The 67,918-nt window shown below is 40.7% G+C and overlaps 2 protein-coding genes and 1 long non-coding RNA gene across 5 annotated transcripts; 2 read left to right on the top strand and 1 right to left on the bottom strand.

Moving 5' to 3' along the window:
• The first annotated feature begins 7,327 nt into the window (after positions 1-7,327).
• mthfsd (methenyltetrahydrofolate synthetase domain containing) lies at positions 7,328-33,168 on the top strand. Of its 3 annotated transcripts, XM_054732149.2 has the most exons (9): positions 7,328-7,474; positions 7,572-7,675; positions 8,207-8,272; positions 8,373-8,486; positions 15,218-15,331; positions 15,421-15,511; positions 17,499-17,611; positions 17,736-17,861; positions 32,102-33,168. In XM_054732149.2, the coding sequence occupies exons 1-9, from the start codon at positions 7,447-7,449 to the stop codon at positions 32,837-32,839; spliced, it is 1,494 nt and encodes a 497-aa protein (XP_054588124.2). In that variant the 5' UTR covers positions 7,328-7,446; the 3' UTR covers positions 32,840-33,168. The 3 variants fall into 3 exon arrangements, with proteins under 3 accessions (XP_054588124.2, XP_015808403.3, XP_054588125.2); XM_015952917.3 differs by lacking the exon at positions 8,207-8,272; XM_054732150.2 differs by lacking the exon at positions 8,373-8,486 and having other exon boundaries at positions 8,207-8,320.
• Positions 33,169-35,344: 2,176 nt separating this feature from the next.
• foxf1 (forkhead box F1) lies at positions 35,345-37,927 on the bottom strand. Its single transcript, XM_015952918.3, has 2 exons — positions 36,819-37,927; positions 35,345-36,048 (listed from the first exon to the last, which is right to left on the bottom strand). Exons 1-2 carry the CDS (start codon positions 37,792-37,794, stop codon positions 35,885-35,887), a joined length of 1,140 nt encoding a protein of 379 aa, XP_015808404.1. The 5' UTR covers positions 37,795-37,927; the 3' UTR covers positions 35,345-35,884.
• An 845-nt stretch (positions 37,928-38,772) lies between these two features.
• Positions 38,773-46,011, top strand: LOC107381314 (uncharacterized). The gene is made up of 3 exons (XR_001572448.3): positions 38,773-38,904; positions 45,735-45,806; positions 45,879-46,011. It is a non-coding gene; the product is annotated as an uncharacterized lncRNA (long non-coding RNA).
• The last annotated feature ends 21,907 nt before the right edge of the window (positions 46,012-67,918 follow it).

The following is a 67,918-nucleotide window of genomic DNA, read 5'->3' as shown; positions in this document are numbered from 1 at the left end:
GCCCGCTCTAGCGCTCGTCACTACCGCAGCCGGGCAGCGCAGCGCACACTTCATTTTTTTGAGGTCAATAGATCAATTTGATCTGCTAGTTAAAAGGTTACTTGTGAGGTGAAAAAGAAGGAAGCAGGCAGGAGTTTTTCTGGAGGACTGGGGGATGCAGGAAGATCAGAGACAGACAGGACAGGAAGATGGGAAAATAAAAACCAAGAAAACAAAACAAAGTTCTCAAAAAAATAAAATGTAAGTAGATTTATCCCACTACACGTTTGTACCTGTATAAAGCAATAATTTATCATGTAGTATTTATATAGTCGATACAATTCAGATCATCTTCAAAACTCCGTCCCATGCCCAGGGACGTATCTAAGCATTTTGGGGGCCAAGGCAAAATAGACCCCTGCCAGGTATTTTAAGTTGAAGTGCTATCTGTTTTTATATTAGACTTTTTATATTTGCAATAAAGTCCAAAAGTGAAGAATTTATGTTATTTATTACTTGATTGTTCAAGCTACCTCACAGAAGTGATCTGTTGTTAAAAATTAACATAAAAAGGTAATGAAATAAAAAATAAGGAACATTCTGGAACTGTTTCTTCCTTTTCTTATTTTTTTCTTTACGTATCAAAAGTATTGGATCAGGACTCGGTATTGGCAGATTCTCAAAATCAAATGACTCGGACTCGGACTCAAGGGCAAAAAAAAAAAAAACCTGATCAGGACATCCCTAAGAACAACTTTATAGCTTAGAGCAAACCAAATTCTTTTCACCAGAACTCAGCTTACTTTGATAAGGAAGCTCTGACTGACATCACATTCACACATCCTTCATTACGTTTAGTTACATCCACTCACAGTAAATGCTTAGTTAATTAATCATATTTTAATTGTTTGCTAAATAAATTATTACTTTTATAAACCTGACTCTTTCTTGAAGTAACACGAAGTGTGATTGATCACTGAAAATGCAAAGAACCTAGATCTTCTGAATTAAAACCTAGAATCTTCTGAATATTTACAATAAAGACCTAGCAGGTTAATATTTTATATTGATACAGAATATTACATCTTCCTGGTCATAACACATAAAATCATCAATTTACCTACGCTACACTTATCACTTCATTTCATCTTATAGAATGTAGGAAACTACTCATGTAGTATTCTACTCACCAAACTACACTTGGGACTTTGCAGTGCCTTAAACCCAAAATTGCTATAACAGGACCATGTTGCTTGCCAAAAAGTGGTTATCTCATACAGTTTGTCTCTGAACGAATTGATCTTCCTTAAGGTAAATTAATTTATTTCTTAAGGATTTTATCATATAAATACATATAATGTATAAAAAAACTAATCACTAATCATAACATAACATTAATTTCAAACTTCAATCATTGAGCACAGATTAATGAAACATTTCATTATATTATAATTATTATAAGTAGCAATAAACAAACGTTTATTTAATGATTATCTAGCTTATAAGTTTTAGAAGTTCATATTTAATTTAATCATTGTTTGATTTAGCAATTGATCCGAGCTGCGAGTGTTAGGCATGAAGAATCCTGTAGGACAATAAGGATGGACCTTGAGGAGAGAACATTATTGTGGACAATTCGTTATCTGTGTTCAGAGCTGCAGAGAGACTCTGAGCTCCAGCTGCTGGGATGAAGGCAGGCTGATTTAGAGGGAACACATGCAGGCTCGTGTCTCCACTTTGACCAGATGTTGAATGGTCAAACTGTACCTAAAAACTGACCATTGCTGGACATTACACCTTGCAATAAAACATTATTTGTGTGTAAGTGTTAAACACGTGTGAAGTTAAAGTGGCAAACCCAGCTACAGTGCTACAAACTCAGCTTTTAATGAGGGGGATGATCGCCCTCCAGTGGCGACAAGCTGGAACTACACTCTGGTTCTGGAGTATATTTCAGCTTTCTTATCTCAGTTCAGTTCACTTTATTTCAAACATATACATTCACCAACATTTCATAAAATCATTCCATACAGTTGTTTGAAAAGGAGTAGGGAGAAGTGTATACTTATTTAGCCCTACCCCCTCAGGTTTACATCCTCATCATCAAAATTTAAACAACAAAACATTTACAATGCCTTAAAAAACACACAAAACAAAAAAAAAAAAACAACAATAATAATAAATAAAATTCTCATGTTCAACTAGAACTACATTTAGATTTTCAAATTTGTAGAAGAGATTAAACATCAGTTTGGATGCTGTCCTGGGTTAATTGCAATTCCTTCATTCTTATACTTATTTAACATTTCTTTTTTGAGTTTTATTTTAAACTGGTTTGCATCACTGCTGTCCTTTATTTCTTCTGTTAACTCATTCCAGAATTTAACGCCCGCTATTGAAATAGACATCCTTTTCAATGTTGTTCTCACTCTTTGTACTTTTAAATTCCACTTCCCTCTAAAATTACATCTCCCTTCTCTTTCTAAGAACCATTTACTTATTTCAATTGGGAGCATCCCTTTCCTTGCCTTATATATGTCATGGTCTGCATCAGCCCCCTTCCTTTATGTGCCTCCTGGTGTCCTCCATCCTTCTCTAGATTCCCTCTTGTGTCCCTTTGTTCCCCAGCTCCCCTTGTGCTCTCTTAGCGCCCTCATGTGTCCTTGTCTGCATCCCTGTTATGTGTCTTATGTTGTAGCCCTTTGGCGCCCTCTTGTGTCCTTTTTCTGTGTCAGTTTCTGTGTGTCAGTTTGTGTGTCAGTCTATTGTCTGATGTTATCTTTTACTGTTTCCTCCCAGGTCAGCTCCAGCCTCGTTGTCCCCAGCTCAGTGTGTGTGTATGTACTATGTCCTCCTCCAGCTAGTTTGTGTGAGTCCTTCCCTCTGTCTTTAGGAAATTGTTGTTTAGTTTTGTGTTAAGGTATTTGCCATCCTCTGTTTCTGTTTTCCCCATTGAGTTGATTAGTGTCACCTGCCTTCCCTCCAGCAGCTCACCCCACACACCTGCTTCCTGTTTCCCTGATTGCTCCTCCCAGTGTATTTAAGCCCTGTCTGTCTCTGTGTTCTCGTCGGTCCATTAATGTTTGCTTGTTGTTCTTGTCAGCCTCGTCTTGTTCCTGTTCCTAGCTTCTAGTGATTCCAGTGTTTTCCAGTGTTTCTAGTTCTCTGAAGTTTTTGATTACTCAGTTTAGATTTTTGGATTTTTTGGTTTGGGCTCCCTGCTTCTTGGACTACTCCTAATAAAGGATTTTATTTTCATCATCCACCTCCTGCCTCGTTCATCTGGTTTTCTGCATTTTTGGGTCCTAAAACATCCTACCACATCAAATCCTGACAATACAGGTGCTGGCCAGTAAATTAGAATATCATCAAAAGGTTGAAAATATTTCAGTAATTCCATTCAAAACGTGAAACTTGTACATTATATTCATGCAATGCACACAGACCAATGTATTTCCAATGTTCATTACATTTAAATTTGATATTCATAAGTGACAACTAATGAAAACTCCAAATTTGGTATCTGAAAAATTAGAATATTCTGAAAAGGCTGAATATAGAAGACACCTGCTGCCACTCTAATCAGCTGATTTACTCAAAACACCTGCAAAGGCCTTTAAAAGGTCCCTCAGTCTTGTTTTGAAGGCTCCACAATCATGGGGAAGACTTCTGACTTAACAGCTGTCCAAAAGACAATCATTGACACCTTGCACAAGGAGGGCAAGACACAAAAGGTGATTGCTAAAGAAGCTGGCTGTTCGCAGAGCTCTGTGTCCAAGCACATTAACAGACAGGCGAAGGGACGGAAAAAATGTGGTAGGAAAAAGTGTACAAGCTCTAGGGATAACCGCACCCTGCAGAGAATTGTGACGACAAACCCATTCAAAAATGTGGGGGAGATCCACAAAGAGTGGACTGCAGCTGGAGTCAGCGCTTCAAGAACCACCACGAGGAGACTCATGAAAGACATGGGATTCAGGTGTCGCATTCCATGTGTCAAGCCACTCTTGAACAAGAAACAGCGCAAGAAGCGTCTCGCCTGGGCCAAGGACAAAAAGGACTGGACTGATGCTGAGTGGTCCAAAGTTATGTTTTCTGATGAAAGCAAGTTCTGCATTTCCTTTGGAAATCAAGGACCCAGAGTCTGGAGGAAGAGCGGAGAAGCACAGAATCCACATTGCATGAGGTCCAGTGTAAAGTTTCCACCGTCAGTGATGGTGTGGGGTGCCATGTCATCTGCCGGTGTTGGCCCACTCTGTTTCCTGAGGTCCAGGGTCAATGCAGCCGTCTACCAGGAAGTTTTAGAGCACTTCATGCTTCCTGCTGCTGACCAACTTTATGGGGATGCAGACTTCACCTTTCAACAGGACTTGGCACCTGCACACAGTGCCAAAACCACCAGCACCTGGTTCAAGGACCATGGTATCCCTGTCCTTGATTGGTCAGCAAACTCGCCTGACCTTAACCCCATAGAAAATCTATGGGGTATTGTGAAGCGGAGGATGCAATACGCTAGACCCAACAATGCAGAGGAGCTGAAGACGACTATCAGAGCAACCTGGGCTCTCATAACACCTGAGCAGTGCCACAGACTGATCGAGTCCATGCCACGCCGCATTACTGCAGTTATTGAGGCAAAAGGAGCCCCGACTAAGTATTGAGTGCTATACATGCACATTCTTTTCATGTTCATTCTTTTCAGTTGGCCAACATTAGAGAAACAAACATTTTTTCATTGGCCTTTAGAATATTCTAATTTTCTGAGATACCAGATTCGATGTTTTCATTGGTTGTCACCTATAAATATCAAAATTAAACGTAATAAACATCGGAAATACATTGGTCTGTGTGCATTGCATGAATATAATGTACAAGTTTCACGTTTTGAATGGAATTACTGAAATATTTTCAACCTTTTGATGATATTCTAATTTACTGGCCAGCACCTGTATATTATTTGCACTGTTTTAAACTTGAACAGGTCCTGGAATTTTAAAGCTTGCATCTTAATAAAGAGTGTGTTTGTGTGAGCCCTATACCCCTCCTGATTTATTAGTCTAATAGCCCTTTTCTGCATTATGATTATAGTCTGAATATTACTTTTATAAGTTTCCCCAAACCTCTACACAATAACTCATGTATGGTAATAGTAAAACACAATATAACATATATAATGTTTTCCTATCCAGAAAATGTTTTACTTTCCCCAAGACAGCAATGCCCCGTGCTAACTTTCCCCTCACGTAAGTGATGTGTGATTTCCAACAGGCCTTATGATCAATGATCACACCAAGAAATTTTATGGTATTAACCCTTTCTAGATACACATTATCAACACAAATTTCAATGTTAATATTTTTCTTATGGTTTCCGAATAACATAAATTTTGTTTTATTTAAATTTGAGGACAATTTGTTTCTATCAAACCACGCCTTTAATATCTTTAACTCCTGTGTGATCACCTCCACAACCTGTTGAAATTCCCCACTTGAACAAAGTATATTTTTATCATCGGCAAAAATTACAAACTTTAGGATCTTCGATACTTTACAAATATCATTTATATACATTATAAACAATTTTGGTCCCAATACCGATCCTTGAGGCACTCCACATTCAATATCCATCAATTTAGATTTAAACTTATTTATTTGTACATATTGCTGTCGATTCATCACATAGCTTTTTATCCAATCCAATACCACACCCCTAAACCCATATTTCTCCGGTTTGAAATGAGAATTCAATGAAACTGAAGAAGAAAAAAAAAAAAACCTTACCATCAATATTAAAGTGACAGTGTGTGTATTTTTCATGGTGATAGGGGGCAGTAGATACCTAAATCGTTGCAAGCAAGCAGTATTTTTGTGTTCGAGTTAGACCGTACCAACGGATGCCCATTAGGGTCAAAAAGCTTTGGGGAGTGCTGCAAACTTTAGCAAAAATAACGAGCACATCAGACTCCCTTTCATCACTGGTAACAAGTGAATAGGCAAATGTGTAAAACACCAACATTTAAAAATGACGAAAGTTTTGTAACCATTTGATACAAATTAGTAAATGTGTTTTGTCTTCATTGGCTCCCGTAGAAGGAAACGTAGCATTTAATATGGCGTCGCTCAGAGACTTTAGACCCACTCCCATATATTTTAGACCTGATTTTTATGGTTATGTTGCGAAGCCACCAATATTTTTCAACAACTGGGCATCATTTCATTCATTTTCAACAACATGTTGATGGAATATTCCAAAAATTAATGGTAAAAACAATACATTGTCTCTTTAAGAAGATGAAGGAAGATGAGAAGTACAAGATGAAAACACGTTTACAAAGTTACAATAGTTAGTGGAATCTCTTTCATACTATATACGTCACAATTATATTCTTACTTCCTATATTTGCTTATCTCTTATTTTTATCTTTCTTTTTGCACCAAGTGCCGCAGCAATTTCCTAATGTGGGGCCGCCCTCTGATGGCGAAAATTTGGAACTACACTCTGATTCTAAATCCATTTTTGATTCATTTTATAACACAGGGAATGTTTCTCTTTACCTTGCTAACGTTTTTGTTTGCCGACTGCAAAACATCCTCAGAGCTGACGGTCAGCCCTGAGGATGTTTTGCAGTTGGCAAACGAAACTGTCAGCAAGGTAAAGAGAAATATTTCCTGTGTTTTAAAAAGAACCAAAAATTGAATTAGAAACTAAACACAGTAAGAACACACCAAAGACACACTCCTATTCTTTTAAGGGAAGATGTGGATTTAGTGTCATCCAGTGGTGAAATTTTAAAACTACACACAGAGTCTGCTAAAATAGAACATTTTAGCCTCCTTACATCAGTGAACCTAAAAACCACAATATTTGCTTTTGTTCACTTAGACATTTAATATTAAGGAGGAGGAGGAGGAGAAGAAGAAGAAGTGCAAATAGCTACAAACTGTTTTTATTGACTTTACTTGATTATTTTTGATGATATTTCATAGTCCTTGATGATCATTCAAGTCCTGGCTCGTGAATGAGCAAAAATGATTTTTAACTTCTAGCCACCTCTCTGCAAGTATGTTGGTGTCATTACAATTTTACAATCACACAATTTTGAGGGAAATCGTCTATTTCTTGCAATACATATTAAAAGATATAAAATACTTAAATAGTACAAAATTGCATCATTGTAAGTTAAAAATGACCAAATGACAATATTATCAAATAACAAGGTGCATTAAACTAGCAGAAACATGTTTATTATGTAAAAAAAATGTGGTTAGTTTATTTGTATTAAGATGCCAACAAAAACATAACCTGAATTTAGGTTTTAGCGTTTGCGTTTTGTTAGAATTGTCCCTCTGTGCGTGCCGTAGTGGTGATAAACATGACAAGCAGCTGTTTCTGCATGTTAGCGTTCATGTGCAGGGTTTTACTCAACAAACAAGTCTCGTAGATACAGTCTGTTACCGCTAAAATACAATGGAGTCTGTCATTAAAATAAATCCAGGTAGTTTAAACGTTCGTGAACTTAGTTTAGTCGTTAAAAGCGGCGTCAATGCGTTGCTAAACGCTTAAATGTTTCGTCTAAACTTTCTGTCTTCTAGGAGCGTCGAAAGGGGAGATTCGTCAGAAGGTCTGGGACTACATCGAAGAAAAGAATTTAGCCAACTTCCCAAGGCCCGTTCACAACAGAATCCCAAACTTTAAGGCAGGTTATATTGGTAATGTTTAACTTCTACATTCAGTTTTGTGCTTCTCGAGCCGTTGGCGTTGACATAGCCCCCAACAGCCTTTTATGGTCACTAGGTGATTCTTTTTAAGAGTCACTAAAAATAAAACTGAATTAATGTTCATCAAATCATGTCAAGAGACCCATGCGTCAAAGACGAACTCATAAGTGAGTTTTGGTCATTGTATTAACAGTCTGTGCCCTCCTGGAGGATTTAAAACGACTATTTTGTTCATAGCTTTTATATTTAAATTTTGCAACAAAGTGTTAAATGCAATAAATTATTCCGGACTTCAATAAATTATTCCAGACTTCAAAATGAAATTATTGATTTTTATTGATACATATAATTCCAGAATCCTATCCTGCTGTTGCTTTGATGATAAAATCATCACGGACATGACTTCTGCAGAGAATCAGATTTGCGCTGCAAGCTTTAGATCAAATGTCTTCATTATTATTAATTAACATATACGTTTATACATACAATGTGTTTCTTTTCATGACCAGAGTGCAAATCAAGCGTGCAACAGACTTTCAGAGCTGCAGGAGTTCAAGACCAGCCAGACAGTGAAAGTAAACCCAGATAGACCTCAGCAGCAGACGCGCTTTATGACTCTGGAAGTAAGTTAAAAAATAAAAAAACATGTATGAAAATCTCCTGTTTCTTCTTTAGGGTGCTTTTGGAGCCTGCACCAAGGTGACAGAGTTGCAGGTGTTCACCGAGACGTCCGAGGTGAAGGTGGATCCTGATAAACCTCTGGAGGGAGCTCGACTGGCAGTGCTTCAGGTAGCACTGTAGTGTGGTTAAAAAGCATCAGAAGCAGACTTCTTCAGGTTTTCTAACCCAAGAATCTTCCTGATTTTATGCTAATTAAATTATCAATTCTGTTTAAGCTCCATTTAGATATGTACAAGAAATTATCAACCAGCATATCAAACTAGATCTAGTGAGTTTCTTCCTAAAGGTTACTGAGATGCCATCACACCGTGGTGGAGAGGTTTGAGTGTCCCAATGATCCTAGGAGCTAAGTTGTCTGAGGCTTTATGCCTCTGGTAGGGTCACCCATGGCAAACAGGTCCTAGGTTAGGGATCAGACAAAGAGCAGCCCAAAGACCTCTTATGAAGAATAATGTAAATGGACACAGTATTTCCTCGCCCAGACGCGGGTCACCGGGGCCCCCCTCTGGAGCCAGACCTGGAGGTGGGGCACGTCAGCAAGCGCCTAGTGGCCGGGCTTTCACCCATGGAGCCCAGCCGGGCACAGCCCGAAGAGGAAATGCAGGTCCCCCTTCCCATGGGCTCACCACTTGCGAGAGGGGTCAAAGAGGTCGGGTGCAATGTGTGATGGGTGGCAGCTGAAGGAGGGGAACTTGGCGGTCTGATACTCAGCTACAGAAGCTGGCTCTTGGTACGTGGAATGTCACCTCCCTGGTGAGGAAGAAGCCTGAGTTGGTGTGTGAGGTTGAGAGGTTTCGGCAGGAGCAGGCGGAGGGAGACCAGGGGTCTTGGTACACCTCTGTTGTCGCTTGGCTTCCCAGGGCTGGAGGCTAGGAGGGCGAGTTGGCCATCTGGTTGGGGTCTGGGGTGGTGGGTTGCTTTGCCCAGCGTTGGGCGGGGGGAGCCTGCTCATCAGCACTCCAGCAGAAAGGAGCAAACTCTGGGAACCGGTGATGGTTGTGCCCTTTGTGCAGCAGTACCGGGACCAGAGTGAATAGGGTGTGTATGGGGAGCATGAGTGGGTGTCTAGCGTTCATTTTTGTAAGTCTTAGGTTATGTGTGCATGTGTGAGCATGAGGGAGGGAGTGTGTGACTGTGTTTGTGTATGACTGTTTATGTCAGGTGGAGTCTTGGGTCTCCTCCCCTCTCCTCATTGAGTAGCTAAAATATGACGCCTTCATGTGAATAAGATGGAATAATTAACTAAATGTATAAAATAGTATGTTAATAAATAACAGAAAAGTAAATAATAATAATAATAATAATAATTAAGATCCAACAGTGTTTGTGGTTGTATTATTTGATGCATAAATTATGATATTGTGCTGTGGATTTAATATATATTTGTGTGTGTGTGTGTGTGTGTGTGTGTGTGTGTGTGTGTGTGTGTGTGTGTGTGTGTGTGTGTGTGTGTGTGTGTGTGTGTGTGTGTGTGTGTGTACGTGTGTGTGTACGTGTGTACGTGTGTGCTGAGTCTGACGCAGTGTTGGAAAGTTGTGTGGTTGTGCCATACAGGTGTAAAGAGGAAAGGAAAACACAGATACAGGTTAAAAAAGAAGAAAGAACTAAAAAGAAGAGGTGATGGGGTGTAAGGTGGTGATGAACAGGTGATCTCATCCTAGAGTATGGATTTAGCAGCTGTCTCAGCACCTTGGGCTTCCTGACAGGGTTGCGGAAGGCACTTTATAAATAAAGCTTTGATTGATTGTTTAATCCTGACGTGATCAAACTCAGTGAATCCTGATATAGAATAATAAATGTCTGACCTGATGTTGGGCTAATACAGCCAGTCAGTCACTCCTCGCTCCTTGTAAAGTTTATTGTCCACGTAAAGCTTATCCACCGAGATGACAGCCCTCTTCTCATCCTGGATAAACTTTTTGCGCTGCAGAAAGAGGACTCTGCGCCGATCCAGGATTTCCTTAGGGAACTGGTCATTTACGCTGAAGTCTTTTCCTTTGAGCTCTCTTCTGTGACTTTTAACAAGATCCTTCTGCTTAAAATGTTCAAATTTAGCCACGATGGGACGATGGGGGTTTAAGATTTTTGGCGTCTGCCTGATTTATCCCGGTGGCTGCCTGGTGGGATCTGAGTCCCTGGGCTCTGTTGGGTCCCCGGCAGGGCTGGTCGCTCCTGGGTCACTGGGTTCTGGGCCCGGCCAGCTTGGGGGTGGGAGGCTGTGGGCAGGCCTGTGGGCTTGCCGCTGATATTTATTTATTTGTTTATTTATTGAGAACCTCATTAGCTCACACCATAGTGTGGAGCTATTCTTCCTGAGGTCTCTTTCAATTTCATTACAAATATTTTACAAAACACCCCCATCCCCATCCCCCCCCCCCACACACACACACCCAACAACAACAAACTCCAGGAGCTCATTATAATCATACCACCTCAATTGCTATAATAATATACCAATAAGTCACACACTTCAGAGTTCATGAAAAATCTAAATATGTGAAAACGGAGAGTTTACACAGAGCAATAAATAACTATATTCAAGAATCAAAAATCATATCGCATCACATCCATAACAAACAAAAATTATAGAAGCTGTCATATCAGTCACATTTACAATTCACTGTGCAAAATTTACTGTTGTGTAAACAAAAAAAGCTTTAACTTCTTTTGAAAACATCTTCTATTGTTCTCTAATAACAAAAATCTCGGTATGGCATTCCATGCAACCATGGCTCTCCTTGGACTTTGCCGGCTGCTTGTTGTGACCCCCCCCCCCCCCCCCCCCCCCAGGGCAACCTCTGCGCCTCTCGAGGGGGCTGGGGCTTTTCTGGTTACAGTTTCCCTGGGGTCCCTGCGCTCTGGGGCAGCTCCTGGATCTCTGGGACTTGGAGCTCCCTCCATCTCCTACACATCTTTGGGGAGCAGATCTGTGGCCCCTCACACTCTATTGGACGCTCCTATAGAGAAACCTTAGATATACAAGCGCGTGCACACACACAGGTGCTCACATGGTGCTCTCAAAAGTATGGACTTGGGCATTTTCAACACATCTTAAGGCTGTGGTTGGCACTTAATGCACTGTGATTTATTATCATGTGATTGTTAAGATGGACAGTGATTTTAAACTGGAACACCAAATTAGTTCTGTGGTGAAGTCTGGGTTTTTCCACTTGAGGCAGCTGGTGAAGGTGAGGCATTTCCTGTTGAGGCAACACTTTGAATCTGTGATCAATGCATTTATTACTTCTCTGCTGGATTACTGTAATTCGCTGTACTCTGGAGTGACCCAGTCTCCCCTCAAGCATCTCCAAATGGTGCAGAACGCTGCTGCCAGAGTGCTAACCCGATAATGAAAGCGGGATCACATAACACCTATCTTGGCCTCCCTTCACTGACTGCCAGTGACTTTCAGAGTGAAATTTAAGATTTAAATTTTTGTTTTTAAATCACTGAATGGTCTTGCCCCACCATATCTCTCTTGAGCTTCTTTCCTTTTATAAACTGGCCCGGAACCTCAGGTCAGTGGACCAACTGCTGTTAGAGGTCCCGAGGTCAAGGAAGAAGCTCAGGAGAGAACGAGCGTTCTCAATATGTGGACCTGCACTGTGGAAAGCCCTACCACTGAGTGTACGTCAGGCAACTTTGCTTTCATCATTTAAATCCGTCCTGAAATCACACTTTTATCGGCAAGCTTTTGACATGGTCTGAGACTCTGTCTTGTGTGGGTTATTTTATTTATTTTAATTTTTAATTCTGTTTTTATCTTTTCTGTCTTAAGGATTTTAAATGGTTTTATGTAAATATAGTCTGTGATGTCAGCTCTTTGTTCTGACTCCTCGTCATATAAAATGTGCTTTATATATAAATAAAATTGGTCTGAGTAAAACAATGTTGATTTTATATTTCCTCATCAGGTTGACGCAGCGATAGCTTGCTCTTGTTGTATTGTTGTGTGTCCCTTTTTTTATTTTTTATTTTGCTTGTTTTTCTCTTTCTGCAGGTCTAGAATCAGACTCTTGTTCATCATTGTTTATTTTTGTGGAACACCCACCCTTCCCTTCCTTTTGTCCCTTCTTTTCTCTTTCGGCTATATATAGTCGGACTCACCTGATGCATGGCTCTGGTTCCGGGGTGGGGGGGTGGGGGGGTGGGGGTGGGGGGTGGATGGATGCTGACTGTTGTCTGTGCTTATGCACCAAACTGCAGCTCAGACTACCCACCCTTTTTGGAGACCTTGGAGGGGGTGCTGGAAAGTGCTCCTTCCGGTCATTCCCTCGTTCTGCTGGGGGTCTTTTAACGCTCATGTGGGCAAGGACAGTGAGACCCGGAGAGATGTGGTAGGGAGGAACAGCCCCCCGATCTGAATCCGAGCAGTGTTTTGTTATTGGACTAATGTGCTAGTCATGGATTGTCCATAATGAACACCATGTTCAGACATAAAGGTGTCTATATGTGCTCTTGGCACCAGGATACCTTAGGCTGCAGCACGATGATCAATTTTATTGTCGTTTCATCTGATCTGCGGCCACATGTCTTGGACACTCGGGTGAAGAGACGGCGTAACTGTCAGCTGACCACTACCTGGTGGTGAGTTGGCTTCTATGGTGGCTGCCAGTTAGACCTGGCAGGCCCAAACATATTGTGAGGGTCTGCTGGGAACGTCTGGCGGAGTCTCCTGTCAGAAGTTTCAATTCTCACCTCCGACAGACAATGTTCCGAGGTAGGCGGGAGACATTGAGCCCAAGTGGACAATGTTCCATTGTCGAGGCGGTCGACCGTAGCTGCGGCCGCAGAGTTGTCTGTGTCTGTCGTGGTGGCAATCCCCAAACCTGCTGGTGGACACTTGACATTTAGGGATGCCGTCAAGCTGAAGAAAGAGTTCTATAGGGTATTTTTGGCCTGTGGGACTCCAGAGGCAGTTGATAGGTACAGGTAGGCCAAGCGGAATGCAGCCCAGGTGGTCACAGAGGCAAAAACCCAGGCATGGGAGGAGTTCGGTGAGACCATGGAATAAGACTTCCTTACAGCTTCAAGGAGATTCTGGTCTACCATCTGGTGCCTCAGAAGGTGAAAGTAGTGCGCTACCAACACGGTTTATGGTGGGGGCGGTGTGATGCTGACCTCGACTAGGGACGTTGTGGATCTGTGGATAGAATACTTCGAAGATCTCAATTCCACCGGCTCGTTTTCCAGTGAGGAAGCAGAGTCTGGGAACTTTCAGTTGGAATCTCCAATCACTGGAGGTCAATGAGGTTGTCAAAAAGCTCCTCTGTGGCAAGGCCCTGCGGGGGGTGGGTGGGTGGGTGGGGGTGGGGGGGATGAGATCCACCCGGAGTTCTTTAAGGCTCTGGATGTCGTAGGGCTGTGTTTACTGATGCGGCACTGCAATATCGCGTGGACATCGGGGGCAGTTTCACGGTTTGGCGGACCAGGGTGGTGGTTTCTCTATTTAAAAAGGGGGACTGCAGAGTGTGATCCAACTACACGGGGATCACACTTCTGAGGCTCCCTGGTAAAGTCTATTCCGGGGTTCTGGAGAGGAGGATCCAGCGGATTGTTGAACCTTGGATTCAGTAAGAGCAATGGTGTTTTCGTCCTGGCTGTGGAGCACTGGAGGACCAGCTCTATACCACTAGGGGAGTCCTGGAGGCTGCACAGGAGTTTGCCCAACCAGTCTACATGTGTTTTGTGGATTTGGAGAAGGCATTCGACTGCGACCCTCGGGGGGGGGGGGGGGGGGCCCTCTGGGGGGTACTTCGGGAGTATGGGGTCCCAGACCCTTTGAAAAGGGCTATTAGGTCCCTGCATGACCGGTGTCAGAGCTTGGTCTGCATTGCTGGCAGTAAGTTGTACTCGTTGCCAGTGAGATTTGGACTCCACCAAGGTTGCCCTTTGTCACAGATTTTGTTTATAACTTTAATGGACAGGATTTCTAGGTGCAGCAAAGGTGCTGAGGGGATCTGTTTTGGTGGCCTAAGGATTGAGTCTCTGCTTTTGCAGATGATGTGGTCCTGTTGGCTTCATCAGAACGTGATCTTTGGTTCTCAGTGGAGCGGTTTGCAGCTGAGTGTGAATCAGCTGGGATGAGAATCAGCTCCTCTAAATCCGAGACCATGGCCTTGAGTCAGAAAATGGTAGAATGTTTTTTCCAGGTCAGGGATGAGGTCCTGCCCCAAGTGGAAGAGTTTAAGTATCTCGAGGTCTTGTTCACGAGTGAGGGAACCTGGAGCGTGACATCAACAGGCAGATTGGTGCTGCGTCTGCAGTACTGCAGGCGTTGTAACGATCTGTCGTGGTAAAGAGAGAGCTAGGCCAGAAGGCAAAGTTCTCGATTTACCGGTCATCTTCGTTCCTTCTCTCACCTATGGTCATGAGCTTTGGGTAATGATCGAAAGAATGAGATTGCTGGTACAAGCGGTCGAAATGAGTTTTCTCCACAGGGTGGTTGGGCTCTCCCTTAGAGATAGGGCAAGGGGCTCGGTGTAGACCCGCTGCTTCTTCACATCGTGAGGAGCCAGTTGAGGTGACTAGGGCATCTGGTAAGGATTCCTCCTGGACGCCTCCCTGGTGAGGTTTTCTGGGCACGTCCAACCGGGAGAAGGCCTAAAGGACACGTTGGAGAAACTATGTCTCACAGCTGGTCAGGGAACACCTTAGGGTTCCCCCGGAGGAGTCTGGGCCTCCCTGCTTAGGCTACTGCCCCATGACCCGACCTCAGATAAGCGGCCAAAAATTGATGGATGGTTACTGAGATTCTTGGCACAACTCTATTTTACATCTGATGAGTCTACATTTGATTCATAGTTGCATCTTTAACATCATTCTAATAATTTGCACAGGCGCAGAAAACACTTTTGGTTCCGACTCCTCGCCTTCGCTCTGGTCTTTTCAATAAGATCACTCCTCCCCAGGGAGCCAGCAAGGAACAGCTGCGCACTTGTGCTTCCTCTCAGGTTTTTAATGTTTTCATCTGTATTTTATTCATCTGAATATTACTCATGATCCCTCTATCTCACAAATCTGCTCTCTTAATCCTCTCCAGGGTGTGCGAGACTTCAGCGTCCCTGTTGACCTGGATGCAAAGGTGAAGGTGGACTTGGTGGTAGTTGGCTCAGTGGCGGTGTCTGAGAAAGGTTTGTTGGTGCCAGACACTCACTTCCTCATCAGACTAGATTTTCTAAAATAGAAATAGGATTAGTTTTAGCACACTTGCAGCAGCATTTCAGATTAGGTGGTGAATGTTAATATGATGCAGCAGATAAGCAGTTGCTTTGTCCAGACTCTAAATCTCCATGTTTAATAGTTGAAACATTTCCTTTAATGGTTATTTTAAACATTAAAGACGGTACTGGAATTAATTTGCAGAACTTTAATTAGATATTTTGCTAACTTATCTGCATCTGTGTCAGCCTGCCGAGGCATCCTGCCACACACTGTAGGCAGATTGAAAAACTGATTTGAAAACAGGGAACAGAACCACACAACTCCGCCTGCTTTATAACCCCGTCCACACACAATTTCATCATTTACAGTTTGTGGTTATTCTCATTTTTTATTTGTTCAAAAGTGGAAAATGGAACACGAACATTAAAGGGGCATTATGGAAGTTTGACAGCCAAAACATGTATAGAAATAATAAATTTCTTCTTCATACATTCTCCTGCAATGTCCTGGTCCTGGAGAATGAGCCCTGGCATTTTTACTGTGATTGCCTGTTTTTCTGTAAAATCACAGAAAAAGAGAGCTGCTCGGGTCGAGCAGGCTGCTTCATGCACGTTCACGCTCAGGCATAGCCCGTAGCGTTTGCTATCAGTAGCTTTAGCAGCAGAGAGTGAGGTAGTGCCAACTCAGCGACTTTGTCGCTATTCCTAACGCCTCGTGATGAACCTAGCTACATTTCTCAGGACCCTTAGCTACTTTCTTCTAGATATTTCCTGCAAATTAGCAACAAACTTGCCATTTTCGCTCTCAACCGTTCGTTGAAGGTTGTTTCAGCTGTCATCAAGAATATATATGTTACGGATACAGAAGATGTCATTGGCGCTTTAGCTCACGTAGTAAGACGTTGGACTCTTGTGCAGAAGACCTGGGTTCGATTCTGGATGTGAACATAGTGTATTTTTTTTACATTAATGGTATTTTTTTTACGGTAAGATGCCCATTTTTTTTTAGACTCGCTGAACGGCATTGAATTCACAGATAAAAAAGATGTGGGTTCAACTTTCATTTTGGAACAATTTTTCAAGCAAGGGAAGGGAATGATCTGAGCACGCAGGAGGACTGACCCATCATCAACCTTTGTTGGCTGTGCTGAAGAGAAAGGTACAGAACCAAATTATTTAATTAATTAGCTGCACATTGTCCTGTCCTCTGCCCCCCCCCCCCCCCACACACACACACACGGGACTGTCTCAGCTGTTATTTTCATTAAGGAGTGTGCACGTACAGCATGCGCGCCTCGTGCACGAGCCTACTATTGAAGCTGCCGTTACGCTTTTGGCCTGAGGGGGCAATCGCGAGCATAAAAATTCAAAACTCCATAAAGTCCCTTTAAGTGACATTTAATGTGTGGAAGTTGTTGTTGCAACAATAGAACAAGGTTTCCAACCAGGATGCCAGGTTTGCTGCAGAGACGTGACATTTTTTATTTGGGTCCATCTGTTGTAGGCTTCACCTAAAGTCACTCTGGTTTTAGATCTTGTATGGTTGTCCCACTTCTGAGAGTAACAGCATCATCTGGGCTCAAAAGCAGCTGCTTGACTTGACGAGTTCACAATTTTCTACAGTACCAGCCTCGCTGTGCCAGCGGACTGTTTGGCTATCTGCAGTGGTGCCCTCTATTGGCTGGTAGATGTTAACATAATCTCAGTGTCGTTCCTGTCAAAATACATTTTTTTAAAACTGTAGCTTTTAAAGGAAACACTGTACCTTCATTCTGCTTACCTCTATATCCCCCATAGAGATATTATTTAAAAATTATAGCTTTTAAAAAAATTATTCCATATTTAACCTTTAATGAAACGCTGTGATACGAGAGCCATTTACTGGACAGTCCCAAATGGGATTAAATGGATTACTCAATGGGCCTGTGTGTTTACAGCTTTGTCCTGTTTTCTGCAGGGTGTCGGATCGGGAAAGGAGAGGGCTTTGCTGATTTGGAGTGGGCCATGATGTCCTCCATGGGAGCTGTGAATAAATCCACTGTGGTTGTTACAATCATTCATGACTGCCAGGTGAGACTGCTTTATTTTAATAGAACAAACATGGGATAGAATTTAATCTCACTTTAAAAACAAACTACCTGTTTTACATTTCTAGTTTAGAGGGTTTGTAAAGGTTAATTTGTGTCACAATCAGGTGGTAGATGTTCCAGACGAGCTTATGGGAAGTCATGACCTGACTGTCGACTACATCCTCACACCCAGCAGAGTCATTAAAACTAACTGCCAGTTGCCTAAACCACAGGGGATCATCTGGACCAAGGTAAATCTTACTGTGTGCTTTATAGAGATGCTTTATAAGGGCTGCAATACTGGCTAAAGCCTGAACCAGTACTTTGTCTTTCTGAACCTTGACTCTAGCCCCATCCTGATGCAAACGTGACATTTTAAAATGTTAAACCAAAAATGTGAACTTTAACGGACTGCTTGTATGGGAGATTTTTTATTCCGTCCAATATAATCAAATACACTGTTTCTGGGCCGATATCGAATTACGTCCGATATCAGAACGGGACATCCCTATGGATTAATAAAATGTTTACATTCACTCAGAGATCATTTTAGATACTCTTGAGACTTTTTGTTACATTTTAAAGGCTGTGAAGCTCCTCCATTGTTGTGTTTTGACTTATTTGTAGGGGTGGATTTTAATACGATGCTATGTATCATTGCTCATTCTGACAGTAGGGTAAAGGTAACTGGGATAGTTATTTCTGGGATTATCGTGCATGTTCTGGAAGTTTAACACCTGGAAAAACTCAAAGAAAAAATCTTTAGACGTCCAGACACCAAATTGTTTGGAAATAGTTAACAGTCAGGTCCATAAATATTGGGACATCGACACAATGCTAACATTTTTGGCTCTATACACCACCACAATGGATATCAAATGAAACGAACAAGATGTGCTTTAACTGCAGACTGTCAGCTTCTATTTGAGGTATTTACATTCAAATCAGGTGAACGGTGTAGGAATTACAACAGTTTGCATATGTGCCTCCCACTTGTTAAGGGACCAAAAGTAATGGGACAGAATAAGAACCATAAATCAAACTTATACATTCTATGGCAAGCCAAATGAGCATTTATTCTGATATCAGGATATCAGCCAGAATTGTCATGAACATGTAAGCCATTTCTGTCCACTAGTTAACTAGTTAGCCATGTTTGTGTCAACTAGTTAAATAGTGACAGCCTAAATGTCAACTAGTTAACTAGTAAGGCCTAAATTCTCTCTAGTTAACTAGTTAAAATGTTTCATATCTTACTAGTTAACTAGTATTGCTCAGTGTGTTCACTAGTTAACTAGTGGACAGATCAATGTCCACTAGTTAACTAGTTAAAACACATTTAGTTTTTACTAGTCAACTAGTAAGGTACAAAAACTCGTACTAGCTGACTACTGAATGTAAAAATCCCACTTGTTAACTTTGCCCAATTTGGCCAGCCGCTTGAGCATTAATTCTGATATCTTGTCAACAGGTCAACTAGTTAACTAGTGAGGGTCAAACTGTACACGCTAGTTAACTAGTGAACACATTTTGACCTTCACTAGTTAACTAGTTGACACAAAAATGGCTCATTAGTTAACTAGTAAAGGCCAAAATGCATACCAGTCAGCTAGTTGAAGGTATTTGTGTCTCACTAGTTAACTAGTCAGGGTCAAAATGAGCCCACCAGTTAACTAGTGGGAGACGGAAATGTTCACTAGTTAACTAGTGAACACATTTTGGCTTCACTAGTTAACTAGGTGACACAAAATGGCTCACTAGTTAACTAGTAAAGGCCAAAATGCATACCAGTCAGCTAGTTGAAGGTTTTTGTGTCTCACTAGTTAACTAGTGATGGCCAAAATGTGCACACCAGTTAACTAGTGACAGAAGAAATGCCCACTAGTTGACTAGTGAACACATTTTGGCTTCCTAGTTAACTAGGTGACACAAAAATGGCTCACTAGTTAACTAGTAAGGGCTAAAATGCATACCAGTCAGCTAGTTGAAGGTTTTTGTGTCTCACTAGTTAACTAGTGACAGTTCAAAGTGTCCACATGTTCACTAGTGAAGGCAAAACTCCTAACTAGTTAAGTAGTTGGAGTAGGGCAGTGCCACTAGTTAACTAGTGAACCATTAATGACTCACTAGCTAGCTAGTTGATTGTAGCAGGCTCACTAGTTACCTAGTTGATGCATCCATTGTCCAAACTAGTTAACTAGTGAGGACATAAATGTATACTAGTAAACTAGTTCAAGCCTATATTCACACTAGCTAGCTAGTTGCACAGAATTCTAATTAGGAGGCAGAGAATTTCTCAAATTGAGGCTTTCTATTGGCTCACTATGTTAAAATAAAATATGACAACCAATCACAGTGCGGAATATTGTAAAATCCCACCCCAAACATTTGCATGCGGCACACAAGTTAACATGCTGGCCAGAGGAACCTCAGCTAGTGAACTAGTAGTGGCTTCAGTGTGACACTTACATGTAAACTTGTGAAGGCGGAACTGCTCACTAGTTAACTAGAGAGGGTACAAATGTCCACTAGTTAACTAGTGAGGTGCAAAATAAGTGTCACTAGTTCACTAGTGGGCCCCAAAACGCCCACAAGTTAACTAGTAAGGTGTGGATATGCTCACTAGTTAACTAGTGAGGTGCAGATTTGCTCACTAGTTAACTAGTGCACCCTTAAGCGCCCACTAGTTAACTAGTAAGGTGCAAAAAAGCATCACTAGTTAACTAGTAAGGTGCAGATATGCTCACTAGTTAACTAGTGGGCCCCAAAACGCCAACTAGTTAACTAGTAGGGTGCGGATTTGCTCACTAGTTAACTAGTGAGGCGCAGATATGCTCACTAGTTAACTAGTGACGTGCGGATTTGCTTACTAGTTAACTAGTGAGGCGCAGATATGCTCACTAGTTAACTAGTGAGGTGCGGATTTGCTCACTAGTTAACTAGTGAGGTGCGGATTTGCTCACTAGTTAACTAGTGAGGTGCAGATTTGCTCACTAGTTAACTAGTGAGGTGCGGATTTGCTCACTAGTTAACTAGTGAGGTGCGGATTTGCTCACTAGTTAACTAGTGAGGTGCAGATATGCTCACTAGTTAACTAGTGAGCATATCTGCACCTCACTAGTACCTCACTAGTTAACTAGTGAGCATATCTGCACCTCACTAGTTAACTAGTGAGGTGCGGATTTGCTCACTAGTTAACTAGTTGCATCTAAAAACACATACAAGCTGACCATTTTTGTCCACTAGTTAACTAGTGGAATAATTGAAATTTCACCAGTTTACATGTGTGGCAGTGCAGCAGCTCACTAGTTAACTAGTGCCTGAAACACAAATTATGCATATTCTAATGAGAAGGCGGGCAGAAGACTCCTGTTGGGTATAAGAATCCCACCCAGTCTAAAACGTATGTGCTGTGGCCTCACAATCTGATGGGTGTCCCTGAGCGCCAAGGCTTGCACTCATTAGTCATGGTTTGACACCTACTGGTTGGTCGTTGTGGCGGGTTCGAATCCCGCAGATGGCATTCCGCAATTGCTGTAACATTATTTATTTTCTCTTTGTGTTGTAATGTTCAAAGTTTTATTGTTTTACTGCTTTTATTCCCCCCTCCCAAATCAAGTAAAGCACCTCGTTTGGTGTCGTGTAAGGGAGATCAGTTGGCGAGTTCAAGTCCCATTGAGGAGAATTGGAATTTAGTGTGCCAGTAATTTTATTGTAGTTCATTTTTGTTTGGTATTGAAAGTTTGGTATTGAAAAAGGCTATATTAAAAATAATTATTGATATATATACATATATATATATATATATATATATATATATATATATATATATATATATATATATATATGTGTGTGTATATATATATATATATATATATATATATATATATATATATATATATATATATATATATCTCCATCCATCCATCCATCCATCTTCCCAAGAAATAGATCAAATGACACTGAGGGAAAAAACTGTGGTTATTTTGGAGAGGGTGCTGGCTGCAAAACCACAAAGGCGGAGCTGCACCCCGCCCATTCACGCAAACTCAGCCTAGCCCACTGACTTCCGTTTTTGTTTTCAACTTTATCGCAAACTGACCTGACCCACATGAATTACGGCTGTTACTAGTTTACAGTCGTTAATGCTATGTTCTATACTCCAATTAAACAAGATAAATATAACTTGCTACATGACAAAGACTGAATATATCTCGAAATGAAAAGGTTTCTCTTAGCGAATATCTGCCTACAGCTGGTCTAATAAAAGTGGTGTACAACAGCACTTCAGTCTATTGAAAGGCCTCTGGTAGTCTAGTGGTAAAATCGTCTGAGTTGGTTTTTGCTTTCCCCTCAGCTGATGCTGGTTCGATTCTCGGTGGGGTCATCAGCAGTCTATTTAGCCACATTCAATTTGTTTATATTTTAGTTGTAATGTTTCTTTTCAGCAAAATATTTATGTCGCTAAAAGTTCTTTGAATTTGGTCGTTCCTAAACAGCATTTTAGTTGAAACTCTGCTCACAAATGGACTCACACTGGCTAAATAAACGAATAAATAAATAAATAAACACATTATATGTTAAACGGTATACCAGTAAATTGTTGTAAACATAGTACTGGCAAGTGTAGCTAGAAATGAAGAAAAGAGGTTGTAAACTACCTAAAACTTACACTACTCGGAGGCGAAACAGCATGTCAACCTGACTCCATAACCACTACACCACCACATCTGTTATAAATCAAGTGGCGTTACATGTAATTGTGCTGCCCAGTGTGTCTCTGAGATGGGATGTATGGTTTATTGGCGGTGTCTCAGTAGAAGTCATTTCAGAAATAATTTGTCAGAAAATTCACAGAATATCCAGATTTGAGAACCAAGACCAGACCCGCTTCGGGGGAGGAGACCAAATTGAAGCTGAGATGGGAGGAAAATGCATGAATGAGGCTAAAAATGGCTTTGGCGTGTTTCTTATGAGGAAATGACAATATAACATGATTAAAAGTTCCAAAAGTTAGATTTTTAATTATATGGAACCTTTACAAAAACTGTTCAATTAACTTCTCAACTCCGTCCTCAATCTCGCATTTTTTAGCTACAACACCCTCTTTGGTTCCAGAATGCTATCAAGTCTGACAACTGGAAGGAATTAGACTGACTCTAATGGAATGGGCGGGGCTGATTCTGGAATGGGCGGCGCTGACTCTGGTGCAGCTCCACCTTCTGGTGCAGCTCCGCCTTTGTGGTTCTGCAGCAAGCACCACTTGTTATTTTGAGCTAGTACCAGAAGACAGTGTAACCTTTTTTTGTTCTCTCCAGTCAAAACAAAACTTTAGACTTTTTTCTTTTTTAAATTTAACAGGGAACAGCAATCAATTGAACAGGGAACTGCAACCAGTAGTCACACAACAAAATAAAATCACACAAACAAAATAAAGTTACTCTCCTTTTTTCTTGGTGTCTGAAAAGGGCAGGGAAAACCATCAGACTCCAGTCACCTATCGAATGGACTCTTCACCCTCCTGCCCTCTGGGAAACGCTACAGGAGCCTATGGACTAAGACTACCAGGTCCCGAAACAGTTTCTTCCCCACAGCTGTCAGACTCCTAAACTCTGCCTGCTGACATAACACCCCAAACCAGCAGCACCCTACATAAACTCTGTAGAAACAAGAAAGCCCTGGAAATCGATGCAGAGCGTCGCGGGATATGCCTGACTGGTTATATATATTACCTCTCATGACACTGACCTCTGACCCTATGAACTTGTGTATGTGATGAGTTTATTTACCTTTGATAGGGAGTTATGACCTCTGATTTTGTCAAAATCCTTCAACCCGTTCAGGAGATATTGCACACAAAAGCCAAATTTTCATATATACGGCCTCACACAACCTTGACCTTTGACCCTATGAGGTTTTGTACCTCATGAGTTTATTTACCTTAGATAGGGAGTTCTCACCTGCGATTTGGTCAAAGTATTTCAACCTGTTCAGAAGATATTGCACACAAAAACCAATTTTTCATATATACGGCCTCACACGACCTTTACCTTTGACCCTATGAGGTTGTGACCTGATCAGTTTATCTACCTTTGATAGGGAGCTATCACCTCTGATTTGGTCAAAATCATTCAACCCGTTCAGGCAATTTTTGATATATATATGACCTCACACAACCTTGACCTTTGACCCTATGACATTGTGTTCCTAATCAGTTCATGTACCCTTCATAGTAATAAAATACACAGGCGAGGGTCCGACTCTCTGGAGGACGCCATGTTGGATTTTATGTTTATTTAGCTGTATTTATGGTTTTGCTGGTGGTTTTTGACTCCTTTGAAAACTGTGCAACAACACTCTTCTTCTTCCTTTTCTCGTGTGTTATTTGGCGGATGGCACTCAACATAAAAAGATGCATTTCTCAAACAATTAATGTATTGGAGCGTGGACCTGAGTCATTAATCTCATATCCTAATTTGAGAGTTACAGCTAGAGTCCAGAGAGTTTTGTTGGCTTTATGAGCATTAGTTAGTAAGGTCCTCACTTGAACAAAAAATACAGCTTGTTTGCAGTGACTTTGGTATTTACTACCCCCTATTGCCAGAAATCTACACACTTTCCCTTTAAGCGCGTTGTCTCTTTAAGACTGGTCCTGGGTGACATTGGAGTTTACAGCGAGGCCGTAGAAATTCTCTGTCTGGATATTTATTGTGGAGATTAATGGACTAAAATGGGTTGCTGCACCGTGACTGTCTTCTCCTTTTTTTGGAGAGTAAAAACTATATTTTGGTTTTTAAATGCTGCCGCTGCACCGTATTAAGAAATCATATTACTGGTTGGTTCGGAATGGGTTGAAATGTTCACATTTCTTCTTTGCTTTACATGCTGATCACTAAAGCGTGCTTTAATTAATATTGCGTTTTCGTAAAACGTAAGAGCAAACAAGGGGGATTTTAATTGACAAAAATAATAAAATCAGCACATTTCCAAGCCAACTGCGGTTAACATTGGCACGTCGGCTTGAAAAATATCTCCTTTTTGCCGTAAATAACACACATTTCATAGCTGTTGTGGGTTATGTATGTGTTCATCAGTGCTTGAGAACTGTAACTTTGGGGAGCGGGTCGTAATTGTGGGCTTTTAATGCGGTGCTGTCTGTGGCGAGGTGTTGGTAGGGTCTGATCGGAGCTGCAGCCAGAGCGTTTCTCCCGACCAGCGGCTGCTGGGAGCTGGTCCACGGTGAAGCAGCCCACGCAGCCGAACGAGGGCTTCCCGGCTAAGAGCTGACCGCAGCGGCCCCGACGACCGCGGGCCAGCGACCCGAGAAATAACATGGGGAGTCCTGCTGCTGCCTGCTGTTGTTTGTTTTCCGTAGTAAATACCTGAATATGCAGAGACTCAACAGGTCATTCAGTTGTGTGTCATTCAGATGATCAAATGAAATGTTGCAACATTAATATCAGTTTACCTGATCTTGATCAATAATCACATTGATGAATTGGTGCATGAATAACGACAGACCCTGCTTCCTGCAGCAGCTTTTTCTGCTCTAGATTTATGATCTGCTGTTTGTATATTTCAACGAAAAAGACGGAAATGGCATTAATTATTTAGATTTATTTGTGGATTTTTTTGTCGATGTTAACCCTGTTGTGTCTCAGTTCATGAAGCTGTTTTCAATGTTTCCCGCGATGCGAGCAGCTGATTGTGCAGCAGATGGCCGCGGACATGATCAATTTCGAAGTGCTAGTTCTGGATCAAGAGAAAGCCTGCTGTGCTGTGCCGATGATTTTATTTTGCGAGGATGGATTGAGGAAGGGGGACATACATGCTTAAATATCGACTGTCGGCAATAATCAGATTCATACTCATAAAATACTTGTTTACATGTTTTGTGTGTGTGTGTGTGTGTGTGTGTGTGTGTGTGTGCGCGTGCGTGCGTGCGTGTGTGTGTAACTCTGCCCACTAATCCGTTACGTATTTTGTTTCTTGTTGACATAAATACAAAAATTATGCAAAAGAAAAGAAGTGAAATAATGTACAAGACTAAAGTATATTAACCAGGATCGAACCCGCGACCTTCGCCATTGCAGGCGAACGCGTTAGTCACTACACCACCAGTGCTATGTGCTAAATCTCTTTGCAAATTTATCCCTTCAAAACACCATGAGTGCTGGCAGGCTTTACAGCAACGTATGTAAAATAGAGCCTTTTTTATTATTATAAACTTGTCGCTTCCGTACAAATGTGAAACAATATATCTGACGGAGATTTCTGCGGAGTTTCTGCACTTTCCTGTCAACAGAAACAGACATGCTGTCTGCCGCTGCCTTCCGCCTCCAGGCTTTTTCAGACTAATAACTGAAAACTAAAGACTGTACACGTTAACTGAACAAAGATTACAGCAATACACCACAACTTTCTAGCTACAAATGTCGTCAAAACATATTTATATGCTCAAACAATCTTAGTTTATCAAATTTTCTCTTAGAACAGCCTAAATAGAGTCCGCCATACTTTCTCTGTTTCTCAGTCCTACATGGACCAATCACATTGCTGTTCTGCATTTCTTCATTTGCATGTAAAGGCCGGATTTGCTCACTAGCTAACTAGTGAGCAGTACAGCGGTCGAACTAGTTAACATGTTACACAGAATGCCAGCCAAGTGTGTATTTATTCAAATTCCACAAATTTACTAGTTTTAGGGGCATTTTTCTGCAGCTAGTTAACTAGTGACAGTGTTTTGTGTTCACTACTTAACATGTAAGGCTCAGTTTGCCCTCTATAAGCTACTGAGAAAAAATTATAATGCAGATATGCTCACTAGTTAACTAGTGAGTGCTTCCTGTCCCATTACAAGTGAACTAGAAAGGCCAAATATGTCAACTAGTTAACTAGTGAAGGTAAATTTGTCACTAGTTAACTAGTAAGAACACATTTTTACATAACAAGTAAACTAGATTGCTCCAAAAACAGCAACTAGTGTGCGTCTTGTGCGCACTAGTTAACTAGTGAGCATATCTGCACCTCACTAGTTAACTAGTGAGCATATCCGCACCTCACTAGTTAACTAGTGAGCAAATCTGCACCTCACTAGTTAACTAGTGAGCAAATCTGCACCTCACTAGTTAACTAGTGAGCAAATCCGCACCTCACTAGTTAACTAGTGAGCAAATCCGCACTTCACTAGTTAACTAGTGAGCAAATCCGCGCCTCACTAGTTAACTAGTAAGCAAATCCGCACTTCACTAGTTAACTAGTGAGCATATACGCGCCTCACTAGTTAACTAGTGAGCAAATCCGCACCCTACTAGTTAACTAGTTGGCGTTTTGGGGCCCACTAGTTAACTAGTGAGCATATCTGCACTTTACAAGTTAACTAGTGATGCTTTTTTGCACCTTACTAGTTAACTAGTGGGCGCTTTAGGGCGCACTAGTTAACTAGTGAGCAAATCTGCACCTCACTAGTTAACTAGTGAGCAAATCCGCACATCACTAGTTAACTAGTGAGCATATCTGTGCCTCACTAGTTAACTAGTGAGCAAATCCGCACCCTACTAGTTAACTTGTTGACATTTTGGGGCCCACTAGTTAACTAGTGAGCATATCTGCACTTTACAAGTTCACTAGTGATGCTTTTTTGCACCTTACTAGTTAACTAGTGGGCGCTTTAGGGTGCACTAGTTAACTAGTGAGCAAATCTGCACCTCACTAGTTAACTAGTGAGCATATCCGCACCTTACTAGTTAACTTGTGGGCGATTTGGGGCCCACTAGTGAACTAGTGACACTTATTTTGCACCTCACTAGTTAACTAGTGGACATTTGTACCCTCTCTAGTTAACTAGTGAGCAGTTCCGCCTTCACAAGTTTACATGTAAGTGTCACACTGAAGCCACTACTAGTTCACTAGCTGAGGTTCCTCTGGCCAGCATGTTAACTTGTGTGCCGCATGCAAATGTTTGGGGTGGGATTTTACGAAATTCCGCACTGTGATTGGTTGTCATATTTTATTTTGACACAGGGAGCCAATAGAGAGTCTTAATTTGAGAAATTCTCCGCCTCCTAATTAGAATTCTGCGCAACTAGCTAGCTAGTGTGAATGTAGACTTGAACTAGTTTACTAGTATACATTTATGTCCTCACTAGTTAACTAGTTTGGACAATGGATGCATCAACTAGGTAACTAGTGAGCCTGCTGCCATCAACTAGCTAGCTAGTGAGTCATTAATGGTTCACTAGTTAACTAGTGGCACTGACCTACTCCAACTAGTTAACTAGTTAGGAGTTAAGCCTTCACTAGTTAACTAGTGTGCACATTTTGGCCATCAATAGTTAACTAGTGAGACACAAAAAACCTTCAACTAGCTGACTGGTATGCACTTTGGCCTTTACTAGTTAACTAGTGAGCCATTTATGTGTCAACTAGTTAACTAGTGAAGCCAAAATGTGTTCACTAGTTAACTAGTGCACATTTATGTCTACCACAAGTTAACTAGTGTGCACATTTTGGCCATCACTAGTTAACTAGTGAGACACAAAAACCTTCAACTAGCTGACTGGTGTGCATTTTGGTCTTTACTAGTTAACTAGTGAGCCATTTATGTGTCAACTAGTTAACTAGTGAAGCCAAAATATGTTCACTAGTTAACTAGTGCACATTTATGTCTACCACAAGTTAACTAGTGTGCACATTTTGACCCTCACTAGTTAACTAGTGAGACAAATACCTTCAACTAGCTGACTGGTATACATTTCTGCTTTTACTAGTTAACTAGTGAGCAGTTTTTGTGTCAACTAGTTAACTACTGAAGCCTAAATGTGTTCACTAGTTAACTAGTGCGCATTTCTGCTGCCACTAGTTAACTAGTGGGCACATTTTCACCCTCGATATTTAACTAGTTGACACAAACATGCCTAACTAGTTAACTAGTGGACAGAAATGGCTTACATGTTCATTACAATTCTGGCTGATATCCTGATATCAGAATAAATGCTCATTTGGCTTGCCATACATTTCAATACTTGGTTGCAAATCCTTTGCAGTCAATTACAGCCTGAAGTCTGGAACACACAGACATCACCAGACATTGGGTTTCATCCCTGGTGATGCTCTGCCAGGCCTCTACTGCAACAGTCTTCAGTTCCTGCTTGTTCCTGGGACATTTTCCCTTCGGTTTTGTCTTCAGCAAGTGAAATGCATGCTCAATCGGATTCAGGTCAAGTGATTGACTTGGCCATTGCAAAACAGTCCACCTCTTACCCTTCAAAAAATCTGGTTGCTTTTGTGGTATGCTTTGGGTCATTGTCCATCTGCACCGTCCAATGAGTTCTGAGGCATTTGGCTGAAAATGAGCAGATAATATTGCCCGAAACACTTCAGAATTCATCGTGCTGCTTTTGTCAGCAGTCACATCATCAATAAATACAAGAGAACCAGTTCCACTGGCAGCCATGCATGCCCACGCCATGACACTTCCAGCACCATGCTTCACTGATGAGGTGGTATGCTTAGGATCATGAGCAGTTCCTTTCCATCTGCATACTCTTCCCATCACTCTGGTACAAGTTGAGCTTGGTCTCATCCGTCCATAGGATGTTGTTCCAGAACTGTGAAGGCTTTTTTAGATGTTGTTTGGCAAACTCTAATCTGGCCTTCCTGTTTTTGGGGCTCACCAGTGGTTTACATCTTGTGGTGAACCCTCTGTATTCACACTGGTGGAGTATCCTCTTGATTGTTGACTGTGACACAGATACACCTACCTCCTGGAGAGTGTTCTTGATCTGGCCAACTGTTGTGAAGGGTGTTTTCTTCACCAGGGAGAGGATTCTTCGGTCAGCCAGCACAGTTGTTTTCCGTGGTCATCCAGGTCTTTTGGTGTAGCTGAGCTCACCGGTGCATTCCTTCTTTTTGAGAATGTTCCAAACTGTTGTTTTAGCCACGCTTAATGTTTTGCTATCTCTCTGATAGGTTTCTTTTGTTTTTTCAGCCTAATGATGGCTTGCTTCACTGATAGTGACAGCTCTTTGGATCTCATCTTAACAGTTGACAACAACAGATTCCAAATGCAAATAGCACACTTGAAGTGAACTCTGTACCTTTTATCTGCTCATTGTAATTGGGATAATGAGGGAATAACACACACCTGGCCATGAAACAGCTGACAAGCCAATTGTCCCATTACTTTTGGTCCCTTAACAAGTGGGAGGCACATATGCAAACTGTTGTAATTCCTACACCGTTCACCTGATTTGGATGTAAATAGCCTCAAATAAAAACTGACAGTCTGCATTTAAAGCACATCTTGTTCGTTTCATTTGATATCCATTGTGGTGGTGTATAGAGCCAAAAATGTTAGCATTGTGTCAATGTCCCAATTTTTATGGACCTGACTGTATATCTATTCCAAAATGAATAAGCAGTCCTTATTGGTTCTTTAAAGGGGCATTTTGGAAGTTTGGCAGCCAAAACATGTATAGAAATAATAAATTTCTTCTTCATACATTCTCCTGCAATGTCCTGGTCCTGTAGAATGAACCCTGGCATTTTTACTGTGATTGCCTGTTTTTCTGTAAAATCACAGAAAAAGAGAGATGTTCGGGTCGAGCAGGCTGCTTCGTGCGCGTTCACGCTCAGGCATAGCCCGTAGCATTTACTATCCGTAGCTTTAGCAGCAGAGAGAGAGGTAGTGCCAACTCCGCGACTTTGTCGCTGTTCCTAACGCCTAGTGATGAATCTAGCTACATTTCTGAGGACTCTTAGCTACTTTCTTCTAGATATTTCCTGCAAATTAGCAACAAATTAGCCATTTTCGCTCCGAACTGTTCTTTGAACGTTGTTTCAGCTGTCATCAAGGATATAAATGTTACAGGTACAACATACATCACTGGTCGTTTAGCTCACCTGGTAAAACGTCGGACTCTCGTGCAGAAGACCCGGGTTTGATTCTGGATGTGAATATAGTTTAGTTTGAGTTTATTTTTTACATTAATGATATTTTTTTACAGTAAGATGCCCAAATTTTTATTTGAGACTCGCCGAACGGCATTGAATTCATAGGTAAAAAAGATGTGGGTTCGACTTTCATTTTGGAACAATTTTTCAAGCAAGGGAAGGGAATGATCTGAGCATGCAGGAGGACTGACCCATCATAAACCTTTGTCGGCTGTGCTGAAGAGAAAGGTACAGAACCAAATTATTTAATTAATTAGCTGCGTGTTCTCCTGTCCTCTGTCCTCCGGGCCACACACACACACACACACACACACACGGGACTGTCTCAGCTGTTTTTTTCGTTAAGGAGTGTGCACGTACAGCATGCGCGCCTCGTGCACGAGCCTACTATTGAGGCTGCCATTACGCTTTTGGCCTGAGGGGGCAATCGCGAGCATAAAGATTCAAAACTCCGTAAAGTCCCTTTAAGATTATTGTTGATGCCGTATTCCAGCTCTTCCCCCCTCTAACATTTCTTATGACATCTGTGGGTAAAACCAATAGATTTTTATCCTTCCCATGCATGATTGTGCTCCCTGGCAGCTCAGTTTCTCCTCGTTTGGGATTTGGGGTCTTATCCACCATGTTTATTGGCTTTTAAAAGCTCAGTCAGCTGCTCCTGTGTGTGTTGCGAAGGTTACTCCTCATAACAGAGCTGCCAGAAGGATCACTCGCCACACAGCAATCAAACCCAAGAGGGGATAAAGTGTTTTGTTTAAAGACTAAAATGTAAAATTTCTCAAGGGAAAACACAGAATATAGTTAATTTATTGTAATATATAAAATCATTTGCTGGCTTTTGTTTTTGGTGACTTTGTGTTAAATGATGTATTTTTTCATGTAAGATTTTAAGATTTTGTTTTTGTATCAAAAAGTTGAGCTTTTCTGTGCTTTAATAATAAACATCTAGCTCTTTTTTTGAGGATACACTGCCCCCTAGTGGACATTTTCCCCACAAACTGCCAACATTTCGCCTGATGCCTTGTTTTAGTGCAATTTATTTATGCATACATTAATTACTTTTTGCACAATTCTACTTGTGTGACTTCTGATCTTGGATGAACTTCAAACAGCTTCTGATTTAGTGGCACCAGCAGAGACATCGTGTGACTTATTTAGACATGATGGGCATCATTCTTATCATGTGGCCGTATTGTGTGTAACCTCTGGGTTCCTTAAGAAATGCGTGTAAGTAAACAACACCCCATGAACTCACAGACAGGAAGGCCAAGTCTGATCATCAAAGGCTGCTCTGCCCAGCCACCTTGGCTCTGGGGGGGCAGGGGTCAAACAGGGCCAACGTAAAAACAATAGGCCCGTATATCCTTTACACAACTCGTCAGCATCAAAGGCTGCCAGGACACTTGAATACCCGACAAATGAAGAAAACTGTTGTTATTTTTAACTGTGTGGGAAGTGAAATGTCCTGCTCCTGTGTAGACGTTATTAAGCGTCGGCTGTGAGCGGTATGGACTAACAACAGTTTCTTTGTCTTCAGCTGGACTCAGAAAAACTGAAAAAGATCCCCATCCTGAAGAAGCTGCGTGCTCTGGAGGAACAGGCTGGGAAGGATGTGACATTGGGGGCAACGCCGCCTGCAGCTGAGCCCGGTCTGCAAAACGATGACCCGAAAAGGCAGCCCAGACGGAGGCCGAGGCGGAACACACAACAGGATGCAGAGGGAGAAACCAGCCAGGAGTCCAGACAGGAGAGAGGATCAGAGTCAGGACAGAGAGCCAGACAGCAACCGGCAAGGGTGAGGAAAGAAAGCAGAGGAAGTGGAAAGGGAGATGCGGACAAGGAAGCTGGTAAAACCGTAAAGGGAAGAAGCAGGAGGATGGTGAAGGAGCAGGGGTCAGAAGAAGTTGGAGGTGAAGAGGTGAGCCAGAGGAAGCTCCCTCAGAGCGTGACCACAGTCTACCTGGGAGGAATCCCCACCGGGCTGCGCGTTAGCGAGCTCAAAGCTGCTCTCAGAGAGAGGAATGCCGCTCCACTGAGGCTCACCTGGCAGGGAGCTCAGCACAGGGCCTTCCTGGATTACAGCGACCCTCAGGGGGCAGATCAGGCCCTGGAGGCTCTGCAGGGCCTCTGTCTGAACGGTCAGAACCTGCAGGCCGAGCTGGCCAAGAGCCAGCGTGGACAGAAGAAGTCTGGACAGAGACAAACTCTGTCCAAAGCTTCTAAGTCAAAAATGTCTCCCCTGAAAGGTGGCTCCACGAAGGAGACGGAGCAATAACAGCAACAGGCAGCAAACAGGTCAAAATAATAGTTACATAAAGCTTTAACACCATTGGAAGTATTAAACTTTGCTTTTTATTTTATTTTTACTTGTGAAGCAAACATCTAATGAAGTAGTAAATGAAACAAAACTAAAAAGTGGTGAAATTAAGAGATTTGTTTTCTAACGTAATAATTTACAATGACACATTTATGTGCCTTACTCCTATCTTCAGGCTCCTGTGTCTTGACAGCATTTATTAGTTTTTTTAGTGATTGGATGTGTGGTTTTATTTTATTTTTTAACTGTAGATCACAATAAAAGATTTGCATTTCTTGTTTCTCAAATGACCTCGTCTTTAATCCAAACCCAACATCTAACTGGTAAACTATCCACAGAGTTAATGATAAATGGCGCCCCCTTCTGGCCAGTTTAATCGGCTTAAATTGAGCAATGCTTATTTTCTAACATGCAAGCAGAATTTTTAATGATCACAAATCTGTTAAATGTTTATAAAAAACGAAGCATTTGTGTCTGCTGCTCGTTTTAGCATCACCAAGGAGAGAAGCTGGTGTTCTATATGTGATTAATCTTCTTTGTAAACTTTAAAATGAAGGAAAATAAAATTATTAATCTATTTTTATTAATTGTTGAAACCTGCCTTGTCTCTGCTATTAGACATATAAATGTAGGATTTATTTTAAAGAAGTTTTCCTTTGATTTGTTATTTTGGGGCCTTGAGAAAAGCTTTGTTATATTAAAACAATGATATGGCTTCAAACGGTGATATTAGCTATTTTTATTATTAATAACAGTGAGTTCTATGTTACACCCTGTCAGATGAGAGTGATGAAGCTTTTTGTTGCATCTGGGCTGTGTTTTGGTCATTTTTCAGACAAAGAACATAATTTTTTGTGATCCTGATTATAATTTGGGGCATGTTTTGGAGATGCGCCTACACAGCTTACACTTTTAGACCAAAAACAAAAACGTAAAAATATACGTGACATTTCAGATTCTTGTGTTAACTCGTTCACGGTGTGAACTCAAACTCGTTTTAAACAGGAGTCCCTTTTTTTTATGCAGGATAAAACTTCAAATTGAGCTTATTTCAGAGTCTGATTTCAGTCTGATCAAGAGCTTAATTGAAAAAAATCTGTGACAAAAACAAAAGACACACAAATACAGCCTGGCCTGCCTGGTAAAGGACTTTTGTTCAAAGCTTTTTGTGTCTCTGCACAGATTTTACCTGGAAAAAGGATGATCTGTGTGTCCGTCAGATGTCAGAGTTTTTTCCCACCGAGACTTGAGCCTATACTGTATCTATGCTCTGTGCAGGACCAGATCTTTTTATGGAGCTGTCATCCAGGCCTAGCCTAGGAACAGCTGTGCACTTCCATCAGAGCAGAGCTCTGAAGATCAGCAAATGTCATCAGTTAGTTAATGTTCTGTTTCAGCGCTCCGGAGCCTGCTCACCCTGAGCTCCGTGGTATTTTACTGGGGTTCAGTCACTGGTCATGCAAAATGTTGAACCAAGTAGAGCAAAATGCACAAGATGTGCAGCTGTAAGCAAAGAGCATGTGTCACTAAATGCCCAAAAGTACATCGAAAGTAGTGTGCATCAGAAGAATCTGACTGCAGGGTTTTTCCTTTCCTTTGAGAATTCTTTTTAGCATATTTTCTGCAAAAAAACGATCTTTTAATGACTAAATTTAGAACTTTAATAGAAGACATTTTGGATAAAACATTCAGGACTTCACAGGTTCGTTATTTAATTATTTCCTTTAATTGCATCTTATTGTTGTGACTGCTGTACAAGGTGAAGTGTTTTAGAGGAGATACAGAGTTTGTAAAAACTGTAAATCACTTGAATCAGTTTTTGTTTTCTCATCTTCATCTCAACACTTTTCCACAAATGAGTGAATCCATTAACAATTCATCACAAATGAATCAATCATCAGCACAATTTCTTATGTCTCTTGAGAGCAGAAATGTTTTTAATCAGATTTTTGGAGAAAAGAGTCTAATTTAATACTTTAAACATTACTGAGTCAAAAATCTGTGGGAAAAATAAATGTTTATATTAATTTAATATCTGATAACGCTGAAAAACAAGTCATAGGAACTGCATGGCTGAGAACGGTTAAATCGATTTGATCCCAACTTTAGTCAAACAGATGAAATTTTACAGATTAGTTTTGGACGAACACAATTTATTATTATCATAAAAATATGTGTTGTTTGCTCTTTTGTTGTATTCCACTATAAAAGTACCAGGAATTAGGAATGCTACATAAAATGAAAAATACCTCAGATTTGTGGTCTTAAACATCACTGTAAATCAGATTTATTTTATTTTTAAATTGTTTTTTTTATTAAACCTAAACATAAACCCTCGCTATAGTAATACAGTGCTGAAGGTAAAATACAAAACGACACAGTGCTTATAATATATCCTCGAGTTCATTTTACAAATAATAAGCATTCTGACAAATATTGCCAATAAAGCTTATAACCCCTTGAATAAGTTGCCTGAAATTAAAATATAGGCCTACAGAATAAATAAAAAAGTTGCGCTTATAGGCTTTTAAAAAAGTGCCATTTTTACACATTATACAGTTTACAGGCCTAAATAATGTCAACGTTTATTTCAGAATTTAACGTTTATATAGTCCCCCCTCCCCCTCCCCCTCCAAAAAAATTAAGAACGTTGTCTAATTTATTAACAAAAATAAAAGTAAAAAACATGAACGGACAAAATGCGAGTGTGCATATTTTACAAAAATGAATTAACTTGTGAAATGAGTCATCTGCTCTGCAGGACTGTGGTACCAAACAGCAGCTGGGTTCTGGTCCGGACACTTTTCACCCCGCTGAAAGCACTAAAGGGTTTTGAATTATTATATATTATTATCGTGTTTGGTGCGTCGCTGCCTCCGTGTCTGTCTCTGAGTCAAACAGCTGTGGAGCGTTTCTCTCCACCCGGCTGTCCAGGTGTCTCTCAGTCAGTGGTCATTTACTCTCCGGTTCTGTTTAGTGCAGCCCGTCCGCGTCAGGCGCGGATCACATGACGCAGGGCTTGATGTCCTGGTAGGAGACCTGTTGGTGGTGGTAGTAGGAGCCGTTTCCCGTTGCGTGCATGGCCGAGGACGTCATGGCGTTAAACGAGAAGACGAACTCCTTCCGGTCGCACATGCTGGGGGACTGGGAATGGTACCGAGGGATCCCTGCAGGGACAATATAAAAAGGTGTGAATTTTTAAAATCTCTAATATAATTTCATAGATCAGATTTCTAACTTGAAATTGTTGTAGAATTACGCGTTTAAATAATAAAATGTAATTGGGCGAAATTGGCAAAAATAAGACAAATCAATTCCAAAATACAAATGAGGAACAAGACCTGCTTGAATCGAGTTCAATTTATGGAACCAACGGTGGCATTATTCCAATGTGCGCTTTTATTCAGGCAAATAAAAATAATGCGTTTGACTCACTGATTTAAACCAATTGACAGACCTGAAATCCATTTGTCAGGCACGTTTAAGGCTGCCACTAAGAGAGGCGGGATTGCGGGTTAATTGACAGTGGCCCTCTTGCACGCGAGCCCGGGGGCGAGGCCGGCTGGACCCTACCGAACTTGTTTTTATAGCCAACAGAGCTCCAGGACTCCACAGTGTCCTGGCTAAACCACTTCTATCAAACCAGGAGAATCTAAACACTGTTTGATGTTGGAAATTCTCCCCAATTGGCGTAATTTACACACTTTTATTATTTTGGTGTAATTATAAGATTTTCTGCAACATAAAAGGAGATAATGCCAGTCTAAATGATTATTATAAATTATTAGGCCCACATTTGGCACAAATAGATTTTTGCGTTAAACCTCCTCATTTCTACTGAATCCATTTTTGTTTATGTGAATTTTTTTTATATTTTCTTGACTTCATTTGTGTAATTTTGCGTATTTCTTCTATTCAAACACAACCAAGTGCCTACCTTGCAGGTCTGTGGTGGCGTGGCCGTTCTGGTGCAGGTATGGTTGGTCTAATGAGTGCGTGGGCAGGCTCGGCTGCAGGCTGTTCGCTCCTGGATTACAGGGAGACAGTGGCTGCTGCTTAATGTAAGAAGCTCCGTTATTCAGAGAGGCCGATGGCGCTGGAGCCCACGCCGAGGCTGAGCTCGAGTAGACGGGGTGAGGCTCCATTACTCCCCCGCTGGTGAGCAGAGGGGAGGCAGAATTGTCGTGGTGGGGATAATCGCTCCCGGTGGATCCCGTACAGCTTCCCATGTAGGAATGTCCACCGTTAGTCGACAGGTGTGACATGGAATGACCGGACAGACCCATCCCGTCCATGTTTCCTAAGTGTCCGTTCATCATCCCGATCCCGCCGTCCAGAGACAAGCTGTTGGGCGGACATGAGAGGCCCCCTCCGCTCCCTTGGAAGTTGTAAGACTCAGGGATGTGGTTGAATCCCAGGCCGTTCATCATGCTGTACATGGGCTTCAGCGCCTGGCACTTGCGTCTAAAACCCCGGGGCCTCCTTCTGAAAGAGCCCTCCTCGAACATGAACTCACTAGCTGGGTCGATAGTCCAGTAGTGGCCCTTCCCTGGTCGACCGAGGCCTTTGGGCAGCTTGATGAAGCACTCGTTCAGGGATAAGTTGTGACGCACGGAGTTCTTCCATCCCTGATAAGAGCCTCTGAAAAACGGGAAGCGGCTTTGCAGGAACTGGTAGATTTCACTGAGCGTCAAGCGCTTGGTTGGGGAGCTCTGGATGGCCATCACTATCAAGGCTATGTATGAATAAGGAGGTTTCTCTGGTCGTCGGATCCCCGCGTTTGTTTTTTTGGTTTTCGTTGTGGATGAAGCGGTTTCCATCACCACCGTCTGTCCGTGCGGCTTCTCCGGAGCAGACATCGGGCTGCTCTGAGCAGGAGTCTGCGCTGGGGGCTGCTGGACCTCTGCCGTCATGAGTTTGACAAGATTCAGTTGAAAATTTTTCAAATGAAAAACACTATCTCTCCAGAAAAAAAAAACGACCCAAACTCAAAGGCGCGCCTGTATTTGGATCAATCCTGCTGCAGTTAGAAACCGGAGCGCTTAAAATGTTTAACGTCCGAGCTGGTGCAAGGAGCAGAACAGGAGCCGCTTTCCACTTCACTTGATGTGTTGTCGTGCGTCCGAGGAGCTCACTTTTTACTTATCTGTTGCCATCGGAGCATTGGAAGCTGTAGGTCTTGTCATCCGAACGCTGGGGCCCGCCCAGTCCCCTCCTACTCCAGTGGTGGGCTGCAAGCATGCACATCTGCGTGCGTGCGCTCACTTTTCTGTGAAATGCTTTCATTTTAAAAAAGAAGGAAGAAACGAAAGACATAAATATGGACTATATATAGCACGTGCAACAGATAACAACAGGACAACAGCACAGAACAAGATCAGCCGCCAAATATTTGCTTTTACGCATGCAGATCCTGGTCTGGATTTCTTTGTTTTGGATAACTGCGTTTCTTTTTTCTGTTTCTTTATTTAAAATAAATAATTTAGTGGCATAACTGGCATGTGCTCATGCGTAATCAAAAAAAAAAAACTGCAGCCCTATAGGGTCACAACGTGGGCGCATCATTACTGATGCAAGATGAGCACGTCTCCAGACCTTAAACGCATTAAATAGTTTCATACAACACATTTTTAATGTTTGAAAACATTTTAACAGACAACACCGTCCTCACATTAAAACCAGCCTCCTGATTTCTGTAAAAGATAGACAGGACCATGGGCAGGATGTTTATACAGGAGAATGTAAACATTTTCCCTGGCCTTCTTTAAATAAAAAATCAAGCAAAAAGCCCCACTAGATCAGCTAATACTCAAACTGATGCGCGACCTCTCTGCGTGTTGGATCTTTTTTTTGTTTGTTTTCTTTCACTCTCTTTGTAAAATGAACACCATTTGTGTAACGCAGTCTTAATATTTACGCTGGAGAAGTGAGGTGGAGGCGCAGGACTGTGCGTGCAGAGACTCGGACTGGACTTGAGCTCGACTCCTGCAGGCAGCCGGACGCGGAGTGAAGCAGGATTAGAGGTGAGGTGGATTTTAATGCGTTCAAGAACATCTCAAACTATACATAAAATGGGTGCACGGAGCTCGCAACGATTTGATTGGACTTCAAATGGATCGGAGGCGGTTGCGCGTAAGTTTTCAAGTGCGAAAAGCTTCAATGGATCGTTTTATTACCTAAGATGCAGCTGTGAGTGAGAGCTGCTGGAAGCGAGCTGTCCTAAAGCTGTTGACAGTAGTTGCTTATAGTTCCCTGGAGATGCAAAAACGTCAGAGTTCAGCTGTTCTTTCCTGGGGTTGCGTTTGATTCCCGATTTTATTCCATTAAAATACAGAATAACAACAACAGCGGGGAATAAATAGAATATGCACATTAAAGAAAAACAGCGCAGTGACGTTCCATGTGCGCATAACTTTCAGATCTTTTTTAATTGTTAAATTTTTGCATAAAAACTTTTGTCAATATTAGATGTAACAGTGTCAGATATTTTCTTTCTAGATGCAACTTAACTAATAAAATCCAATTAGATAACTCATTTCCTTCCATTTGCAAACTTGGAAACGTGAAAATTCTGTTTTAGAGAAGATAAAGTCACAGATAAATGAATGTATGTATTGTTTTATCAGCCGCTCGCGTGAAGTCAGGACCACCCAGCGCGCACCAGCGCCAGGCGCGCTCCCGTTCTCTCTCTGCCCACTGCGTTTAATTACGGCTGATGACTTCATTCCATTAAGGCTTTTACCCTCTCACGCTCGGCCGCCTCATGTTATATTATTCTTTTTCTGCAGGACAGGCACGTTTGGACTTTTTCTTAGAGCCGATGCCAATGTTCTTAATGTAATCTATTCTGTATTCGATGAAGATGCATATTTCCAAAAACAAAAGTCTCATATATAACCTCTTCAAGTGAAAAATCAGAAATTATTTGGTATCCCAATGTCATACTTGAATCAGCAAATTATTTTTAAAATAAGAATCTGCAAAGTAGATGTGAAAAGAGACAAGTAAAATCAGGGTTTCGGTGACAGATCACGAGGTCTCAGCTAAGTCATGCACTTTTCCATGACGTCCTATCATGAATTATTTGACAGGTGCTTCATCCTGTGGAATGCGCCATCACACCACGTGGTGCACGTGCCCGGCTGGCTCTCCGGACCTCTTCTTTTAGTTTCGGAGTCTTGATAAAAAAAGCCAACTTTAACCTTTTCTGTTTGAACTTGCCATGACGTAGCAGCACATTTCTCCCCACATCTCAGACTTCAGATAGAGATTACCAAAACACGAGAGCGGAATCAAATATTCAGCTCTGGATTATTGTCATTGATTTATCTCAACTAGATGATCATTCTAAAAGTTTCTCACATGTGAGTCAAAGTGTCAACAGTTTTCTTTCTGGGTGGTGAAAGAGGTCTGCAGTGGGTCAAAGAGAGGCCGCAGACTGAGTGTGTTTGGAGGACAGTATACAAAAAAATCAATCACCCCATGGTCCAGTCGGTCATTGAAGAATCAACTATTTGATGGAATAATGACAAATGCTTGAAGAACAATTGTCAAAAACTCCTTTAGAGGAGGAAAATCAACTTATTGGTAAATAGAGATGAAACATTTTAAAGTGTCGTTGGTTAGAATGTTTTTTTGTTTGACAAAGTAACTTAAAGAGCAAGTCACCCCCTACAAGAAACTTACTTCACTCCTTCTTCATGTTTAAAAATGCAACAAATGATGTTGCCTAGCAGACCGAGAGGGCAGAGCCACTAACAAATACACACACACAGGCTCACAACGGCAATGTGACATCATAATGTACCCGTTTACATCACAGCATACCTCTTAGCCAATAGCGGTGGTAGATTTAAATTCAACTGCAGTGCAGAGTTTTTACCTGACAACTGCACAACAATGACAGTTTTAAGCAGAACATTTAAATTTTAACTGAAATGCACTAAAGTGCTAAACTATTGACTACACGTGTCTGCAGCACGATTAGACACGCATTTATATAGTTTATCCGGAATAAAAAAGCTGATTTGGGGGTGATTTGCTCTTTAATGATTTGGATGACAAACATTCCTCATTTATGTTTATTAATTAAACAAGATGACACAAGCATTTACTGGTTACAGAATAGGTCAAACACACTCAGGTTTTTGGTTTGGCGCATGCGAGTAAATAAACATGCACTTATTGAATTTCTTGACATTTCTAAATCACTTTGCAGCATCAACCAGATTTAGAATATTCTGAACCAAATTTCACTCCTACAGGAAACCCAGTGGGTCTAAGTGTCGCCTGCAGTTCCTCCATGTTGTCCCTTGAACTGGGAACATGTTGGGGTGCCCCCCCCCCCCCCCCCTCATCACTTTCCCTGCGCTGTAGGCGGCCGTGTGTATTTTTGTTTAAGTGCTGTTTATGTGATGGAGAACGGACGGGATTGCTCACAGACTGCTGATTGCGCGCAGCATCAAGTCTCCGCCGCCGTGATGCGCGCCGCGGCGAAGCCGCGTCAGCCACCGGTGATGGCGTAACACACTCTGCTCGATCAGATAAGCCTATACCGCGGGGTAGAGTCGTGATGTTTGTGGAGACACGAAAAATAAATAAAATTGAACTCTGATCTTCTACATATTGATTAAAACAACAAACATACAGCCGAGTTGATGGCCACTGAGCCTGACCCAATTCCGATGTATGGGTCACTTGCCCTTGTTAAAAATAATGGTCATCCAGAGCGTGCTGCTTTAATGATCAGATCAAATCTGTTTCCCTAAAATGTTTTAAGTGATTTCGATCAAACTTATTCCTGGCATTTTAGGGAAAATCCGTATTGTGTTATTTTATTCAAAAATGCTTAAATTTTCTGTTTTCATGCATTTAACTCTAAAATTACATCAATTATAATCATTTATTTTAATGTTGTACAAAACGCATTTTTATAAAATCGTTACCTCATCCTGATGCACCACCTTTCATTTTGCTTCGACACACCCATGAAATATATTTACCTCCTGCAATAACTGTGTATTAAACAACTGGGAGTCATGCTTTACTTGTTATTACTGTACGTTAAAAATATGACTTTGTACATATGTCCCTATATGGGTGTATATATATATATATATATATATATATATATATATATATATATATATATATATATATATATATGTATATATATATAAAATCATATTTTTACATCAAACTGACTTCAGATCTCTTGGGAAACCATCTTCATGTAAAATCAACACTGAAAAGCATTAATCTTTATTCTGCATCTCTGTTTATTTTGGTCTCAGTTATTATGTTACTCCATAATGTCTTACAAACAATACAAATAAATGCCATATTTAAAATATGTGGACACATGTTTTTTTCATCAGAACCTCAGCCCCTTCACACCCTGCCTTTTGTGAAAGTCTCACCAATTCCCCCAGAATAAAATCTGCTCTAACCATAAAATTAACCTTTCTTATATATTTTGGAAACATTTAAACAGTTCATGAATGAAAGCAAAACACACGTTGGAGCTTGTGCAAAGGCCCAAGTTTTTTCCTGTTTGTTTTATTTTCTTAATTAAAAAATAATAATTTGGCCAGTCAGATGTCACACTAATAAAAATGAAAACAGAATGAGGCAGAGTAAAATGTGTGATTATGGTACCTGTTCTCAGCTGTCAGCATGCTGGCAACTTGTGTTTCTAAAGATTTATAACTCCAGCAATAAAGAAATGATTTTGATAAAACATTGAAAGAATAAGGAAAACCACAACAAAAAGGACACACGTGTGTTTTGTATTAAACAAAGAATATTTATTTGAAAATTTTACAGGTTCCGATATCTTTTTGGAGAGTTGATAAGCAACTCCTAGCTAGATTTAAAACAACTGGAAAAGATTTAGAGAAGCTATTGAAATTTAATTTTTAAAAATATTTTTAGTTTCACAAATAATAATAAATAATTGATGAATATATGTGTTATTTTTTACAGCATTTTCAAGTACTTTTTATTTTTAGAGTGACATCAAATGGAGCTATACATCATGCTTCCACCAATGTGTGAAAAAAACTATGTATATATATCTCTATATATATGTATATATATATATATATATATATATATATATATATATATATATATATATATATATATATATATATATATATATATATATTCACACAAACCAACTTAGTTCATTAAATTTACTTATCAGTTTGTCCCACATTCTCCCGAGTTCAGTGGCTCCTTCTTGAGATTCAAAATCACATTTAAAACATTATAACAACATTAAACCTAAATGCATTTTTTCAGCTGAAAGCAGGTAAATTTCAGCCCTCATGGCCTCTAAAATGCATTTGTGCTCCTTTAGAAAACAAACCAAACACACTTCCCCCTTCCTTTAGTTACTTTCTGCTCTAGCTTCTCTTCTGCCGTGCTTCGGCCTCACTGTGAAGGCTTGGTCTCACACAGTGAGTGGGAGAGCTTGTTTAGTGCCCCACCCTGCAGTTCTGCACACCTCCCAGAGTCGGTCTATCATGGCCTGTCTAATGTAGGGAGAGACATCAATAATGAGAGCTGAAGCAGAAACCACAGTGGAGAACACAAAAGAGACAGGGAGGGCTGACGCAGGCCACAACTGGTTCTGCTGCAGGTTATCTCCTTTGATACTGCCCTCACAGCAGTTTGATGGGTGCACATGGGCCAACATGGGTTTATATGTGCATGTTTACATAATATCTATGGTGTTTACACACAGCCCACCAACCCTTTTTTTCTTTCCTCTGAAGGGGGATTTTCCTGTGGCATGCTGCTTCGGAAAAAGCAATTAAGAATTCCCAAACAGCACACCACAATGGGAGATATCATTTGTGCAATGTGTGTTCCGTGTCCCTCACAGTTTTTGTCTGGAACGGTTTGACTATTTTTAATCTGCGCACAACCAAATCCACCTACAGAGAAACCACAGATGGAATGAAAGAGACTGAGGATGAGTGGGCATGGTAATTGACTATTGTGGAGCTCAAACTCCTCTCTTCTGTCGTAAACACACCAGGAAGTTTTACAACTTGATACTCAGTGCTACGGCGGATTTGAAATTGGGGCATGTCCTCGTTGTTCGTGGGAAGCCATAGGCAGGCAGCGGTCGGAATCAGCCAGGAATGCTTCGGGATGGTAACTGGATTCATTTGTAATGCCCAGCTCTCCGCAGCGGAACACCAGGGTGGGAAAAAGGCTGAGAGCATTTCCTGAGCAGAGAGGGGGGGTCCAAGTGAAGCATCACATGCATGGCATCTTGTGACAGAGACTCTGCCAGGTCTAGGCCCTGATCCTAAGGGAGGAGAAGACTGAGGCTGCGGGAGATGTGGTAGGGGAGGAGGGAAATGCCAAGAAAAGAAAGGAAAAGATGGTGGAGAGCTCCGAATGAAGACAGGAACATGAAGTTGTGAAGGGCAGAAACATCAACAGGTTGAAAGGAAGAAGATGTAAAAAAAACAGTCTGTTTTAAATGTTTCACGTGTCCATAAGTGTTGTTCTTTAGGCCTGATGGAACAAAATTCATGTTAAGGAAGTAAAAAGACAGGAAATAATTATATTAGTGCAGAATATAATTAAAATCTATCAGCTTGTTTCTATCTTGTTCATCAAAAGCAGAGGTAATGTGCAACTCCTACAACGCTCCCCTTAAACAGATAAATCCTTCTTTTTACACAATTTTTGATTATTTTATCTACCAAAAACACCACGCACTCACTGTATTTAAAGCGTGTAGCCAGCTTGTTATTTTTTCAATGTAAACGTAATTAAACAAAGTGTAGAAAATGATGAAAACCTGGAGAATTTGTGATTTTTAAAATGAATTTAAAAACATTTAACTCAGAACGACACAACTGTTTCTGAAATAGTTTCACGTTTACGTTTGTGTCTGGTTTTTGTCTCAGTTTTGGGACTTTTTCAGCTATAATCTCCTGGCTTGTCCAGCTCATTTGTCCTTGTAGGGACCAACGCCTGGACCTGATGGGGTGCGACACAATCTTTGGGTTTTAGCTCGAGTCAGAAGTTTGTTGTTTTGGGACGTTTGTGGCAATTGAATCACAAAATTAAACAGTCTCCAACAAAATATGTTTTTCTGGCAAAAACTACAATTTGAACACGCACTAGACAAATTCTACAGCTTTAAATGACAGGGATGTTTCTGCAGCCCAAGTCTTCACACTTTTTATGATGTGTGATATTGCTGCTAGCCAGAGTTCCATATTACATGCTATCCTCTGTCCAACAGCGTCCACCTTTACGGGTCTGTATCTGCTACATGTGATCAAGTGTCGCTGTCAGCAGGAGAATTTGGTCGACTAAATATTTGTATATGTGTTCGTCGTCAGGCTCAGCTCCCTCTGGCTTGTGTAAACGTTAACGATGGGAGAAATCTTACCCTGTAATTGTCAGAAGGGCTCTTTATTTTCACCTGCTACCGGCCTCTTTCCGTTGGTCTGCTCTATAACAATGGCACAGAGAAGGCTCGAGGAGTGCAAAGTGATTGATGTTTGACTCCGTTTGGCCCGCGTCTTCAGACGGGGGCCCGAGAGGAAGTGGCTATCCCTCCCTTCCACCCTCACTACAGCCTGCAATGGCGCTGGACTTAGAAGAGGAAAGTGCTAATCGGGGACGTCCCATTTTTAGCAAAGTGCCAATCGCTCCAAAAGACAAGTTGGCGGGGACATATAAACAAAATTTTAAAGTCTTATAAATCAATTACCAACCAGAAGAGGCTGAACGGAGTTCATTGATGCCACACAATCAAGCTCAACTTCATTCCTCCATCTCATCATCTCCACCTATCACTCTTGTTCTTGTCCTGCAGAGAGGGAAGAGACACAGGCTCATCTCTTGCTGCATTCTTTCCATTTTACTGGAGAGCCGCGATGTACAGAAGGTAATCCATCACCCAAACCCTCGGTCCTTCTCCCTGCCTGTTTCTAACTGTTTCTCTTTCTCCTTCCTCCAGTCTCGAGTGGGCAGGAGTGCGGCTTTGGCCACAGGAAGCCGTGAATTCTTCACAGAATGGAAGATGTCTCGTGGAGAGACATGCAACCCCCCTCCTCCTCCTCTCGATCAACCACACGCCACCCCAAAATGACCCCTGACCCTTTCGTCTGTTTATATCAGACCATGGAAGTGAGAAATAGTGATGAGTCACTCTGGCCCTGTGTTTACACTCCGGAGTCACGCAAGGAAGGAAATCAGCCACGGTCTGCTAAATGTGGTGAGGTGAGAGAGAGAAGCTGTGATTTACCTCTCAGAGACATTATTTACACGCTTTACACTCTTTTCACGTGTCTGAGCAGAACCTCCCTGAACCGTCTACAGGTGGTTCAGAATGCCTGTGCTCGGCTTCTGACCAAGTCCTCCATGCACACCCACATCACCCCGCTTCTCCTCCAGCTTCACTGGCTGCCAGTCAACTTCAGGGTTCATTTCAAGATCCTGGTTCTGGTCTATAGGGCCTCACATGGACAAGCACCATCTTACACTGGTGATCTTCTTAGTCCCTACACCCCCAGCCGGTCCCTGAGGTCCAGTGATCAAAGCCTACTGGTTGTGCAGCACCAGGCTAAAGACCAAAGGTGACAGATCATTTGCTGCTGTGGCCCCCAGACTCTGGAACTCTCTCCCCCTGAGCCTGAGATCAGTGGACTCAGTGGTCTCCTTTAAAAAGCAGCTGAAGACTCACTTGTTCAAGCTGGCTTTTGGATGAACTTCTTCACCACTCTCTCTTTATTCTGCTCTCCCCGCCTATTCCACGTTCCTCAGGATCCACTGATTTCCCTCTTTTCTATTCACTCTCTCTCTTTCTTAAATTTTTTTAATCACAATTGTCTATTTTTTTGCTCATTTTAAATATATTTTTAACCATTTTCTAAATTCTTTTTTTAATTTTGACATTTTTTTGTTTTTGTGAAGCGCTTCAAGATTTTTTAGCTTGAGAGGTGCTCTTCTTCTTCTTCTTCTTCTTCTTCTTCTTCTTCTTCTTCTTCTTCTTCTTCTTTAATTCACATCACCCCAGAAAGCGGCAGAATTAGTGGCAGAGAGGATGTTAGAGGAGAGAAAAGGACCAAAACATAAAGAAGAAACCAAGTTTTTGTGCCTGTTACAATACCCATGATTTTAGTACATAAAGCAGCAGAATCGTTTATTCAATATGACCATGGATGAACTTTGAAGTGTTTTGTTTGATTTTCTGTGGTGTTTTAGTTCTAATATGAGTCAGAATCTCAACACAAATGTGTTGTCTCAGATTATTTTGTTTATTTTTTTTACAAAAAAAAGAAAATTTTATTGACTAAACATTTTCCTACACAAATATTTTTTATATTTTCATGTCCCAGAAGATAGTGAACTGATTTTCATCAGTGAAAAACAGAAGCTACATTATAGTCCTGTGAAAAGTGAGTTTCATCCAGATTTCTTCTTCTATTTTTTTCCCCTTAGATGTTTTAGGTCCACAAATCTAAATATCACACACACACACACACATACGCACACACACACACACACACACACACATACGCACGCACGCACGCACACGCACGCACGCACGCACGCACGCACGCACGCACACACACACACACACACACACACACACAAAACCTAATGCAGAGAACAATTTCAGAAAGAGGATTTCAGTTAAAATAACAACCTGGTAACCTGAAGTGAACCCTTAGCTTAACTCGTAATGCATCTCTTACATTTCTCTGGACACATTGCTACATTGTAGATTAAATTAAGTTAAATGGAAGGTTTTCCAGCATGAACAGCCTGTTTAAGGTCAAAGGTCAGACATTCTTCATCAGGATTTTCTGAGAGTGAACAGAATTCATGTCAGCATTGAAAACAGCAAGTCATCCCGGTTCTCACACCATGACACTCCCACCACCATGTTTGATTGTTGGTATGATGTTCTGTTTTTGAACAAAAGTTCCAGTTTGATTTGTGAGGATGCAGAATCCAGGAAGTCTTGGGGATAAATAGGATCTTTTGGGGATAAATGTGAAATGTGTCCTTGAAACTCCACCATGACCTCTGACCTTTCACTACACAAGGCCTGGAATGCATTAGATGTTCCTTTCTTGGATGTGCCTGATGCATCCATGAAAAGATCTACTCCTCACTCTAATAGTCTTATTTTTCATTAATTGTTGAGGAACAATCAGCAGCATTGTTTCATATTCTATTTGTATATTTCAGAATTTGATATCATGGAAATCAGTCAAACTTCTAACAGCTGGGTCATTGTCACGTTTCTGGTTTGGATTGAAGCAGAGACGTTCTGATTGATGACAGAGTCCCATGAGTATTTCCACATGCCTCTCAGACTGTTTTGACGTGAAATTTTCAGCGTCTTCATCATAATAATTCAGTTTATTTTGACAGTAACAGGTGATTGTATCATTTAGGGATATGCACAGTTATAATTTCACTTTGGGACTGTGCTCATATGTGTTTTCATGTGTGTGTCATTGCTGTATAAACACTTGACACGTCCCGTGTCGTCCCTCAGCTTCCCAGCCAGCATCCTGTGAGCGCTGTTTACTGCGGCTTCCACTACGTTTTCAAACACACACTCACTGTTGTCCTCCAGGCCGCTGGACCTTAAATTGCTCAACGGCTGTTTTCAATGCACAGCTGCAGTTAGTGAAGTTGCATTGACTAAATAAAAGTGACACTTTTTCAGTTTTTTTCCCCTCCATCCCTATTCTGGTGCTGGAAGCTTCATTGCTGCGTGGTGAGGATCCTTTTACACACCATCATGCACACCACCACAATGAGAGAGTTAGAATTGTAAGTGCTGTCAGGGACTTTGATTGATTGTTGTGTTTATCACCATGTTATTAAGAAATCAGGCGAACCACAGCTGGGCCTGAAGCTCCTTAATTCCAACTGAATCACACAGCTTAGTGCTAATTAAAGGTTTTCTAAACAGGTTTATTTTTGTGATTTTTTTTATTTTAAATATAGTTGTCTCTGTTTCTTAAGAGCGCTGATTGTTGCATTTGAGCCCTCTCTGGAACCTTTTATTACCAACCTTTACTTGAAACCATGGCATGGTCCTAAAAGCAGACCATCGACGTAAAAAACAGAAAAGTCTCTGTACAACACAAAATGGCTAATGAGCCCGCGTTCTCTGGATATGTCCAGATTTATCCTCGTTTGGTTAATCGAGCCTGCGGCAGGCTGCCTTTGTGTATTTCTGAGGTAAACAGAGTCACGGCGAAGTGGACACGCTCCTGAGTGCGTCCTGACTGAAGACAGAGAGCCCTGTGGACCTCTATGTTTTTGAGGGTTAAATGTGATAAATGCTCATTTGGTAATGGGCCATGTATTAGAGTTAAACAGCTCATATAGGAGCCCCAGTTGGAGCTGTTGTTGGGGGCGGTTTGATCGAAGAATCTATCAGGTGGCAGATGTTTCACGTCTGTCCCCCTCTCACTCTCACCCACAAAAAGGAGGAACTGATGGAATTTAATTAAATCCACTGAAAATCAGAACAGATTGTTATCTCATACGACCATATAAGGTCATATTGAAATTTACTGATCCTCAGGGTCAAAATAGCATTTACGGTGTTGCTAAACTACCTTATTTTATTCAGGAGAAAATACAAAAGAGTTGTTAGATGTAGTTGAAAATGAGTTTACAAAAATCAAAATATGGTTCAATATCAATAGGCTTTCTGTAAACATCGATAAAATCAAGTTTATAGTTTTTTGTGGTAGTAAAAAAATTGCTGATGCGTCATTATATGTTAAAGGAAATGAGACAGAAAGAGTAAAAGAAGTAAAGTTTTTAGGTGTTATGATTGATGAACATTTATTGTGGAAGTGCTATTAAAATTAAAATATCTTAAACTATTACAGTACTAGATAAGACGAAGGAATTGTTGAACAAAAATCTGTATAACTCGTTAATTCTTCCACGTCTGACACATTGTATTGAAGTATGGGGAAGTACCAGCAAAACATAGACACATTAATTTTTTTTTTTTACAGAAAAGAACAACGAGAGTTATGAGTGGAAGCGGATTTGGGGATCATATGGATCTGATGTTTTCGCAACCAGATCTAATGAAATTCGACAAATTAGTAGATTATATTTATTAAAACTTATGTACAAAGCAAATAAAGGAGTTCTACCAATATATATTCAAACAGATTTGTAAAAAGAGAAAGTAATTATAATTTCAAAATAATTGATGTTTAAAAAAGCAAGATTCCGAACAGCGATAATGGAAAGATGTATTTCAGTGATAGGTGTCTGTTTATGGGATTGTCTCAACAATGAAATAAAACAATCTAAATCATTTTCTGTATTTAAAAAAAAGTGTCAAATGCATCTTGAGGAAGTAATAAGACCGTAAGTAGACTGATGGACTTGTTTGTGTTGGGGTGTGTGTGTGTGTGTGTGTGTGTGTGTGGGTGGGGGTGGGGGGTGGGGGGGGGTGAGTTTGAGTTGAACAGCTAACGTCTGATGTGAAAAGGGGGCAGATGTTATAAGTTTTTGCTTCTTTCTTCTCCTTTTCATTTAGGACTATTTGTGAACATGAATTGTTTTAATGTAAATTTTATGTGATTGATTGCATGAAATGAAATAAAAAATGGAATGGAATGAATAAAATTGATCAGTTGTGAGTAGATAAGTTGATAAACTGCTGGCAAGTTAAGCACCTGCTGGCTTGAGATCAGGTCTAATTGTTTTATGTGAAATGAAAGAAAATATGTGCAAAAATCATGTAAGTCTGTGAGTTGATGTAATTTTTGACTCATAAAGTTTAGGAAAACTTTTGAAAATATATTATATATATATAATTAAAGCATTGCTAAATGTTTGTCACTTGTGATTTATTTCTCATTGAGTCATGCTGTTTTTGAAGCAGTTTCTCCAGATTTTCAATAAACCTTTTCTGCATAAACCTTAGGATATTTTTGTTGATGATTTTTACAGTAGTGAGGGAGTAAAGCAAACATTCACCTTTCCATGGAATTGTTTCCACGTGAGGCTGCTTGTTAGATATTAGAATGTCACTTTTCTTCAGGGACGTCCTCATCGTGTTTTTTAAATTGTCATTTAAAGGTGTGCTTACCTGAAATAAAACATTTTAAAATTATTATTTCTGATTGTAATCGGTCACATGAAAGCAGTCTCCCACACCAATCTCCTGCGTTAGCTTCTGATAGAATATAGACAGGATTTGAGGATCTTCATATATCTATCCATATCACCCCACTTCTCCTCCAGCTTCATTAGCTGCCGGTCAACTTCAGGGTTCATTTCAAGATCTTGGTTCTGGTCTTTAGGGCCTTACATGGACAAGCACCATCTTACATTGGTGATCTTCTTAGTCCCTACACCCCCAGCAGGTCCCTGAGGTCCAGAGATCAAAGCCTACTGGTTGTGCAGCACCAGGCTAAAGACCAAAGGTGACAGATCATTTGCTGCTGTGGCCCCCAGACTCTGGAACTCTCTCCCCCTGAAATCAGAGGACTCGGTGGTCTCCTTTAAAAAGCAGATGAAGACACTTGTTCAAGCTGGCTTTTGTATGACCTTCTTCACCACTCTCTCTTTATTCTGCTCTCCCCACCTATTCCACCTTCCTCAGGATCCACTGATTTCCCTCTTTCCTATTCACTCTCTGTCTTTCTTAACATTTTCTTTAATCACAATTGTCTATTTTTTTTCTCATTTTAAATATATTTTAATCATTTTCTAAATTCTTTTTTATATTTTTACATTTTTTGTTTTTGTGAAGCGCCTCATGATTTTTTTCTTGAGAGGCGCTATAGAAATTATATTTTCTTCTTCTTCTTCTTCTTCTTCTTCTTCTTCTTCTTCTTCTTCTTCTTCTTCTTCTTCTTCTTCTATGTCACACTGTGAATTTGCATTCATAGCCTCGCCCATCTTGGCTCGCACCCTCCTACAGCAAGGGTTTAAACTTTTTTGTTTTGCAGTGAGGAGAGAGAGAGAAGAATGACTTGGTGACAGTGACTTTGTAACATGGCTGAACATCTTTTGTTATCCAATCAGAAGCAAGGTGTGTATATAATTAATAATAATGAGCAACCCTGCTGTTTTCACCCCACCTCTGTTTCAGCAAACGTCTGCATCTGAGAACAGGAGGAACAAATCAATTTTAACATTTTTTAATGACTCTTAAGGCATCGATTTACACTAGAACACTGCAAATGTATTGAATAAACGAGTAAACCACACCTTTAACTAATTAATATTGCATCTCAGTCAACTAGCTAAATGAGTTTTCTTATTTGTTTATTACAGCTCTTTTAGACTAAACACCATAAGAAATTAAAAGTTATAAAACAAATGTGTGTGAGTTTCAGTAGAGATCAGTTCGAGGCATTCCTAGTTTTAAAATGTGCTGATTTAAAAACACATTTAAAACTGTTTCCTGAGTTTTCCTCTTTCAGAAACAATGTATGATTTGTCAGAAATCCGTAAAAGTGATTATCTTATCATGTATATAATATGAGCAATACGTCTTTTTTATTTATTTATTTTTTTGCTAAGCACGCCCCCTGCCCGGCAGAGCTCCGTGCAATAGGAAACTGAGTGCTGACCAGAACTAACCAATAGCGTTAGACTACCGCTCAGACGCGTCAAATTTAAGGAATACCTCAGCTGATGCAGAGCTGATAAACTTTTCACAGACAAGTAAGTCTCTAAAACATAAATAAATGAAAACACAACATGACATGAGAATAATACTCATAAAACAGCATGTTTTAGCTCTGTTTGTCGGCTACAGAAGCACATTTGTAAACAGAAACATGAAGACGTCATCTTCAAAAAAAATGAGGAACAGCATTTTTGTGTGATATGCTTGTCAGCCACTAGATGGTGCCATTGGATAAGAGAAATACTCCGGAAGGAAGCTTTAAAGGTGGAAAATGGAACGCGAACACCAAAGCGACATCTAGAGTGTGGGTGTTGTTGTTGCAACAATAGAACAAAGATTATAGGCGTCCAGATGCCAGGTTCGCTACTCATACGCGAAGTGACCAACCAGCACCATGCTCAGTGACATATCGTGCAGGGTAAGGACTAATTCCTACTAATACGTTTATTTTACAACAGTGTTTAACATTAGCCTTTCTATTATCGACATCTTCTAAGCTCAGAAGCAGCTGCTTGATTTGCTAAGTTCGCCATTCTCCACAGTGACAGCCTAACTGTGCCAAGCGGACTGTTTACCATATTTGGCAACCTGCAATGGTGCCCTCTATTAGCTGGTAGTAAACATGAACTCAGTGTCATGCCCGTCAAAATAAAAATTTAAATAACTTAAATTCAAATATAGCTTTTAAAGGAAATACTGTACCTTCATTCTGCACACATCTAAACGCCACAAGGAGGTATTATGCTTTTGTAAAAATATAGTTTCAGTGACGACTGAAATTAAACACCCTTTAAAGATGCTGGTGGTCCCTTTATTTACTTTAGTCGTCTTTTAAATAAGTGCTATCAGTCTTCATACTATTGAGTTAGATAAATAATTAGACCCTGCAGCTGACTGATCCTTAACAACATCGACCGAGAGTGATTAATGACAGGGTTATACGGTCTTACATCCCTGTTTGAAACCAGACATCAGATAACTAACTAAAAGAATATATATATATATATATATATATACTTTTTATTTATTTATTCTGAAGACCGAGAAGAGCTTAAAAATTTTGTCCCCATCATGAAACCAGTGTAAACGATCCTGTGTTTACTCCTTGGGATAATTTACTGCACCAGTGAGACGAAAAGGCATTTGATCTGAATCATTTCTTTCTTTTGTTTTTTGCAGAAGAATAATTCAGGCAGAAGTAGATTTTATTGGCTTTTGTATGATCCGTCATGTCTGTAATGTTTAGCAGACACTCGGGATGTGAAACCTCAGGAATTCATAATGCCACATTAGTTATGGCGGGGACAACCTAAAGTGCTCGTGTGATGTCTAATCACATCCAACCAGGCTTATCACAGGTGTTTGGGAAGGATGGACAGATGGACAGATGGCCACATGGTTCTACTTTGACATCTGCTAATTCCAGGGAATCAATCCTAAATGACACCTACGGGATACACAGAGTGGATTTCCCTCTGATGCAGATTGGCGGTGGTTTGCAGATGAAAGACAGTAAAATAAATAAAGCTGTGGTGAGCAGGCAGAGCTCTGCTGTCCGCACACTACAACCATAATGGGATACATACTGACATGGGGAGAGAAGTGCAAGCCTGCTCCTGGTTTCTTTCTTTTTTTTTTTTTTACTTTAGTTGTCATGGAAACACTAGATGGACTCCTGTCGTCTGTCCGAAACATCTGTTTATTGCATAACAGCATGATATTTTTCAGTTTCAAAGGTTAGGAGCTAACAGCGATTAGCAGAGATCAGCTCTGTTCCTTGTCACCCTCCTCCTGTCTGCCGGCCCCACAGCTGCTGATTTCCTTTTAATCCGAATGCAGCTCATTAAATCAAACTCAACAGTATCAAATGGCTTTTTAACCTCCTCCAATCAATCTTTTCATCAGCTGCTGTGTCGGGGCTTGGCCTACAGTGGGAATGGTAATGGTAAGACAATCTTTCCTTGTCTCATCCTGGCTGGGATCAGGCATGATACTCCTACAAGTTACACTGACCTGCTAGTTAAGCACATTGCCAATGCAGGTTCAGCTTTTGCATGAAGAATTGTGCATTTACCTTCGTGCCTCACCTTTAAGACGCACCAAGTTGGCATTTTTTTTAATTTATTTTTTTGCAGAAATTAGAACAGCATTTTAGTTTAATCAGCATAAATCAGCCTGTGAGGGTTAAAACTGAAGATCCTTTTTCAAAAAGGGAAAATGTCATTAAAGTTATGTGTGCAGTCATGATTTAAAATGTTGTTGTTGCAGAAAATGTGCAGCAGACAAAAGGTCTCAGTGTGGTGCTGGCTGCAAAAGTAGACGATCAAAAGGAAATCAAAGATCTTGCCTTAGTTTGTTGACTGAAGTTTAAATTGCAAATGCAGATATAATGCATCCTTGTATTTTGAACAAATCTACAACATGTTTCACCTTTTTAGCGAGACAGGAAACAGTTAAATCCTCAATTTTTCTAGAAAAGAAAGATAGGTGTCATCACACAGTTGGATTTATTAACAGCTCAGACTAATTAGACACAAAAACGTTCCTGCAGTTAATACAGAAGCCTTATCGAGGTTTTGTCACTGGTGCCACTGAAGTGATTTATTCAGATTCTGGTCAACTCCCGTCTGATGCATTTCAACAAATCACAGGCTGAGGTCTGGCAAAGCCTTCCCCCATAACCACACTCATCCCTGTCTCCCTCTTTGACCCCACACAGGCCACGCAGTGAAAGGGTTCAGCACCCTGCTCAATCAAAGCTCAAGAGACCACTGGCCAAGCCGTTTCTACCCTCAGCACAAGAAAACTCAACTGACTTCATGTGAGTGAAATAACTCCCAGAAGTGTTTGCCAGAGTGAAATGTGAAGCTTCAGTCCTCGTACATTTGTCTTTCTGCAGAATCAAAAAGGGAAACCTAAATGTTTTTTGAAAATCTAACTCATATTTATGATTTGCTCTACGATGCGTGGTGTGTTTTAAATGATTAAAAAGTCTGCGAGCACTAGTAGGTCTCAGTGACCCAGGGACTCAGGGTGATAAGACCTCCATAACTCTACTTTATCCCCCTGCTCATTATCAGCCCCTGTCCCAGGTCTGCCCTGAACCCTCAGGCTGCAGAGGGACACGCGGATCTTCACCTTCCACAGCCTGAAGATTACCAGGGAGACAGGGAGGCTGAGTTAAACTGAGCCAAACACTTTAAGGCTTCTTTCTGTAGGAAGCATGAAGTGTTTTTACCATCATCAACCTAAAGGAATTATGACTTCTAAAGTTATGAAACATCGCAGAAAGATTACTTTTAAAACTACACATTGGTTTGTTGCCAGAATGAGGTAATGCTGTCTATTTTGTTTTCACTGGACATATTTAAACTACCACGGCCTATTTGCATTTTACTTAAATTTCAGGTTAAGACAAACAAACCCTCCAATCTTGACTGATTTTCAGAGCCGCTGATCTGGAGCGAATCTTTACCACCAGAGTCACAGAGTTTTAAACACTTTGTATTATGTAATTTAGGCTGTGCACACACTCAGATTTCTCTGTGATTTCTCACATAGTGTGTTATGTGTTAGTGTGACTGAGGATTTCCTTAAGCTATTCCGTTGCTTGTTCATGAAGTCGTGTTTGTGTGAGAAAGGAGAGGTCATGTCAGGGCAGTGTGTGTGTGTGTGTGTGTGTGTGTGTGTGTGTGTGTGTGTGTGTGTGTGTGTGTGTGTGTGTGTGTGTGTGTGTGTGTGTGTGTGTGTGTGTGTGTGTGTGTGTGTGTGTGTGATTTTGAACTGATGACCAGACAAACATTAATGAATGTGATGACAGTGAAACTTTGTGTTTAGTTTAGAGCTTCTGGAACAGCCCAGAACATATCTATGCACTGTATTTAAAATGTAACTGAACTACATTGGAGATATATTTTATGCTGCTCATATAATTAATATGGTGACAGAATCAACCGTGGAGAATAAGTTACTTTTAACAGGAAGGAAATGATTTTTTTAGAGTTACTGAAGCAGAACTTTCTGTCTTTTTGCAAGTTAATCAAAATGATGAAAGTGTGTTATTATTATTATTTGCATCACATGTTATTCTTCTTGTTAGCATATTTCTTATTTTTTCATGCAAACATATTTTTAAATTTATTTTAACAACATTTGGGAAATAACCACAAAGGGCCACCTCTTAAAGTTTAATTTATTACCTGGGTAAAAAAAAATGTTACAAAAGGCAAAGAAAGTTTTTTTTAAATAGATTTTCTAATTACACTTTTGAGTTAAATGCTTCTTTTCAAGAAAAATGGTAAAAAAACATAGTGTATTTGTGCCATCATCTAAGAGGAAATAACCTTTAATTATTGGGGGAGAAAAAAAATCCATCTTTTGGGATATTATTTGATGAAGCCATCAACAAAAGAAAGGATCAGTTGAGCCACGTGCATTCATGCAAGTTGTTGCGAATATGGAAACAATTAAATATGGATGTTTTTCTGTGAAGTAATCAAGCTAAATTTAGGTTGTGTTAGTGTTGAATACTAAACAGTTCCCAAAACTACACACTAAACAGTTTTATTTCATCATTTAGTTCAATTTAAAGACCTGTCAGGCTTTAGTAACTTGATAAGGTTCAATGAGTGCTTGTTGCAAAACATTTATGCCTCATCCATGAAAACAACCCAATAATCCAAGTAGGATTGGAGAAATCACTCGAGGCAGACCCCACACAGCAGAAAGCTTTTACCAGCCCACTCCACCTCAGATTACTCCGTCTTTTCTTCCTCCTGCTAAAGCCCAAACTGCAGTCCTCCTGTTACAAATCTAACTCTTTTGTAATGTTTTTGCTCCTTAGCTTTCTGTTCTCATTTCTTCTTAACAGCTGAGCTGCAAAGAACCAGTGAAAAGTGCTGGAAAGTAGCCGTAAAATTACTCATCATTTGGCTGACCTTTACTACTCACATGCATTTTCGTGTCTGCCAATGCATATGTAAGAGAAGGGAGGCAAGAGGAGCAACGGTGGGAGGAGGCGTGCAAATTTCTTGTTTTAATTTCTCAATTGGCTCTTAACCATGGGTCAAAGGTTGGCTTAGCACAACAGCTCTGACAAGATAAGCACCTGTTTCTCTGCAGCCACAGGCCAGAGTTATCCTATTACGCTCAATATGTAAACCTCACAGAGGACCCGTACACACACGCGTGTATACCGACGTAAATATTGGGAAAACACAAGTGCTAGCTCTACCAAGGAAAACACTAACACTGTCAACACCTTCCACCCCCAACGCTCTGCAGACATCCTGCATCACCTGACTGAAAACGCCTCATCAGGAACTTTGTTTTGAGCTGCATTTGAAGCTTTGTTTACTTCGTTAGTAGAAAATCTGTAATTGAATGTTTCAGGATGCTCATTACACTTCACAAGTCAAGAGACGATGCCTTTTTTGAAAAGGTGCTGGCAGCGATGCTTCTGTGGGCTGGCAGACCTTTGGGTTGTCATTGAAGTATTTTTAGACCATAAATAGACACGGAGAAACCACCTTTCTGTGCCACATTTTAGCACCCATAATTTTGCCCACCCGTTGTTTATCCCCTTTGAGCTCGGCTTGATCTTTTTGTTGTTGTTGTTTGTTTTTCCTGCTAGTGACGGATGAAGGGGTCATCACAACTGGACAAACTCAAAAATAGAAACAGCTTCCAGCATCAGGAAGAGCCTTTTCATTTTTTTTATCTTAATCAAGCACAGGCTCACAAGGAAGGCCTCGTTAAGTTAACAATCAGATCATACAAGCAGCTGCACTGGAAACATGCAGTGCTGGAGAATAACAGAGAAATAAATGATGCCATACATGTCCTTTATTTGTAGAATTAAACACCAGTTAGGGCTCAAATGCTCACAAACTCTGATGGCATATTTGAACGACTCAGATGAAAAATTGAATAAATAAGGATGAGACCAAATTGGAATATCAACATTCAGAAAAAGTTCATTTACTGTTTAAAGAAGGTACGTTAATCTCTAAACATTAGAAATACATAAAAACTGTTTATTATTAATCTTTGGTAAATTTGTTAAATTATCTGGTTGTTTACAGGTTGTTGATGAACCAAGATGTGGTTTATATGGTTTGAGCTAAAACAATCTTTATTATTAAAGCTTGGTCTTAAAAACGCAGTCACCATAGTTTATTTACAGGTTTTGGGGGTTTGGAGGTATTTGTACTGTAATAACTTTATTCTTAGAAGAGTTTTTAGAACATTTTGGATGAAAGTATTTTGATATTTTAACGTTAATATAATAATATTTATTTATTTATTTATTTATTTATTTATTTGTTTATTCAAGACAATGCACATTAATGAACAATCAAGTATTTATGTGCAGACTGTGAATGAGCCAGATTATAGCATAGTTGCTAATTTCCATCTGTAGTCCCTGTAGGCAGGAAAACTAACATTGAAAATACTGACAATGTACAATTCTAAAACAACAATCGCATTACAGACGTACAAACAAATGACATTTCATCAATAAAGATTAGTAAAGGTGGGTACATGACTGGGAACTTTTAAGGTACTGTTTGAGGTGCTTTTTGAAAATACTATAGGTGGGACATTCTCTAGTATTCCCTCTGACAGATCCGTTGGTCCAAAGGTTGTTTTTCTGTAGGGAATCTCCAGGTCTCCTCTAGAGGAGGCTAATACCTTCAATACCTTACCTTTTCTTCAGCTTTTTAACTTTAATTTCTGTACTCCCTGTTATTTTATTGAATCTGTTGGCCCTGATGCACCTTCATAAAGCAGTGAGGGAGATATCTCTTAACAGGTGGTCATAAAATGCATCAGATGATTTCTTCACAAAACCTGTTGATAATGAGTAATGTGCATTTTCTAAAAAGTTAGAATAGAATAGACTTTATTCCACTTTAATTCCCTTGTTAAGGCAGCACACTTAGATGATAGAAAAATACAGTTAAATACACAAAGGCAGTGGGACCAGTTTAGCTTATTGTTGAGGAGGACACAGGAGGTACACACCACCTCAGTGTCTGCACCCTGGATGTTTAGTAGTGAGTGTGAAGGAGTGCTTCTCTGGAAGTTAATCACCATTTCCTTTGTCTTACGGGTGTTTAAGCAAAGGTGGTTACGCTCACGCCATCATAGACACCATCAGAGCTAATCAGAGTTTCTAAGTTTGGATAACGAGTAAAGTACATTTTCTAAAAATGCTATGCTATGAATAAAGGAGCTTTTATGTCACCTGTTGGAGTTTCCTTCATATTTAAGTCAAGTTTCTTTCACGGCAAAAGTCTTCTCCTGTTGCTACCGAGCTAGTGGAAACTCTGTGTGGTACCCAACCAAAGGGCAACTGTTTGTATGTGACTGGCAGGCGTGCTAATCCACACACGAGTGCGGACTCATATTGCTCCATTCTTTTCATGCCAAGGGGTATTTATTTGTGTGCATGTTGTGTGTAAGTGTCTCCTCTCACCATTCATTGTTAATTAGTTGTGGTGACTTGAGCATGTTGCAGGCTTGTAGGATCAAACACATTGGGTTGAATGTGAAACTCTACCGAGTGCAGGAGGAAGCAGAGATGAAAGCCTTTCTAGTGGTGTGTGTGTTTATGTATGTATGTATGTGTGTGTGTGTGTGTTGGTGTGAGAATTCTTTCTGGATGCTGTGGCCTTTCACTAAGCCTGAGCTCTCTGCTGTATTATTCACCCTGAATCGAGTCTGATTTCTTGGCTCTGTTACTGTATGTGAAATCGAGGCTTTGACACTTGAGTCCGTTCTTTATGCCGTCCATCAGGGACAGCCCAGTATGGTTCCCCTCAAACATGTGGTTACAGATGTGTGTGTGTTTGTGTGTGCAGGCAGGAGAGGAAAAGTTTGACATGTACGATTGAAGCAGAGTAGATCGAAGTGGTTGAAGGTGGGCTAGGAGAGTCAGAAATGGCAGGCTTGATAAGATTGGCTGGTTCAAATGAATTGGGGTCAACATTGGAGTGTAGTGGTAAGGACCCAGTCTGGGTAGGAGAGGCACTGCGGGGCCCAGGGGTCCCACAGGTCACAGCGTCACACAGAAAGGGTGTGTAGCCTTACATTGTTCTGCAGCAACCCGGCAGTAAGAGTGTCAGCGTGTCACAATGAAAGCCCTTTCTCATTATTGTTTGTAAGAATGTGTTTGCTCATGAATTTTATTTTCACATAGTCCAGAGTGAACTGAGATTGTTTTTATTATTGCTGGAAACATAGAAAGGTCTTTTCTGTTTCTTTTTTATGATATGAAACTGAAGGCATAACATTTAGATGTGTGCCATTGTTCACATTTTTCTTTGTTGACAATGCACAGTAAACATCTGATAGCATCATATTAACTGCAGAGGTGTGTTTCCACTGGGTGCATATCAGATGCATCCCATGCGTCACTTAATTTACGCTCAGGGTCTATAATTTAATATAGACGTTAACTGAAGCTCAGCAGTCCAGGTTGGACAGGGAATCAAACACCACAGCAGTATACAGCACCTGGAAAGTAAAAAAAATGGAAAAGTGCAGATTTCCTATTTAACTAACAAAAATAAAGAATAACTATATATATATATATATATAAATATACACACACACACACACACACACGCACACACACACACACACACACACACACACACACACACACAGATAGGTAGATAGATAGATAGATAGATAGATAGATAGATAGATAGATAGATAGATAGATAGATAGATAGATAGATAGATAGATAGATAGATAGATAGATAGATAGATAGATAGATAGATAGATAGATAGATAGATAGATAGATGAGCAACTTGGTGGTAGAGGTAAAAAACCCAGACCTTTTGGCAATATACCTTCTTCTCATTGCCAGTCATCTTGTAAATTGGTGAAATCAAGTGTGATTTAGCAATTCTCCTGTGATTTTGTGATCTCGTGGGACCAGCTACCTGGCCATTATGCATTCCAAATGCTCCAGGTGAGAAGGGATGGGCTGCTGAGGTCTTGATGAAAATGTAGCGATTACATTATGTGTTGCGTATAGCTCTGGAGAAAAGCCTGTGATTGACAGTCATTAGCTGGTGGTCCATTAATTAAATGAATCCTTCCCGCAAGACACTTCAATACAGTGAGCAACAGAAGTATTTGAACACCCTGTAATTTTCTCCCACTTAGAAATCATGGAGGGGTCTGAAATCTACATTGTAAGTGCATTCCCTTTGTGAGAGACAGCATTTAAAAAAATTCTGGAAATCACATTGTATGATTTTTAAGAAATTTATTTGTATTGCACTGTTGCATGTAAGTATTTGAACACATAAGAAAATCAGTGTTAATGTTTGTTACAGAAGCCTTTGTTTTACGTTACAAAGGTCAAATGTTTCCTGTAGTTCTTGACCAGATTTGCACACACTGCAACAGAGATTTTGGCCAAATCCTTCACACAGATATGTCAGGTTTTGAGATTTTGTCGCTGAGCAACATAGAGTTTCATTTCAAAGATTTTCTGTTGGATTTAGGTCTGGAGACTGGCTAGGCCACTCCAGAACTTTGATTTGTTTCTTACTGAGCCAGTTCTTGGTTATCCTGGCTGTGTGCTTTGGGTCATTGTCATGTTGGAAGACCCAACCACCATCCATCTTCAGTGCTTTGACTGAGGGAAGGAGGTTGTTGCTCTACATCTCACAAGACATGGCCCCATTCATCCTCTTCTTAATACCGTGCAATAGTCCTGCCCCCTTGGCAGAAAAGCACCCACAAAGCATGATGTTTCCACCCCATGCTTCACACTAGGGATGGTGTTCTTGGGATGAAACTCATCCTTCTTTTTCCGCCAAACTTGGTGAGTGGAGTTTAGACCAAAAAGTTCTGTTTTGATCTCAACTGACCTCATTACTTTCTCCCACACCTCCTCTGGATCATCCCTATGGCCATTGGAAAATGTTACAGACCTGGACATGAGATGTCTTGAACTGGGGAGCCTATCGTGTGATGCATGATTTTAGACTGTGACGGCGTACTGTTCTACCAACAGTGACCTTTGAAACTGTGGTCCAAACTGTCTTCATGTCACTGACCAGCTCCTCCCATGTAGTTCTGGGCTGATTCCTCACATTTCTTATCATCAGTGATACCCCACCAGGTGAGATCTTGCATGGAGGGAGACTGACAGTTGTCTTTGGCCTCTTCCATTTTCTAACAAGTGCTCCAACAGTTGATCTGTTTTCACCAAGCTGCTTAGCAATTGCACTGCAGCCATTTCCACAATTGTGGAAGTCCACAATTTTGTCTCTGGTGTCTTTTGGCAGGTCTTTAGTCTTGCCCATGGTAGCAGTTGGAGTCAGACAACCGTGTGGGGTGGACAGGTGTCTTTAACAAGCTCAGACCGGTGCAACTAATTTAGATTAATAATTGGTGTAGAGGTGAACTTTGTAAAGGCAGAGTAACAGGTCATTGAGAGTCAGAATTCTTGCTGATTTCAAGGTGTTCAAATACGTAGGTGCAGCAGCACAATACAAATAAAATTGTTTAAAAATCATACAATGTGATTTATGGATTTTTTTTAATGTTGTCTCTCACTGTGAAAGTGCACCTACAATGTGAATTTCAGAAGCCGTCTTAGGGGAGAGCTTGAAAAATTGCATGGTGTTCAAATACTTATGTTCCTCACTGTAAATTACACACAATCTGATACAGCAAGAATAAACTGTCTAAACTGCTTGCTGCTATTGCAAATTCAAAAACGATCAATTTTTGTTGACATCTTTTAAAAGATGACATTACAGCAGCAGAACTTCAGAAACAGTTCTTTAAAGACAATTGTATACAAACATAAACCAAGGCTGTTTCTCAATATGCATACTTCTCTGTACTTGTGTACTTAGTTCTTGTAAAACGTCATCAATGATGGCCCAAGGACTGTTCCAATCCTAAGTATGCATCATGGCAAGTTCGCCCAAAGTTCCTAGATGTGTTTTGCTCTGCCCACTGTATCGAGGATGCCTCAATGCATCCTTTTGCGGACTTGAGACAGCAGTTTCCGATCCTGCATTGTGTCACAACCGTTATACTTCCAACGTCAGAAGAGTTTTCCATCGGAAATACTAATAAAAAAAAGTTAAGTTGTCTGTTATTGTAAAGAATTTGCTGTGTGTATTTGGGTTTTACTTTTCACGGCCCCTCAAAATGCTAGTTAGCTAACCCATTGTCAAAATAAAAGCAGAGTAGCTGTGTTTTGATGAAAACTTAAATTTTTTATTAATGTAACAGCGGAAAATGCTGGTATTTTATCAATTTTGATCAATAGCAGACCACATATAATACTTTATTTAAGGTTATTTAAGGAACACATGTTTATTTTTGTATCAGGTCTTTTAACAGCTAGAAACAAGCAGCACTTGTTGCAATGACTCAACAGTGCACGGCTCAGTTCCAAATGCCGTCCTGGTCCTCTTGTACTCGGTAGAACAGACTTTCTGGTATTCTTGCCAAGAGCATACTTGTCTAGTACACAAGAACGTACTAGCGTTCTTGAGTATTAAGGAACGGCCCACATCATGACCCTTAACCTACCTTTCCACTGGATGCGTAAACAGTGCGTAACATAATAGATGCGTTTTACCTACGAGTTCCCTTCCCACTTTAAGCATTTTAGAGGTAAAATGACAGTGAAAGTGTTCCTGCAGCTGGTTCTGCAAGGTCACAAAATTAGGGGAGAATTACAAGACCACATGTGATTTTGACAGTTCATAAACAAGAGGAAAGACAACAGCATGTATCCAAAAAGGTCTGTGGTTTATTTGCTGATCTGTTTACCATGGCTACAGAGGTTTCACTTGCCTGGCAACCAGACTAAATAAACGCTCCATTGATGGCTCTCAGTCGTGGAGCGGGTCCTATCGTTGTCTTTCAAACGACCTTCCCACGCTACTGGACAATGAACAATGTGGCATACTCACCGCAACGAATGCCGGTAAACGAGGCAGTCTGCTGTTGAAGAAGGCAAAAATACAGCCTTTTTTTCTAAAAAAAGAACTTAAATACATCTATCTGCTCCTGATTCTAACGAAGCCCAAGTCCAAATGATCCAAAATTGATGTAAAAGCCGTTTCAAATGAGCTGTCGCCATCTTGTTCCACTATAGAGCATCATCCCGCCCACCAGACGAAAAGAGGACCCTGATTGGCCCACAAAGCGAATAAAGCGCTGTGATTGGTTCACAAAGCAGATAGAGCACTATGATTGGCCCACCATTATGTATCAATCACAGATCTCTATGTGTTTGAACCCCTATAGAGAGCTGTGATTGGCCAGCCAGAATGCTGCTAGGGGCTGCAGAGGTTCCAATGGAGCGTTCCTAGACCTAACGTTGCAAAGCAAGAATTTGGTTTAGTTCACCAGACTAAGATGTCACAGGATATGATGTCCCTTTTTTCAAGTTAAGCAACTGGAAATCTGCACATGACTTTTATTTTGAAAGTTTTCAGATGTTTTACACTGCTTTCTTGTTTGGCTTCCTGTCTGGCCAGATCTGAACAGCGTTCTGAAAGCATAGCGTGTAAAAAGTAGACTTGCAGTCTGTTTAAGCAACACCTAAGCAACACCTCTCTATGCTTCTGGAATGCGTCCTTACCAATCACAGGCTTGTGGTCTCCGTCACATTCAACGGACATTTAGAAAAGTGGACTCCACTCCATCTGTCCTTGCATGCCTGTTGGAGAGCCCTTGCAACAACGGATAATGGTGTTACATGTCTCTGCACCAACGCAGTCAGAGAAGTATAAACTAGCTTTTATTTACCTGTTAAACCAGCTTGTCTCAACACAAGCTGTTTCTCCATGGCCATTACTGACACAGGAAAGTAGGTCAGATGGCACAGGCTTTTTGGTATGCTGCATTAGACACCTCAGGTTGACTATGTTAAATAACAACAAGTTAAATGTAGTTTTACGTTATCGGATCCCATGAAAAAAGAAACAAATATGTGGAAATGAAAACATTTTTAGGATCATTTGTGCTTCCATAATCCTCCACTTGTCTGATTTCTGTAGAGATGCTCCTTCTGTTTCAGTGTTCTCAGCGTTGGCAGACCCACTTTAATAACCCACTTTGCCATTAAACGTCTATCTCACAAACTTTATTTAAGCTTTCTTGTTACTGTCGGGAATCTGTCAGAGTGACACAATGCTGGCTTGTCTTGGCAGCCGCTCCACCACCATGGGATACAGATGTTAACGGTCTGTGTGTGCTTCCCAATTAAAGCATTAATCCAAATCAACTCAAATGATCGCACACAGCGTAACAACAACCGAGGAGGCCCCCCGTTTTTTTCTATCTACTCCTTCTTTCCTGCTCTAACATTCTGTCCTCCCTTTCTTCCTAAATGTCCATCTTTTCTCACCCTGTGGCCCCTTTAATTGACTCCATCACCTCTTCAGTTCATCAGTGTAATCCACCTCTCTCCTTCCTCCTCCTGCTCCCCTTGCGTGATTACTCAAACTACATTCCTTCAGCATGCATCAAAGCAGCCAGTGCTAAATGTGGAAAATGTGAATGTGGAAGAGAAGACAATGGGTCTGGGAGGCTCCGCTTTGCCGACCATTTTATTTCACCTAAATTTCTTAAATTTAAACTTGTTTAGGTCCATTTCTGTGCAGCAGCCATTGTTTACATGACATCAAACAACCAGATGAAGTCATTTGAGACAATGACAGATTCCAAGTTTCTGTCCCAGAACCTTTAATCCAGAGGGATATCATCACTTGCAAGGTCACTGCAAATACTTACAGTTAACTTCTGGGTGTAAAGTCACACCAACCACCCACAACGATGTGCACTCTCGTACATGCTCAGGTCGCAAACATCCTGCAACACTAACTCATCATGTGTACAAACAAATGTCCGGAGGATGCTCTCTTCGCAGTACGAAACCCACCTGCGCAGGTCAAATGATTCACCGGTGAGTGGCCTAGCATTTGCACTTGACTTCTTGAGGACATCCGTGTGAGCACAGACGTGTATACGTTGCACTCCTTCTGGAACATACAGCACATACCATACACCCACTGCAACCATGTTTCTCAGTGCACTCACAGAGCCAAGCGGGCTTAACAATGACCAGATATGGAGGAATTTGAAGTAAACAGAATACGCTTTCAGGCAGGGAGAAGATGAGCTCCATCTGGAAAGGCCAATGCTAGGTGTGTGTGTGTGTGTGTGTGTGTGTGTGTGTGTGTGTGTGTGTGTGTGTGTGTGTGTGTGTGTGTGTGTGTGTGTGTGTGTGTGTGTGAGAGAGAGAGAGAGAGAGAGAGAGAGTGAGAGAGAGAGAGAGAGAGAGAGAGAGAGAGAGAGAGTGAGTGAGCATGATCATGTACAGTACCCATTCTGAAGCTATCAATGTCTTCATGCCTGTGTTTTAGAGAATGTCAGCATGTGTGTGCTCCCCTGTCCTCCCAAACCAAACACAATTAACAGTAGCGTCCTGTCATAACACCCTGCCATTCTGCAGCTGAGGCTGCAGTTCATTCTAAACAGGCATAGTCAAACAGGGAGAGAGAGAGAGAGAGAGAGAGAGAGAGAGAGAGAGAGAGAGAGAGAGAGAGAGAGAGAGAGAGAGAGAGAGAGAGAGAGAGAGAGAGAGAGAGCACAGCAGCATGAATGTGAATGAATGAGAAGATGAGACTTGGTGTTGTATCAGCATGAGCACATTTTATATTTTGAATGAAAAGGTTCTTGATAACAAGCTGAAACAAAGCTAGGTTTTCATAGATCGGGGAGTGATGTGGGTGTCAAATTACCAATGTGTGTGTGTGTGTGTGCATATACCAGCAAATGGATATCTGATTATTTTAATAATAAGTCATAATAATTTCTAAAGTATTCATGAATTTAAAGGTTTAAAAAGCCCCAGATCAAGCCAAACCCAAATATTAAATAGTTTATATTCATGTGTGTAATAGAGTCTAAAACAGAATGAATTATTTAAATTCTCAACCAAATGCAAATGTTGGTGCAGTTACACTCCATTGTAAAGTTTATCTAATTGTTCTTTTATTGCAGTACATTTTATAATTATCTATGGTCAACTTATAATATAACAGAGTAGACTAAGCACACACACACACACACACACACACACACACACACACACACACACACACACACACACACGCTTGCACACACATACCACCATCGCTGGGCCTTCAGCTAGAGGTTTGGTTATAAAATACAGACATGATTTTAATTTTCCTCATTTCCAGATTTCAAAATGGTTTAACATTACAGAATAAACATTTTATTTCTATTTGTTGAGTGTTTTATGTTTATTTATGTTTATTTTATTTTACATT

This window comes from Nothobranchius furzeri, chromosome 9 (assembly GCF_043380555.1).
Source record: "Nothobranchius furzeri strain GRZ-AD chromosome 9, NfurGRZ-RIMD1, whole genome shotgun sequence".
NCBI classification, from domain to species: domain Eukaryota; kingdom Metazoa; phylum Chordata; class Actinopteri; order Cyprinodontiformes; family Nothobranchiidae; genus Nothobranchius; species Nothobranchius furzeri.
Note: the sequence above shows the minus strand (reverse complement) of the source record. Positions and strands in the feature narration are given on the sequence as shown.

What these genes read in the sequence shown, in the direction of transcription:
- mthfsd (XM_054732149.2), top strand. Translation starts at nt 7,447, where the DNA reads ATGGAGTCTGTCATTAAAATAAATCCAG. An exon ending in GCACTTGTGCTTCCTCTCAG is followed by an intron (nt 15,332 to 15,420) that starts GTTTTTAATGTT and finishes AATCCTCTCCAG; the next exon opens with GGTGTGCGAGACTTCAGCGT. An exon ending in AGGGGATCATCTGGACCAAG is followed by an intron (nt 17,862 to 32,101) that starts GTAAATCTTACT and finishes CTTTGTCTTCAG; the next exon opens with CTGGACTCAGAAAAACTGAA.
- foxf1 (XM_015952918.3), bottom strand. Translation starts at nt 37,794, where the DNA reads ATGACGGCAGAGGTCCAGCAGCCCCCAGCGCAGACTCCTGCTCAGAGC. An exon ending in CGCCACCACAGACCTGCAAG is followed by an intron (nt 36,049 to 36,818) that starts GTAGGCACTTGG and finishes TTGTCCCTGCAG; the next exon opens with GGATCCCTCGGTACCATTCC.